This window comes from Anopheles merus, chromosome 2L (genome assembly GCF_017562075.2).
Source record: "Anopheles merus strain MAF chromosome 2L, AmerM5.1, whole genome shotgun sequence".
Taxonomy (NCBI): domain Eukaryota; kingdom Metazoa; phylum Arthropoda; class Insecta; order Diptera; family Culicidae; genus Anopheles; species Anopheles merus.
The window spans coordinates 45,129,517-45,183,316 of record NC_054083.1 but is presented as its reverse complement, the minus strand read 5'-3'; the positions used below and the strand labels follow the sequence as shown (position 1 = coordinate 45,183,316).

Sequence of the window (53,800 nt, the reverse complement as noted above, 5' to 3'; positions counted from 1 at the left end):
GGTCGCCGCTTTGCAGTATTTTCATAAATCATACTCACAATTGCGCTCCGGCTGTCTTGCGCGCTTCCGCGTGGGAATGGCTTTCGATTCGGCTTTCGAGTCGCCGACGCCACCGACCACCGATCGCCGGGAGGATTTTAACTTTTATATTGCCTGGAGTCTGTCTGGAGGATTTTCCTTTATCAGCAGCTCGGTATCGTGAAACCGGCACAATTTGCTGGGCTTAACTTTTATCGGCATATCGTAAAGTGCGTGATTTCTGGCACGATACAGCACGGTACAGCCCCGGTTTGCATAAGCTTTCCCGGGTGTAATTTTGTGGGTGGGAAAAATCTTGCTACGTTCGTTTCGCTCCCAGCCGGTGGGAGTATTCATTTAGCAGCTTAAAGCTATCGCAGCATCTTTAAAACAAACGATCCGTAATTTGGCCAACGGCAATCACTAGACAAGTTAGTGGACTAACTTTTCGCTTTGCAAATGCTGGACAGGCCTGTGCAAAGCTCGTGAAGTGTTTACCTATGCAAACACCTTCACCGTCCGCTGGGTCGGAAAAGCTACCGTAAATAAATATTGACCAAGGATAAATAAACATTCAACAGTGTCTGTGTGTGTGTGTGTGTGTGTGTGTGTGTGTGTGTGTGTGTGTGTGTGTGTGTGTGTGTGTGTGTGTGTGTGTGTGTGTGTGTGTGTGTGTGTTTGCGGGAGGACCATATCGGCCACCTCAATTTTATTGCCAAACGGGAGTGTGAGTGTGTGCCATATCGATGAATCAATCATAAATACAGTTAGCTCAGCGTTGAACACTCAGACCAAATAACACACAACCTCCCACCCGTTCCACCCGGTGACCCTTTTTTTTCGTGTTGGTTTGTGATGTGCCTGCGATCAACTTTCTGACCGGCGGTGATATCGATTACCACTTTTAACTTTTTTATCCCAGCACCAATGTGATGTATAAACATTCCCGTCCTTTCCTGGTTTTACGCTCCCGTTCGGTCAAGCGAACAAGATCGATTGCACCTTGTTCCTTGCACCTTGGTTACAGGGTGTGGTGTACCAAAGAATGAGAGAGAGAGAGAGAGAGAGAGAGAGAGAGAGAGGGAGAGAGAAAACAACTAACCTATTCCCGGAACGAAGGGTGTAAGAATGACTGTCGGTTTGGCCGATTTACGGTTGGAAAAGTTTCCGGACTTTACTATCCACCAGCACACAGTGGGCAGCATTTTCTGTTTCCATGCCATTTCTTGCCGTTGCCTTTTGTGCGGTAAAATAGTTTGCCGGATTGGGAAGTAGTTCTTCTCACTACTTTCGAACAAGTTGGTAGGGAATAAAAGTTTGAATTTCAATTTAGTTAGTTATAATCTGGGATAAATAATTTCTGCTTCTTCGCGTTCAGCCATAGTTCAGGGTAGGAAGTGAATAGGAAAGATTGAATCAGTGAAATTAAAAGTCACTTAAATGCATTTGAAGAAAGCTTTAGAAGAATATCCAATTATAGTTTTTTTTTCCATTTTATGATGTTTTTATTCACAAGTTAATTTACTAAATATTGTACATAAAAGCATCCCGAGAAATTCTAACTGTTTTTCTTCTGTTACTGGGGCCCTTTTCCCGTTTTAAGTGCGTAGGCTGAAATTTCAGCCTGTCAGCTGTTTGCATTGTTTAGCAGTTTTCGAGCAGCTATCTAAGTGGGTATAATATACAGGTGGGCTTGTCCCAAAGTGTATGCATTTAGAAGGCTAATTATTATCGCTTCTGTTTCTGAATGAAGATTTTATAAGTGTTTTGTGTATTCGTTAAGCCTCTAGAAAGCTTGTTTGAACAAAAGTTTTCACCCATCCTGTCAAAAAGTAATGTTCAACTTTGGTTATAAAAAACATGCTATGATACCACCTAGATTACATACACTTTGAATTTGGTTTCCATCACCAGTCCTCTTTAATGCACCTTGGGATAAATGTAAACACCACCATGTTTTGCCATTTTTCTCGAGCAGGTACTCGAATCTAATTTTTGCTTTGAGGCTAGAAAAATCTAGCGTGAAAATTGCAGGCTAGTTTTGTGTGTGATTTTGTATGGAGTGTTTACATGATTTTTGGGGCGGTCCCGTGGTACAGTGGTCAACTCGTACGGCTCATTAACATGCCCCCGTCATGGGTTCAAGCCTAGAATGGACCGTCCCCCCGTAGCAAGGATTGACTATCCGGCTGCGTGATAATGAATTAAGTCTCGAAAGCCTGTATAGGCCGGCATATCCGCGTAGGACGTTACGCCAAATAGAAGAAGTTTACATGATTTCAGCTTCCAACTGTCAAACTCCGTACAAAAAACTGACTAGAATCGTGAAGTGCCCCACTATTCCCTTATGATACGCTTTGCAATACCCGGTTGTTAGTATAACCATAACAATCAAGTTGCACTTTTGTTTTCAAATCATTAAATTTCACAAAAGCTACACTTTTTGTTCCACTACCGAGTTTTACCGATAAAAACAAATAGCGGCATGAATGCCCCGCTCTTATTAGAACAATGTCCACTACACACTCACGCGTAGCAAGTGTTTTGGGATGCGCAATTGTTATTGTTATATTTTTTATCTCTCACTCTCAAACAATTTTGCCAATGACCCGATAACTACCGTTAAGTGAATAGGACGTTTTGTGCTTGGTAACATTTGTGTATTTCGCGCACCGTATGCAGCAAATGTGCGGAGAAGGGGAAATAAAAAGAAAGATAAAATGAAATTAAATAAATTTCTGACAGCACAAATTGGCCCTAGCCGCCACGGTCGCTACGCCTGCCAGCTGCCAATGAAAGCTGCTGTCTTTCCGCTCTAAAACCAGGCTCTGAAAAAGCCACCGCGGGCGAGGGAAGGGGGGGTACCTAGTGTCGCTGTTTCGCTCTACTGCTGCAATCGGTACCAACCAGTTGGGAGTTTGGGAAAGCGGCGGGGTGCGTAAGTATATAGCAAACGCGAACAAGCACAACATAAACACCTAGTGCAGCACCGGCTACTGGGCGAAAGGGAACTGTGCTGCCATCGGAGGTGACAGTGCTTTTTGTTTTAATTTCAGTTTTATATTAATTAACGTTTATCGGGGCTATCCTGTGCCATGATTTTTTGTGTTTGTTTGCCGCTCGCAAAAGGGGAAAGTTGTTGAAGCTGTTATGAAATTTAAATCGAGAGAGGATGCTGCTAGCTGACATTGGGGTGATAGTTGATTTATGTTATGTGTTGTAGATGGTGCTTGGTTATTTCTGTTTGCAAATGAGAATAAATGCTTGAAATTTCGTTTCAATATAAAAAAAACAATCAACACAACATGAAAGTATTCAGCCAACCACATCGTTGAACGTTTTCAACCAAATGCATCATCCGTCAACTTCCATTCATTGCGATACGCATTACCTTCGCGGTGTTGACTGCAGTGCAATTTCAACAATTCTCAACAATCCTTCAAACAAAACAAAGCAAAAAAAAAACCCCACGACTGCATAAATTGCTTCCCCAAAGTTGCTTGCGAACAACTTTTAACCGACTTTCAACGTTGTGTGAAACCCGAAATCAAAATCCATAACCGAGCGCAAGCCGGAGCTGCGTTGGGGACGGGGAATAAGAAAATGCACGCAGCATTATTGTGGGTGGCTTAAGCACAACTTTTTCTACTCTTTGTGCAAAGCAAAAAGAAATGGCGAAGGAGTAAGTGGATCTAGATTTTTTTCTTCTCCCTTTCGGTATGTTAAAATGTTTGCAGCGATGGAATTTGAGCTGTGGAAAAACTTCCTGCCAAGGGAGCATGTAGCGGGATTTAATGATGCTGTATGCGTCACAACCACATGATATGCATGACTTGGTTAAGGTTGTGACATAGTTTGCTGCAGTTTATTAAACTGGAAGAGAAGTAGAAACCGTGCATTGTTTTCTAGTTATTGTTGTGTGGAGTCCTTCTTTGTACTAAAGTTGTACTAAAAGCTGCGCGCACAATTAATAATAATATGTGTGCTATATTAATGTAAAACTAATTACAGTAATCACCATTTCTCATCATTATTAATTAGTTTCACAAGAGCGCACTGCATAAAACATACAAAATACATAACAACATGTGCACAAAGGGCCGCTAAAACTGCAATCCCCGTTCTCACTCAACTGCGCAAAGGACGTTGTTAAACGTTGTAAAATTCAACAGCATCCGTTCGCGTACTGGCACAGTAACTACATCTTGCCATCATTGGCTTTGCTTCTGTTGGTGATGTGCTTTTTTTTTCTTCTTTCTTGCCCGTTTTGTGGTTCCACCTCGCAAACGATAACACCATTAACCTTTCTTGCCATTTCCCGTGTGGTTTTCCCATCTATTTATATTCCCATGCCCTGGTAGAATAACGCTTAAAAGGGAAGGATAGGAAAATAAAACTTAACGACGAGACACGTGTATCTTGCAAACAGACGACGGGCAAACAGTGCAAAAGAAAAAGAAAAATGTCGAGCACCATGTAACCAAACACTTTTCATTCCTTGCTACTAGAGAGTCAGCGCGACCGGTGTTGCTGTATCGTAATCTTAAACCTTTTGCTTTGCTGGTTGTTTTAAAAGTCATTTTAGTCATTTGTACAAGTGGGATGGAATGAGAAAAAATAGAAAGCAATAGACATAAAGGTGGGAAACAAACAAAAAATCCACAACCGGATAGATATCGCTTCGAAAAAAATGGTTTCAAACGCCACCAACCGGGCAGAGCAGGAGGAAAAATTGGCCCCACGTTCGTGCCGGCAGCACAATTTAGCTGCTGTGGTAATATTCGCTTCATCAAGTACGAATTGGAAAGGGAAGGGAAAGCTCCAAGGAGGACAGTGCAGTGTGGTGCAAATTAATAACAAAAAGGTGGGGGAATGCAACAAAAAACAGCTCGTCCTGCTGCACACCTTTTCGATTTGGGGGCCCGTTGTGGGAGGAAGGTGAGTGCCACCGTGCATTTAATTTCGTTATCACATCTTCCATGGGTGTCCTTTCAACTTGTGCACCGCCCGGGCGCGCCCCGATGGTGCACGCGCGCCGGTGGTGGTGTTGTCCTGGCTTGAGATAATAATACTCCATCAACCTGTGGGGAAATTAATTGCCAGTTCGCGCGTAACCGGTAGGTAGGTGGCACAAATGGTAGGCAAAGAAAGCGAGTAACAAAAAAAACTTTTCGCTCCATTGCTGCCAGTGTCTCCGTGCTGAGTTGTGCTACTATTAAATAATGGATCGTAAAGATTGTAGCACAAGTGTTATGTGTTTTTTTGTTGTTGTTGCTGAAGCTATATGACCAATTTTCCCCATATCAGTGTGGAGGTAGCATGAGGCATTTTTTCTGCTGAAAAGAGTTTTAATTATATTTCCAGACACTTTTTTTATACTTATTTTTCAATAGGATCAACTTTTGGAACAGCTTTTTGGAACAACTCTTATAAAAGTTCTAGGATGGAAGAGGTTTTGTATATGTAAAATGTGAATGTAGAGGTTTTATTTTTAATTATATAAATCTTTCGATCGATTTATGGAAAATTTATTTCAATTTTGTAATATCTTTCTCTGTGGGATATGAACACTGTTTTCCGTTTTTTCCGCATCTCACTTAACAAAATAACCCACAACTGCTCCACATCAAAGCAATTCCCTCGTTCAAGCACACTCCTTACGCGACAACAAATCTGACCCCACGGACCCCACGTTTGCACGATCGCGCTACCATTACACACACCGCACTACAAAAGCAGATAAAGCAAATGGTGACGGGAAGGAATGGCGGGGAGCCAGGCCAGCAGGAGGGCAACTAGAACATTTTACGCTCTATTATTCTTGCCTTTGTCGGTCGCCATTTGTTACGTGACGTTTCACCGGCACAGCAAGTGACTTCACATCATTACACCGACAAGACAACGCGGGCTCGGCATTGCGCATCGCCCCCCCACACACACACACACACACACACACACACACACACACACACACGCACACAGCATACATGGAATTTTTCATATTAGGAAGTAGTGCAGACAAAATGAAGAGCAGCAGCAGCAGTAGCAGCAACAAAAAATGTAAAGCGGGAAGCACAACAAACAAAGTAAACGAGCCTCTACTCTCAGCTTTGTTGCTAGGGTAACTACTAAGGTTTGCATTGCCACAATAGAGATCCATCCGCACAGCATGGCCCAACCCACGTTTCACGTTTCAAAGGGATTATGCTTTCGGATTTTGTGCTTCTTTTCTTTCTCCTTCTTTTTTTTTGTTCTGTTTTGTTGTTATTTGATTCAAATGCGACCTCGTTCGTGATGAAGTATTTTACCACACCGCACCGGATGATTGAAGTGAAACCGCAAAATCAAAAAGTGGAACAGGAAGCTGAGAGAGCGAGCAAGCAGAGCCATATGCACCAACTTCACCATCATGGTAGGTGACTTTGTTATGCGAATCACTCATCCCCTTATTTCGTGGAACTGTACATGGGTGTGTGTGATGGGTGATGGGGGAAAAAATGGCGGCCCACTTCTGACCAACGCTTTGTCGAGCGAAGCTATATCCCTCTGTGGGCAGCTTCGTATGAGTGTGGGACCGGGTTGAAGTATGGAAATAATGTTTTATACGGTTTATTTTTGGATTTTCTCCTACACGGGAATGAATATTTGGTTGGAGAGTTGTTTTTTTTTTAATCTCTCTCTTGCATGCAAACCACATACCGCATGAGGGATTGATGGCGGGAAAGCGGACCATAATTACAATGCTCCATACGGTGAGTGAGGTAATCAATACGGTAGCGATCTAGTTATTTTGCTGGGTAAAAACTATCATCAACCATCCAGCAATAAACGTGACTGAAGTGGTGGCTGTTTGTATCTTTTTTCCCCTGTTCTGCAACATGTTGACAGTTCATTGTCCTAAGATTTTAATCCCATATTGCTAAAATTCAGGCACCGACTTTGCATGGCCGGTCCGAGATCCCCCGGGAGGCTTGAAACGGATAAGCAAGGTATTAATCTTCATTTCCATCATGCTGGTACCATCGCCCTCAGCAGCGGTGTCATTTGCAGTGGGGCCTTGCGTTAAACTTTTCTACTCGCAGAAAGTGCAGCACAACTGCCCTGATGTGTCGCTCGCTGAAAACTGTCGCCACTTGCTAATGGTACTGCTTTTGCCGCCCATGCATGCAAAGTTTTGGAATGGAGAAGAGTGGAAGAAAATTAATTAAAAACTTTTGACTTATTCAATTACCGTGCTCTTTTGCTACAACACGAGAGTGTCTTTTTTAGACAGGCGGTGGGTTTTTTTTTCAAGAACTTGAACATGACTTCTATTTGTTATTATTTTCTCATGCTCAAAATATTGTTTTGGTCAGTATTGGAGATGTTCAGAGCGTACTGAAGAGTTTATTTTTTTCCTCCATAGCATAGCGATTTAGAGATAATAATTTTAAGCTGATACATATGAAGCGATATCAATCGTGGAGCCTTAGGCTGCGAAAGCCGCTTCAACCGTAAATCGCGTTGCTAATGCCTGGAAGGAATGCCACTTTTGATAATCTCTAGTTTTGTTTCATGGAAGCATTTAAAATAAAACGGCAAATAAACAAACACGTTGCATACTTTAGAACAAAACAAAACCATTCCTACATGTATATTACACACTTCCTCAACATTATCACTCTTCACTACAAACAGGCAACAGTGTCCTCTTGGGGTCAAAGTAGTAGCAGCCAACACAGATTCATTCTCCGCACTATCGCTTTATGGGTCGTATCATCATCTTTGTTGATTTGAGTGAATATTTGTCCCCCCGGAAATCCATCCACATCAAACCCTGGGAGTCCTGGGCATCGGTCAACTTTCCCTTCAGATACTCTCCGTTCAGATTGCTGAAAGTATACAAAATTCACTGTACCCTCTATACCAGGTGAATTGCAACACTTCCCACACTTCTCACATACCATCGATGGCAGCGATAGAACCACCAGCCGCCCTTAAACACCGCAGCACAGTTAAACGCCGCCTTGCTTCGATCGCGATCGTACGTCGAGAAGCTTTCGTTCAGATGGATCCGCATCGCATCCCCCGCACCGCAAGGATTACAGCTGCCCAGCTCCATCACACCGTAGTTTAACGTTTCCGCTCCGATGCGGAACTTTTGATATCGTGCCGCCACGCTCACTCCATCAAAATCCTCCATCACCACAGCCAGCTCGTGCGGGGCCACATTCGTGAGCCGGTAGATCTGCTCCAATCCTAGCCAAAACTCGCCGTGCAGTGTGCCGAACCCACGCTTGTAGTCCTGCCAGTCGCGGAAGAAGTTTACCGACCCATCGAACCGTCGCTGAATGACGGTCCAACCGCCACCTTCGTACTGCTGATCGCACAGCACCGTCATCGGCTCGTTGAACGGATGGTCGGGATCGATACGATAGATGCCGGACACGCGGGAGGGAACATCACGGCAGGACGCTCCCACGGGCACTGGCAAGCCCGGTACTGCTGCTGGATTGCCCGACCCGTTCAGCTGCATTCGCGTGAGCAGCTGTACCATCTTGGACAGCTGCTGTACCGTGTCGTTGGTGTAGGTGAGCAGATCCGACTCCAGACCCTGCAGCGAGTCGAGTCGGGCCGTGATCATCTCGTATCCATAGCCGGAACCTTGTGATTCAGTCTCGAAACAGATGATAAACAGTATTAACAAGCTGCCAAGAATGGAACGCATCTCCGGGCGTGTTTTGCGCACTAAACTAACATCAACTGCACGATTCGGATTGTATACCAACACTGATTTGTAGGAGGAATTCGATTTGATTGGAGGAATCTTCTCGACCGTAATCACACTATCGCCGACGCATGGATGTGGGACTGGGAACCCCAGGGAATCACAGAGCTGGCCATAATTGAGCTGACCCCTCCTATCGGTTGCCCATTTCTGTACTGTTTGAAGGCGTACACACACATACATTCTTATACTACGATGAGATGCAAAATAAGTGGCAGTGATAAGACGCTATGCGGTGGTCTACCACCGATCGACCGGTGTTATGAATTGTTATGATTTGACTGACTGATTGCTATTTAATTTAGAGCAATGCAGCAGAAGTAGAATGTGTAAGAGGAGCGTTGTTAGTTTTTAATTAACGAAATTAATACACGAATAAGGGACATACAATACAAGGTTTTCCAAGTCAGTTTCGAATGTAAACATTGTTATTCGTCGCGCTCAAAATGTTATTCCACATCGATTTGATTTGAAAAACCCTGTAGGGCAAGGTCAATTCAATTAAATAATATGTCCTAAGCTTCTCTGAGGGGCTGTTTTGAATGCTGTGTTTCGTAATCTAGGAATGTTTACAAATATATTTTTTGAGGTATTCTTGACTTGACTTTCAGTAACTTATTGTATGGGGATACGGTCCATTTGAGGCTTAAACCCGTGACGGGCATGTTGTTAAGTCGTACAAGTTGACGAGTGTACCACGAGACCGGTCCACTCTACCTTGAGCAAAACTGAAATGCTTTTGCTGTACACTCTTCTGAACTCTGAAGTATCTCATAATCGTCGATGCAATTGAAAGCAAAATCAATATTGATATACTTGCACTAACCGGCACCAGCTAACTCCGCAAAAGAATGCTCCCACAATTCATACAATCAACCGCAAAACCTTCCAAACCTTGTATGGCCACTGCTGTAAACTTACGCTTACAAACCAACCCCGATACGGTGTTGCTGCTGTCCCCTTTGTCGAGCGCTCATCATTGTCCCGAGTTTCTCTTTCGTACGTGCAAACCCCAGTGTAAGCACCCCGAAAACCTCAACCCCAACGCCCAGCAATGGCCATTCGATAATTCGAGTTTAATGAGAAAACTTTCACGAAAAACTAACTTATCTACCCGTCCCACCCGCTGGGCAAGGGGTCCCACTTCCGGGTTCCTTTGATGGTGCCAGTGTAGTGGAACAGCACTTAAGAAAGAATCACACAAGCGTCGACGATGCTGGGGATAGAGCAAAAATGGTGCCCGAGGGTAGGGAAAGAAAAATGGAAATAAGATGATCCCCAAAAACCAAACAGTACGAAACTGACTTTTACTGCATAAATTTTTATCAATTTTCTCAACTTTAATTAAAACCCAAACCTCCTTCCACCCCGCACACCTTCCCATGCCGCAAAGTAAATGTGAAACCGCAACAGGGGGCTCTTGAGTGTGTGTGAGTGTGTGTGTGTGTTGGTGAAACTTGATCAAACAAAGCCCAAATTTGAATCCCCGCGGTGTGTTGGGTCGGATGGGTTCCCTGGAAAAAACTCCCCCGAACATGCAAATAACGATGGTGGGCGGTGATGCAAACACATTAAAGTAATTACACGAGGAGCTTGAACTATTCATGCCTTATTCATCACCCGATTACCATGCTTAATGCAAATGAAATATTTATCACCGTGAGAATGGCAGTGGAATGCTGGAGTGTTAGTGGAATGTGCACAGAGATTATGCACTATTATCCGGCTGACTGGCGATTGGGGTATTATGCAGAAGAGGCACACGGAGGAGATGGTGCTCTCCGGGCAATCCTTTGACCACGATTTCATCAAGCCGAGCTGCACATGCAAATTGTTATCAAGCCTTTTTGTCCTCCCCCCGATTTCTGCACTATCCTCCACCGCAAGCACACCAAACACGTGCGTGCACTAATTGAAAGCTGATTGAATGTTGCCAGTCCCCGCAAACTAATTTGCAATGTTCTTTGCAACCCGCCCGGGCGCATTCATTTTCCCGCGATTGCGATTGCCCCCGCGCGCTTGCGTTATTTATTTGTCAGCGAATGCGCTTATGCTGCCGCTGCTGCTGCTGCTGCTAATAAATGTCACGTCGCTGCACAAGTGGGACCTCCAAAGCTGAGTTTTAACTTTATTCGATTCATTGGAATGAAATGTTGCATTATTGTGTGCGGGGAGGGTTAGTCACAATTGGATTTGCTCTAATTTCCGTGTCTAAATTGGATATTTAACCGGCATGGTAGGATTGCTTACAAATGCCGACAAACAATAAGCCGGCACCGGCCGGGAGGGTAGGTGTGTGTTTGATAATAACGTCGCATAATAATGGATGATACGATGCGATTAAAAGCATTAGACCGACACGGATATTGTGTGTTTGTTTTGAATAAAAAAAAAACGTTCTAAACCGTTATTACACTGAACCCAACAATTATCATTTATCATCACAATATTTCTACTATGTTAATGAACGATGTTCAAAACCCAATCAATGCACTAACATGAGTTCACAATAGCATGAATAAATGCTTTGAAAAGATAACTCAAAAAATAAAATCAATATAAACATAAATTAATACGAAAAATAAAAAAAAAATCTGGGAAACAATCAATTAATTGTGGAAGCAAACCAAAAAGTTATGGAAAGCATCCACAAATATTCGCGAAACAATCATACCCTGTAAACCCTGTAAAAGATAATGAGAGTATTTAAAGAAAGATGATTGGGAACAGAGAAGCACGAATTGCACCACAACAAAACAAATCAATCAAACATACCAACGAAGTAACGCTAAAAGAGTTTTAGTAGCACATTTAAAAGTAACGTCAGTTATTCTAATGATCGAGATGAAATCTTTTGAATTGTTTAAAATTTGTCCTCTTTGGTACAAACCACTCATTAGCGTACGATATTTCCTCTCACCAAAATATCTACTGCTTCCTCCGAGAAACGGTTCATAATTTCAATGAAAACGCTTCATAGAAACACCATCATCAATACGATGAAATCTCCACCACGACCGGATGCCATCATTCATTCACATTGCCAAAACCACCACGTGGTATAATTTTCGTTTCGAACGCTACCGACTTGAAACCCGGAACCCCGCAGCACCAAACCACCGCGTCCACGTCCCATCGGTGAGGCTGTGCTGATGTTTTGATGAATTTCTAAAACGGACGAAAACTATCTACTTGAGTGCTTTGCCATTGAGGAATGGCCCTGCCCTGCGCCGTTCGTATGTTCGCCTTCTCAATGCCATTGCTTTATCGTAGCTTTGTATCGTACCCTTTCGACCTTCGGCTGTGGGTGGGTCTTCTCGCTCGCTGGCGATGCAAGCGATCGCTTTGATGTTACATCGACTGGAAGAGACATAGCGTCGAAATCGTTATCATTCCGAAAAATGATTCATAATGCATCCGGGCGAACCGGGCCGCAGCCGTGGCAACTGTAACTCGGTGGCAATATGGTACGGTGCACCTTTTTGGTACGGTTTGCGTCAGTATTGCGTTCCATTTTGCGCAAGGAATAATAATTTCACTAATGTTATTCTAGTTCTTTAGAATCGGTTGTCGAGCTGACGCGACCAGCAACATCAAACGGAGGCAATGTACACTGATGTTGCTGTCCCGAGTGACGCTTTCATAATTACACGATGGACGCTCAAAGCATACCCATTCTACTGAGCTTTCGTTAGCTGTCAAGCAGTGCTTAGTTCACGCATTAGTCATTTTTAAAACGCGTGCTAGTTCTGCTGACAAAAACCAATGTTTGAAGACGGTATTAATTAATTTCATTTCTCGCTTCAGTCACGATACGAATAGCATAAAATGTCTCATCATTATAATTTATCTGTTTAAAAAAAGCGAACGGCTCGCTATCGCGTTTGTCATTTTTTTGCTGCTCCATTTCACAATTTCAAGAGACAAGGGAATTCAAAGAAAGAAAAAAAAACGCAATGTCATTATTAATGTTCTAAATTCATCTTCACGTCAGACGAAAAAGAAAGGTGCTACATTGTCTGGATGAAACTTTTCTCGCTGTCTCGCCATCGTCGTCGTTGCTCGTCGTATCGTTTAGTTGCACCGACTCCTTTTTCGTTTTTACACCCCTCACGCCAGCATTGTGTTACTTCATGTCTACATTCTATCGCCTTGGTTACCCTGGTTGGTCCCGCTTGCAATGTCCCCCATCCCTTCGAATTGGGCTTTTGCACTCTCAATTAAGGTAAAGTTTCAGCCCGTGCATTAATTATGACTTGTTTCTCACTCAATAAATTACCTGTGTCGTGGAAGAGGGAGCAGTGTGTCGTTCAAAAGGGAGAAAGTTTTTTTGTTGTTGTTGGTTGCTTTAACTAATACCGCTTCCGAGAGAAGTAAAAGTATGCAGTAAATGGAAGATGGTGGCTAGAGTAGGATAGTGATGATAAATATTAAAGCTAGGTAAAGCTTGATTTATGAATGACCGTCAACGGGACGGTCGATTGAGTTCATAGTTTCTTTCTAAGCCACCATAAGCAACTGATAGGACATACAAAATACAAATAAATAGTATGAAACGTCATCGTTTTTCTTTAAATTTCATACTTACTCAAAAAAGTTACTCATAGTGTAACCCATTAAACGACGAAAAAGCTCCAACACCCGACCAACCCAAAATAGAGCATACCATCACCGAACGGCTATTTTCGATTGCCGATAACCTCCAAAACCCAACACCAGAACTGATAGCTCTCTTGCTTTCGCCCGACCAACGGCCTCCCCTCCCCTCCGTGGTACTACAGCAGCAACTGCACACTTTAAACTTTAAATTGCCAATCAACGGTGGATTATTTGCAAACCTGTCCCAAACCGCAGCGGCTTATCTAACCGATACGATTCGATCAATTGAAAATACACGCTTCTGTTCTGCTGTTCCCCTGTTCCCATGCAAAAGCAGAACACAATGCTATACGGTGGCGTACGTACATTCCCCCACGTACACCTATACGCTCTCTGAAGCGTTTGAGCCATTCTTCACATCAATTTCACTTGAGCGATGATGAAAGTGTTCGTCAAATGGCGATACTTATCAGGCTAACCCGTACCAATCTGGTAGCAGAATCGGTAGGAAAAGTTGTTTCACAACCGCAAAATCGATCTAAACCCGACAAGAGTCAATCCGGAAAATGATTCTATGGCACGGTTCATACTGATGGTGGATTTCAAATCTTCATCAAAAATGAAGGACAAATTTTAGCGGAGTTAAGGAAAATTAACAAATGTTGTTTCGTGCAATTCTGGACTGCACTTTTCATCAGAATTTCATTCAATCAACATAGAGTATTCAGTTTCAATTTTTCTTTGTATTTGAGTAATGAAACTGTGAGCTAAGTTCGCTCCCTCTCTCTCTCTCTCTCTCTCTCTCTGTAAACTGCTGAAAGGACATTCTAAGTTTTGAGCAAACTGTTTCGCACGAAAAATGTTACTTTCTTGTTTGAAGCATAGTTTTTAACGAACTACAAACAGTTGCTTCGAGAACAGAGTTTGTCGTGGTCGTTAAAATCTCGGAACATTATATTTCACTTTTCACCCTAACTACACCAACTGCTCTGGCCGGTTCCATGTATTGCCCATCCATTCACAGTGCAATAAATTTTTGTACAAAACACAGCACAAAAAAAGAACATCACACCACCAGCCGTGGCTCAGCATGTGGCAAAGATCACGTTCTGACAATATGTAACCATCCTCTCTCCATGTACGGGGAGGGGGGAATGGTGCACACACACAAAAACGACGTGCACATTAGAGCATTTTTACAAGAATCAATCTTTCATCCATTTCGCCCTCTTTCGCTCGTCCTGTGGCGTGAGTAATATGGCACCTGCTGTGTGACGTGAGTGTACGGAATCTACGTTCCACGTTTTTTTTCCCCTGTAATTGTGGCAGCGAAATTCCACGTCTTCCAGCGGATGTTTAGCGCGAACAAGCTTCCTTCCCTTTCCTTGTCAAGCGTACAGTTAATTATTGCACGTGAGCTTGGTACAAATAAGCAGCGGGATTAATGAGCCGTTTCCGATCACAACCTAGATTTCCTAATCACACCGGATCGGTGTGGATGTGCGTCTGTTCGCCTTACAAAACAGCGCACCGTAGTAGGCATTGCTTTCAATTGGCGCAAGGGAAACAGGGAGAAGAAAGTCTAACACAACATACCGCTCGAACTGTAGCTTATTAGCTTACGCTCCTAATAAATAGCGAGTCATGGTTGGGGCTAGCAAAAGGCCACAGAACTTTCCGATGGAATGGACTGTCAACAGGAAAAATTCTGCTCTCAGGGGGAGTTACCCAGAAAACCAAGCCCTCCAATATTCGATTCATTCACTCGCTTCCCGGGGAGCTTTTGGCTACGGTGGGCTGGCTAGTTGGAGCTGGTCAAGAATACGAAATTGCTTGCGATTTTGAATATTCATGGCATTCGCAGGTCCAAATCGATTGCATAATCTATGACCTGGGTGGACGGATTGGTAGGTTTAGAATTAAGTTAGGGGTTTTTGATGAAGTTTTGCAATAACATCAACTAAGCCGACGCTAAAGGTCAAAGGTCGTGGTAGACAACTTTATTCGTGTGATTCCAGCTGCCCTGTAGTTCTGAGACGGTGAGCGAGCAGATAAATCATCAGTAGAATTCATTTGTTTGGAGATGAACCTTTACTGATTTATAGCCTGGTGGTATGATTTATGCTCAGCTTTACTTTCGTTAATTGTTTTGAGTTGTTTCGTGAATGTTGATGCAATATTATTAGATGTCGTATTTCAGGAGGTTACAAGATTATTCAACTATAGAATTGAAATATTGTTTGCTCTTTATCGACATCACAGCGACATATTTATTGTTTTACAAAGAGATACTATAATATTGCTCCCAAGGTATCCTTTTTCGCTTGGATGATGAGGAAAACAAACAAAAACTCTTTTTTGAGTTGAACGAAATAGCGTGATTTAAACCAAACTTTAAAACACATAACCACATAAAAATATAAAGCTCGTCTTATACACTCACTTACCATGAGCGGCATCAACACTTTGTGCCATGTAGAGTAAATTAAACAACTTTGTTTTTCCGCCTTTTCCGGCACACAATCAATCCGTACACGACCAACCTCCAAACCTTCACAAGTGTACACAATTTGAGCTGCAGAACAGTAGTGTGAGACGTTTCGTTTCCCACCATCACCACAAAATGGTTTATTATCTTGGCTCATCGCATCACCCGAACCCATCGTCTTTGCCTTCACCTTACCACACCCAGAGCCCATGCACCATTTTAGTTTCTGTTCATCTTTTATAAGACAAAGAGCAGCAAGATTTAGCCTCTTACAGAACAACACATGTTCCCCGGGCAATACCATTTGAAGCCACACACACACACACTTATAGTTCTTCTTGCCAAGTCGTTCTATTTGTTCATTTGGCAACAAAAAAAACGAGAAAAAAGGTATAACATATGAACCAGCAAAGCGAACCGGATCTGTTTCCGGCAAATGGCAATGAAAAATAACCAAACTCTGACCTGGGTGTAACATCCCCTTTCCCTCAGCGAGCCGCTCGAACACAATTATGTTAGCGAAATAGGAAAGAATAAACACAATGATGTACACAGACACACACACACACACACACACACTCTCCGAGAGGCGCTCGTTTTCGTTTTCGAGACCTTTATCCATTCTCCGGCGATTGTTGCTTCTTGCTGGCGTCTGCTAAACTCTCACCCGGGAAGATGATGAGAATGATGATGATCATCATCAGTGATTGTAAGTAATGCTGTTGTAGTACAAGGGCCGCACCACACAAAGCGATGAAATGTACTAGAAACGAATGACTTTTTCCCCAAGCACAATCGTAGAAGTTACTCCAGTTGCGGATGGTTAGAAAAAGAAGTACTCGTTAAGAGCAGCTTAGCCGGAGAGTAGGGGGTGGGATCACACTTTAAAAGGCTCGATTTATCATGCCGTGCACTATCTTGCGTGCTGTAAACAACTTGGACCGGCGAAAATTTGTTCTTTGCTTGATAGTTTTTTTTTGCTGTCCCCGTGGTTTTCTTTGCTTTAGTTGCTTGTTGGGGTTCACTTCAAACTTACTGCCACAGCAAACCGGGTCGTCATCGTCACATGTCACATCGCACACGCTGTGCCGCCGAACCAGTGTCGGTAGCAATAAAAATGGCATCCATTACTGTCAACGCTTGAAGTGAGACGGATTGCAGTTGCTGTTCAACGCGAAAGCAGCAGAGCAGCATGATAACAAAAAATGAAACAATATGATGATAAATTGTAAAGCATCTTGAATAGTTTTGCCGCGCAACATCTGCAGCCTGTTCGATAATGGTTTGCTGAAGCTTTGCCGTGAAGCGCTTCTTACCTTCAACTTGCTCTTGGCGAGCACTCTCGCAATAGCACTCAACCCAAGGGAGAGATAGAGTGACCGGAGGGCAAATATTTAACTCTTAAAGTCGCCACTTCCCCCCTTTCCCTAGCGCCTCTTGCCCACCTCTCCACCCGACCCAACAAGAATCCAATCGTGTCCCGTGGCACAGGGTCATTTATCAATCTGTCAATAAGGGCTCTTCGAAGACTCGTGCCAAAAATGGTTCCCAGTAAGCGAGCGCGAGCGGGCCGTTACTGTGCGCTTGAAACAAGCGACTGTGAGGATGGTGCTACTCATCCCATCACCGCACCAAAGGCATCAAGTATCAAGCCCATCAATTAATCTTTCCCCTCGGCTGCGCGGTGATGAGAGCGCTGAAGGTTAAAGCTTAGCAGCCGGAACAGATTGCCGAAATCCGAAGGCGTTAAGTCAATAATAGCATATTCGCCCGCATTGGCTCTTGGCGCTCAGTAACGGCAAAGTGTTAAAGCCAACAACAACAACAAAAACAATTGTTCCCTCCAACAGGCCCGATGAACCTTAAGTCAACTGAAAGTGAATCAATGCCCTGCCGGAATCTCTTCACCGAATCTCGGCCCCAACGATGATAATGATTTGGGGGAGAGAGAATGATTTAAAAACTCATTATGGTTTCCCAGCGACCATGGCCACGCCACGGGGCTGGTGGACGCCTGTACAATTGACGAGGAAGTTAAATTGATTGGTTTGTGAAATTAATTACAAACATAATTGATTGCAGCGCAACGCACTCGGGCAGGTTCAGCGGTTCCAAGTGAGCGTTTGCAAAGCTAGTAGTGTTCCTTTCCTTAAAAATGATTGGACATTTGGTTGCTATCGAGATCACAAGTGAAAGCTCTACGCGGAAAAGCTTTTTAATCAAAGTCGGCTATGCTGTGCGGTAATGTTCCTTAGCGAGTCCATCAATTTACGCAGGGTTTAGAGAAGCACTATGACTAATGTTTCGGATATAAAAAGAGCAAACCCAATAAGCGTAAAAATAGACAAAAATAGACACAGTATACAATGCAAAAATCGATAAATCCTCTTAATAACATCTCGCAGGAAACATTTCTCTACCCAACCACACGCTGACTGTGTGGGATTAGTGTTATCGTTGTGCTTTTAATTACATTTTCAGCTCCCAATCTTTCCGCACACATGTACCTACACGCTTCACGAAACTGTCCACAGCGTCCGGACGACCAAACCACTAAACTCACGCACACACATACACACGCCGGATGCGAGTTATTGATGATGGAGGTTTTGCGGCTATCGTCATGACAGCAAAGCGCTGAAATGCAAAGGGGGAGTACATGCAAACCACACCATATCATCATACGAAACCCGAACGCTGGTAAAAGCCCAAAACCCGAACGAAAAACCCACAGACACGGCGAGAGATGAAGCCGGTGTTACGAACGGATACCATCAAACACATACACACAAAAAAAGGAGGATTAGCAAGCTGTTGCTTCTCAGCATTCCGGTAGCTATTTGTTTGTTTTAATTAACCCGTTTCTTTCCCGACATTTGAACGATTATTTTACCCGCAGGGCTCAGCGAATCATCTGTTACATCTGTTTTCTTCTGAATTTAGACTTTTATTTATTTTACACCTGTTGTTGCTTCCTCCTTCCTTTGCTTTACAATACCTAGCGTTTGTTTGTTTTGTTTTTTGCTTTGTTTTTGTTGTAAGAAAACTTCAAGTCCTAATTCTCTTTTTCACTTTTCCATTGGAGTGATTATCTGTTCTTTTTTGGTTGTCTCTTTTTTTTGTTGTTGATTTTACTTGATACCTTCTTTCTCTCCCTTCATCTGTATATATGTGTATGTGCTTTGTATACCAACATTTCAAAATATGTTCACGTCAATTTCTACCATTTTCCTTTTCACCTAGTCGTTCCCTTGTTTTTCTATTCTTCTTTCGTTTCCTCTCCGCCCGCTCTTGTAAACATGGTGAGCGAGGGGGATCGAATAAATTCTATCTGTCGTCGCACCACCCATATCCGGACATTTCACCATCATATAAATGTGTCCTCCAGTCGAAGGGGGAGGCAAAGAAAAAGTTTGTCAAACTACGATGCCGGACTGTACTAGGCAAAAGATTTGCATTTTACCCAACGATGCGAAGAAAAAGAGGGAAAAACCTTGTGTTTCTAAACAAAATCAAAAACCCACCACATAAAAAAAAACACCACAACTGTACAAAAAGGGAATGGAACCGCAGCCTAAGCGAAAGTGAAGCGACCTGTCATGTGTCATGTGTCCTTTTCTCCCTTCTCCCGTTCCCCAGGCGACAGTGGCCGCATTAGCGTACATCCTCCGTTTCGGCGTCGTGATCGTTGTAAATGTCGTATCCGGTCTGCATCTGCGGGTTCAAGCCGTCGTCCGCCTTCTCGGTGGCGGTCGTATTGTAGCCTATCTCGTGGTACCGTATCGGGTAGGTCAACTGATTGCCCCGGTCCCATGTGTACAGTTCCTGTTGGAGGATTGCAGGAAACAAGAAGAAGAAGAAGAAGAACAGCAAAAAAAAAAACATGGATGAGACGAGGAACAAGTTTAGTAAAGAATTCTGCAGAGGAAAGGACAAAATTGAGGGTCGGAAAACGTACGATAAGCAGGATACAGTATCACAAGAAGTCACTTGTTAGCGATAAAAACCTTCCTGCCCTTTGATGCTCGCTGTTTACTTCCCTTTTGAATATGTGTGTGCGTGTGTATGTGTGTTTGTGTACGAATGTGGGAGGAATATTTATTTCTTTTTCGCCAACCCAGGCAAAGTTCGACCGTGTTCAAAGTTCAATATTTGATTAGGCTACTTTCGTTTGCGTGAAGTGAGCGAAACACCCTCTCGACGGAAGAGCAGAGAAAAAAAAAAACGGCTAGAAGCTTGCCACACCGAGTGGCCGAACAGGGCCAGGTTCGGGACGAACCAATTTAATTTGATTTCCCATAGATGCAAAGAAAAGTTGTTGATCTAAGGAAATTAATTTCCTCCCGGGAGAAATCGTACCGGGGGTAGCCACTCGGAATACCCAACAGTTGGAATAGAATGGTGCTTGCCCTAGAGCTTTTTCGTACATTTCTGTCTGCCAAACACACGAAAGAACACGAGGGAAAGCGAGGAGAAGCTTAAATTATCAAACGAAATTCCCACCCGGTTTGCACTGGTACAATGGATCAAACAGCGATGCTAGATTTCTAGAGAGCCCTAAAAACCTCACCACAATTGGGTATGCAAATAAGTAATGCAATATATCAAAACCATTTTAACTGGCTGTGCGTCTCTCAGCTGCGCCAGAGCCGCAAGGAAGTCCTTTCTTCCCCGAGGGTGGGCAAAGCAAAGCACAGCAAATGCGACGATTTACAATTTACTAAATCAAAGTCGAGCAACTCATTGCTATGGTGTGTGTGTGTGTGGGTGTGTCATCGCATCGCCCTCAGCCCCAGTAGGGGACAATCATTTCCTCCCAACAAACATAGTAGAAGTTGAAGGGAAATGGAACCAACGGCGCGGCCGTAGGTACGCCCCGAGGGCAGCTGCAAGATATAGTGCATCAAATTTGAGATCATTTGTTCTCTTTTAACTAAATGGTATCGTCATTACTTGTAGTTACACAGGGAACGGCAGAGTTTTTTGCTCCCTACCCTTCCTGCAGCTGCTCACTGTCATGCTGGTTCTTGCCTGCATCGTTTCTGCTTTTGGATGGTGTCCAATTTCCAGCCAGTAATTCCACAACATCAAACAAAGGGCAACAAACTAGTGCTTTGCGCTATGGGAAGTAGAATCATCCCTGATTGGGATGGAACAGAGGAAGCACAACAACAACAAAAAACCAACAAAAGCTCGCATTCCGTTTTTCTCTCACACACACACACACAGACACTCCCTCCAGAACTTGTGTAACTGATTGTCTCATTAATTATAGATACTTGTCGTAGCAGGAAGAAGGTGCAGCTCCTGCCCGACGGCACAACTACCGGCAGGACAGGATCCGTTGGCAGTAGTAAAGTTTTTTTCTGCTTTGGTGTTCTCTTCTTCATGCTCCAATTCCCCGTTTGCCTGTCTAATCGGTCGCTTCCGCAATTGGAAAGAAATTCCCAAAACACCACTATCTCTCCACACGGCCCCCACCCTCAAACTTACCTTGTTTTTGAAATTGTACCCCACGGTGGTCGTCTTGCGGAATGGGTTCGTAAAGGCAAGGCTCACGTCCAGCAGCTTGCTGTGGTAGAGGTCGAGCGCCAGCCGGATCTTGGTGTTCCGCTCCGTGACGGAATCGATCGCGTACAGGACACCGCACACGATGAACATTTCGCCCACCTTGTGATGATTTACGCTAATGTTCCACCCGTACTGTACGGTGAGATTGTTTTCGTTGAGCTGGAGGGAGCGAGAGAGCCAGAGAAAACGAGGGAAGCACAGAATAGGAATTAAGACACACAGTACACGTTCCGTTACACAACTGTCCCCCCCCTGGGGGATTCGGTCGAGAGCGTTAGCACTCTATTCCGACTCCAAACTCGAAACTGTCAACCCCCAGGAGCCCCTAACGGTAGTAGTGGAGTGCACAGCATCCAAGGGAAAGAAATGTTTCCCGCCGAGGAAACTGGGAAAACAAATGATTAATCTCGCTCGTACCTTGACAACCATTGTGTTGTTCGAATCGGGCGTCCCGTAAATTACCCACAGTCCATTGTCGTCCACGTTGAAGTCCATGTAATTAATTTCGGTAGTGTACAGATAATTGGAACCGTTCGTGGTGACACCCTCCAGCTCGTTCATTGCTGTCGAAATAAGAGAGAGAGAGAGAGAGTGAGAGAGAGAGAGAGAGAGAGAGAGAGAGAGAGAGAGACAGAAATTGGAACCACATAGGAAGTCCATATTAGAAGAGGGTTGCATTTACTTTACCCACATAAAACTTAGTTTTGATGGTATTTTCCCGAAAATGTATTAAAATATTGTTCCCACATGAGGAGGATGGTAAAACAAAAGCATTATCAGGAGAAATGGGAAACAACAGGATTACTACAATACAAAGAATTCTTACGAGCTGAATATAACCCCACACTAAGGCCCTAATGGACATGGGATGTTGTGTACTCTATGAAATGGTTCTGGGAACCTGACCAAATGTTAGCAACCTAAACTGGTTACAAAACAACTAAGGTAAGCTTGAAAGCTTTACTTAGAATATTTAGCACGGGTGAGCATTTTATACTGGTTACAAGTAATGTGCTTTGGACCAATATTTTTTTGACGTCAATTGTGGTAGTTAAGGCTTATCCGGAAGACATAAACTATAGAGTAAATTACTAAGAATGCCATTACCATAATTATTTCACTCTTTTCAACACTACTTATTTATGTAGATCTTTCTACGAAATCCAAATCCAAAATAAACCCCTTTTAAAGGCCTCTTTGACCATTTTCTAACTATTGTCAGACTAAAATGAAACATTGAAAGCATGCAACTTGCGATTGATACCACCCGGTACTTACCGGTCTGTCGTTCCACGTTCAGATCGTACTTGATGATGCGGGGCGAGTTACGCTCGTTATAGTAGAAAGACCCATTGTAAACCACGTGCGCGTTTCCCTATAAAAACGGATATACATTGAATGAGAAAAGGATAAGCGTTGCGCTAGACGGTTGGGCAATCTCACGTAAAAACAGGTGGAATTCAAGCATCGCTTGCCAACGCGAACATGGCCACTAATCTAGTTGCCATGTTTTTGACGTTTCATAACTGTCAAACTGTTGTCGAGATCGGTACGGTTTCTACGGAAACCGGTCCCGTGAGCAAGTGATCCAATTACAGCAGTGGCGCGGTTTGATACTTCTTCCCCAATAATTGGTTCCCGGTAACAAGGACGACGTCGTGCGTCGATTTTCTACCGACCGTTCCCGATTACTACTACCACACTTACCCGGAAGGGACGCTCCAACCGGTACGTCTTGGTGGCCACGTTGTTCCGGTACGTGGTTTTGTTGGCGAACTCGAACAGCCGATGGGTGTCGTTTTCCCTGGTGGCCCACACCTTCTTCTCCATCGCATCGTTCCGTGCGGCCGGATCCTTCAGCCAGGCACCGTACAGCTGCTCGGTGTACTTGTGGTAGACCGGCTTACCGACCGCGTACAGGACACAGTCTGTCGGAACGTGTAAACCATTCCCGCGAAACGGAAATGTACGGTGTTAGCGAACCTGCTGCTAATTTGCTGCTAATTAGCTCTCCAACGGTGCGATTTGTAATTGGTGATTCGGTTGTACTGTAATGTAATGTCAAACTGTGTGTGTATGTGCCGATAGTTCTTTTACTTTCTTTGAGGAATTAATATAAAGAACCTTCAGGTAGCCAAAGCCTTCATTTGTGGCCCATTCTCACAGAAGAAAGTTCCTCGAGGAAATGCCAGATTCACACACCACGTCAAACACATTACACACCTCAACCCATCACAAAACGCATCGGGGAAGAAAAATAATTGCCCAACCCCCAATCACACTCACCGGTTGTCCGGTTCGGCAGCCCGGTGAAGCTCACATTCCCGATGGGTTTGATTTCCAGATTGCCCACCAGGTCGTACAGCGAAACGATCGTGTCCTTGCATTTGAAGTCCCTAGAGTCCCGCCCCGGGGCGGATAGATGACCGCACAAATTAGAGTGTGTGACTACTGGTTGCCGGAAATGATTTTGCATTTGGTGCACAGTCGCACAGTCACAATTACCTCGGATCCGGACACTCCGGGCAGGTGGTCGGCGGGCCGCAGATGTCCTCGTACGACTCCTTTTCCGGCGGCTTCGTACCGTACACGTTGATGTCGGTCGAGCCGGGCGGCCGGATGATGAACGGCGAGTGCTCCATCAGATGAAACTCGGCCTCCGTCATGCCGAGCTCGTTCTTCGCGACACAATGATACTCGCCGAAATCGGACGGCCGGATGTTGGTGATGTTCAACCGCATGACTGATTTGTACCTGCGTGAAAGGTGTTTTTTTGTTGCTGTTTTAGTACAGTGATGTGTAGTAGTCTAGCTTGTTGGGCACTTCGTGTACACGGGTCGGACAGGAAATGACATCTGCACTTCCGGATCCCGCCCGCTGGGGCTTTCTTTGCTTAGGAAATCCAATTACTAATTTCAGGATTCGTTTAACACGTTCTGCCCTGGGAGGGGGAGGAGTTGCCCATTTTGACACGACATTGGAGAGGTTGTCATATTCAATGCTCGATAGAATGGGGGTATGGGTTGGGCAAATGGAAAAGCTATCATCGAAACAGCATTTGACTAGCAAAATTCAAGCAAATTCGAGAACCTTGGAGCAAACAAGACTACGAATTCAAACTAAAGAAAATGATTTTTTGAGGTATTCAACAAATCTTCTCTTTTGAACAAATTGCTTTTAGTGAATTACAATGTCAGCGTCTACGTTCTACGTTCTACGTCTACGTCTAGCGAGTTGCATGAAAAGATGAAGATGCATCTCTTTACGATCACATGGATCGTAGCTTTACCGTGAAGTTGTATGATTTGGTGGAGTCTTATCCAATCCTTAGCTGATAAAGCTTTAATGACGAAACTAGATACAGCAGATACTAGATACTGTGCATTCTCTTTCTAAATCGAAGATATCTTGGTCTGCAGGTCCAAGTCTTGTTATTCAAAAAAGTTTAACTCTCGTCGTAACAGGTAATGCTTGAAACCAGTAGTCAACTAGAGGCCAGTTACAAGAAAAAGAAAGTGTTTAATTTCTATTTTCATCCTAATTCCATGAATCAACTGAGTAAAGCTGCCACTCAGATTGATATCTCCTTTCTGCCAATGCCCTATGCCGACCACTCCACGACCATGTTCCAAGGAAGTAATGGCAAGAGTTGCCAGCGTCGGACTAATTAATCTGCTAACGCAAACAAAAACCAACCATGCTCTAGGCAGTGCTAGAAAAAGTTTATTTGATAGCATTTTTCCTTCTCACTATTTGCTCGGCACTCTTTCCTAGCTTTCTTTTTTTGAAAAAGTATATGCCACGATTGGAATGCACATTATTCTGCTCTATAAAAAAAGCTGTGCTCTCTTCTTCCATCCGCCAAAGGTAGTGGCTAAACAATTACCTTTCACCCCATCCCCCCTCATTTGTAGTGGTGCAAACAGGAAAAAAGGGAGTCCGATTCCAACTTCAACTTTCAGTCCTGGCCTGACCTGGTAGAAAGAAGTCTGATCTTGGTGGCAGTAAAACTGGCTTCAATGTCACTGGCTCTGACTGACTGTGGGACGAAATGCACAAGGAATTTTCATCGTTTTGTAAGTCTCTCTTTCAACCCGATTGCTCCGTTCCGTTAAAGAGATCGCCAAACATTCGGTGGAAGGTTAACGTTTGTTAACGGTTTGCATCCGACAACCGATACAGTGCCAGTAGTGGAATGTAAAATAATGGAAAAAAATGCACCATTTTAAATTCCTACCATCCCAGAATGGGTGAGAGGAAAAAACTGCAAACTTCCGTTTTAAGCTTCAACATTCCTCCATGCTCCGGCTGCCTGCTGGATGTCAAGTATTGTTTCTTTTTGTTTTCTATCTCTCCCTTTACGAGCCATGAAGTTGTTAAATGAAACCTCGGTGACAGTGCTCTGGTGGTGTGGGGGAGCGGAAGTGCAGTGCATACATGTATATATTTTCATGTTGCTTCTCCAACCTGTAGTGTCTGTGTGTGTGTGTGTTTGTATGTATTCTACAGTGACATCGCTCATATCGATCGGATATAACGTCGGAAATCCGCTCCCATATGAGCTTGCGTACATACTCACACAAACACACACACACATATCTCCCTTCCCCCGTCCTATCACTGCTTTTCCCTCTCCCACCTCTTCATACTTACCCATCGTAATGGGTTTCCATCTGGAATTTATCACCGGGCTCGAGCAGTCGTCCACCAGGGAACCGTTCCCAGTACTTCAGTGCCTCGGGGAACGCCTCGATCTGTAATTACAAGTGCACGATAACGACGGTTGGAATGTTAATGGTATGTCTGTCTGTGCGGGTGGATGGACATATCCCCGGCCATGATTGCTGTACACCCACGAACCGTGAGAGAAACAGAGAAAGCAAAAGAGAGACACACATACATGCAGCACCGGCCGGAGACAATATAACGAACTGATAATGGTGTAAATGAATAATAATAACATGTTGGCAGGTGAAATACTGCAAATCGATATTATATTAGTGCAGCGCGTATGCTCGGATCGATGCTTTGGGATTATCGAATTGAAATGGAAATTGTTTTGAATTGATGTCGCGATTTTCTTTGAAGCAGTGGTACTTTATGATAACCAATGATCCCAATGGTGACAGCGCAAACTTATTTTCGTTCCCGTATCTGCCCTTCCAAGAACTCACTCATTGATCATTGAACCAAAAACACAAACCCCTAACCTACACTAACAAAATTGGCATGGTAAAAGCTATCTTAGGAAAATTCGGACCAAATCTGCTATATTTACTTCCTATTTTTTCACCACGACAGTACCCGAAAGAAAACATGCCTTAAAGTTATGTCTTTAAGGCGACTTTCACTGCGCCCACGTACAACAGTCTTTCAACTTTTGCTCATAATTTTGCTTCTAAATATCCCGGCAACGACATTCTAGCGCATGTACACTTCCATCCTTATCCTCATATGGTGTGGGCGAGGGTTCAACACTGTCCAGCCAAGAAAAGTAAGATAAAACGAAAAAAAACCCTCTGCGTGAACTTGGAGGCTCGTGAACCACCTGCTGCTTCACGTTTTTGCTCCTTCTCCTTCCTGTCCTTCCTTGTGAGGAGTGAGCTCAAGATTCAATTTAGATTTATGAGTTCATTGCACGTTCTATTTCGCTCCTCGTAAGCCTCGCCAGCAATGATGATGTGAAGGGGATGTGTTCAGTTAGATTCAGCCCGATTTGAGATCAGGCCAAAAGCGGAGGAAGGAGAAGACGCACGCAAACACACACACACACACACACACACACACACACACACACACACACACACACACACACACACACACACACACACACACACACACACACACACACACACACACGGCGAAACTGCACGAATGACAATCAAGAAAAACTGAGTACGTGCCATTTTATAACGCAGAACCCGTCCCTCACCGGGGACGGGGGTGAGATGCTTTAATAAGATTTATGATGGTAAATCAATTTGCCGTATGCCTCAAACCTGGGCGGCGGCCTGCTGGAAAATCCGCAATAACCCCACCAAACGAACGCACCCGATCGATACCATTTACTAGCAGCGGTTCCAGCAGGACGCATAACCGTTTAATCATTCCAGCTGATGTGGGGAACAAAAACTACCCACCTCGCCGCTTTCGAGTAAGATAAAGAGTGGCAACGAAAATTTATGTTTCGTAATTTTTGCTGCTCACCGTCTAACTCCGACTACCCTAATACAAAATGGCCTAAAGCTTTTGGCGAAAGAAACACAAAAAAACACATACACACCCAGTCTCGGAATGAAAGCACGTTTGTCTAGCGGGTGATTGATTTTATTTCATTCCGCATGTTTTGCCAAAATGCTATCAGGGAGGGGGGCTTTTTTTGTTATCATTTGAAACATTTCCCACCAGAGCCTTGCGGTGGGCCCGACATTCACATGCCTGAAATCAATCAAACGAATAAAACGCTCCCACTCTTATCCCGCTGTAAATGTGGACCATTAAATCTGAAAAGCCCCTTCCCCCATACTCTTCGGGTGGTTCAAGAAAAATGAGGCAAAAACCATAAGCGATCAACTTAACTGCACACTACTGGCAGCTACTTACCTCGCAGACAAATGTTACCGTCGAGCCGTTCACGGCGTACGCCATTTGATTTCTCACCCGTATTAGTGGTGGGACTGTATGAGAGGGGGAAAAAAAGTAAAACAGGCAGATGGTGAGAAAAGGATAAGCATTGAAATGTTTGTGATTTATACAGCTCAATTGACGATTGTCAAAAACAAAGACAAAGTATCAAAAGTATCAATAACATTAAGCGAGTTTCTTGTTTCATCTTAAACAAATGGCCATTTCAAGACTAAACTACAACAACATGCTTACTTGGAGAATGTTTGCTTTTGGTCTTACATAGAAGGAGAAGTACTTTTACGAACGTTACTTACATTACTAAGCTATAATAATTTTAAATTAAACGTTAGATCTTGAGCAGGAATTGAATATTGAAATCCGGTTGAATCCAAACAAAAACACATCAAATTGCTTTACTAATATATTGTCTTGCAACCGTTGAGAAACTTCACAATTTACTCATTTTTACCTATAAATTCATAAAATTTAAGAGCTGCATTAAAAAAACACTTTTCTCCCTGTCTCTTAGTGAACTCGCCAATGAAAACTTCAAAATCTTTAGTTTGATGAATGAATGAGATAGAAATTGAGTTTATGGCATGCGAAGTAACACGCTGAGCTTTTAACAAAGCTGTACCTATTTATTCTACATTTCTAACCTCCCGAAAGATCAATAAAGATCTTCTGTAATGCCACGAACTTCGCAACATATTGCACCATGAACCTTCTATTCCTTATCTTGGTTATGTTTTGCCCTATAGGTAATATTAGCTCATAAAACGATCAATAAAATAGTTAAACTAAACTTCAAGCCGATTGTGGTTTCAGTGGTGCCCGTTCAAGCGGATAAATCCACTACGACCACACCACCATAAGCTGCCAACCCATTTACTCGTGAAAGGGCATGGAAAAAACCCACCAAACGCCATTTCTTCCTTAGCCGTCGTTTGCAACAACTTCAGCAAAGGGCACTTTGGTTTCGAAGCTAAGCTACCTAATCTTAACAATAACCAGATTACAGCACCACTATTGTTTTATCGATAGCAATCGGCAGCAGTACCAGCAGCAGCACACGTGTTTACCAAGTGATGCTCACCGCCCTCGCCCAACACCCAGCGACATGATCCGTCGGTTGAACCACTCCCCAAAAAGCGGACTCTCAGGTCTTTGGAAACTTCGAAACCCGGTACTTCCGATCTGTTGCCAGGGCAAACAATTTCACCTTGCGCTTCCATTGGCAATCAGTTGCCGCGAACGACCCTGCCCTCGGACCCCACGCTGAGCGAAGCTTCCCGGAGGGCAGAAAAGTGATTTTCTTCCAGCTCGCTGCACGACAATTTGAGAAAACTGTAGTGAACCACAAAAGCGAGAAGAGAGCCTGCTGGGAGGAGAGCGGTTGGGTAATGACGGGAGGGACGGTTGGTTGGGAAACTTACAATGCACCTCGATGTTGAACGTCTGGTTCGCCGGCGGTGAGATGCCATTGTCCGCCAGGCAGTGGTACGCGCCCATGTGCACGCGATTGATTTTGGTTATGTTGAGCGTGTGCCCGGCCATCGATGTGGCTGTGGAATAGAGGAAACGAAAAAGACACACACACACACACACATGATCAGTAAAGTGACTTTTCGAACGATGGTCATGGTAAGCGCGTTCATTCTGGCGGGCGCTTGTGTCGGGACGGGATAATCTCGCAGGGCGCTCGCACGAACCCGGGAACGTGGACTTTTCAATGAAGTTCGTTGAAATTTTCCCATTCACTGGTGCATTGACCGTTCACCTCGTACGACAGGGAAGAGCGCATCGTACGACCGGGGACGCGTTGCAGCACGTCCGTCCACTCCAGACGAAGTCGAAGCGGCTCCATTATTGGCATGGCTAAATGCTATTAAGTCTCGCTATTGTCTGCTGCTGCCAGCCAGCCAGCCAGAAGGTACGCTCGGTGACTTCACCCACAACGGTGGCCCGCATCTTCAGTTCTAACGCGCGCGCTTGTACCGGTCAAGTGCAGCCATTTCCGTGAAGTATAATTTCGACAGCAGAGGATACAAACTTCCGACGCGAGCTAAAGGAGCTGGGAGCAAGAACCCGGGAGAATAAAAACACACGCTCAACATACCTTCCCATGCACCGTTGGAGATGGTTTTGCCATCGGCGCGACGCCATTCGACGTGCGGTCTGGGTGTCCCGGTGGCGGCACACCGTAGCCGCAGGTGCGTTCCCTCGTGGACGATGATGGGCCGGAGTGCTTCCACCGTGCCGGCGCCGGCAATCGACGGCGGTACGAGCAGCTCGTTCGAGAACGTATCGTTCACCTTCACCTTCCACGCGTTGATGCCCGGCGTGCCGGGCGTACCGTTCGTGCCCGGTCGGCCCTGTTTGCCCTTCGGTCCGTGGATGCCTGGAATTGGGATGGGAGAATAGAGTTGAGCAACAAACACAAAAAAAAGACACAGAACGAAACATTACAACGCAAGGATTCGTGCAGCACACGATCGTGTTTGCGCAAGATTGATTTCTGTCGAGCGAGGGCAGCACATGAAAGCACCGCGTGTAATGATGTTTACTTGCCGATGCTCCAAGTTCTCCAAGGAGAAGCACACTACGTGGGACGGTTTTGGCCAATTCAATTCTACGCCTGGCTCGTACCGTTACCCACTACACCGATGGATGTAATCTACGCGATTTACAAAGGTATTATACCAACATTGTTCACGATTGGTTCTCGCGCGGATGCGAACAGGACGCGTGTGCGTTGAAGGTATGGCCCGTTGTCTAGCGAGAAAATAACAATTTTCTTGAAATAGTCAACAAGCACACATACACACACACATACTAACGGAAAGCTTCTTACAAACTGTTGGAAGTCATAAAACAAAGCGCACACTGAGCACTGACATGGTTGTAACTATTGCTTACTGCGCAGCGGAAACTTTTCGATCGAAACGCTATTACGATGCTTTATTGGCATCGTTAGCAATCTTCCCCTTTCATTTAACAACCGACCCGTGCCAATATCAATCAATCTGCATTTCCAGACGATAAATCGAATGTCCCTAAGCACCCGGGAGAAGCCAGAAGACCCCCATTTTACAACCTTTCCCAACGATCCCACACCACACCCTTCGGAAGGCATCATCGATTCATCTTCTCAGCATTTCCACGCGCTCACCTTGGGAAAAGGGAAGGGATTGGGTCTTGTGAAAACATAATCATCGCTGAGAAATGACACCCCGTTTGGGGGGGCAACTGGCTCCCTGGCAGTTAGCGGGAGGAGCTTTCGCTCGGGAAGTCAATTTCGCGTTTGCTGACGCGCCTTCCGTCAGCATTGGAGGAAACTTAACGATCTTTCCGAGCAACTATTACTTCCCGCTCTCATTCTCTCGGTTGGACCGGAACATTGAATGGTGCAGTGAGCGTGAAAGTACACATCAACAAACTACCAACCAGCGTTCAACCGTGTGCCTGGATGCGTGCCGTACGGTACCGAAAGATGCATAGCAAACATTTCATCAATTTCAAAACACAACGTTCCATACATTCGCGGAACCCGAACGAGGAGGGTAAAGATCAATTGCAGGTTGGGGAAAAGTTTTGGTTCGCTAAAGGAAATATTGGTTTGGTTTTCAACGGTACCCACGTTGATAGGATAGAAAAGTGGGGGTAAAGCTTGTGCGAAAAGTTGCGAGCGATTAGTTTTCATCTTATTAAGGTACCTTTCCTGAAACAGTTTCCGTGTGCATTAAGTTATTGTTTGTTTGTCACTGCAGAGCTCTGTAGGGGCTATCAGACTGATGATGTCTTGTTCCGTTTATCGACATTGGGATCTTCAAGATTTTGTTGACTCAATTGAATTATATGCAGTTTGGTATTTGCTCTTGGGAAATAGGCATTAATGCAAGTCGGCGGGGTTGTTTACTTATGATCATAGTCTTCGTTTCGATACTACAGTACATCATTCTAATATCCAAATAGCCTCAGTAGATGTTCCAGCCTTTGCTCTAGGTCATATAAAATAACCATATCTGTTTCTTGGATTCCTTCAAATGATCTGATCCATCTTATCATTTTCTAGTCATTTGCTATAATCGTCTATGTTGTCCCAGTTGAAGACGGCATAACACATTTGATCAATGCCTAGGTCTGTATTCTTAACCATTGTATAATACTACATCAATGTTAGTATAGTAAGAAAAATCCATACCTCTCAAATAATAGCTATATTGATAATTTTAATAATGCTAGAACATCCGTCCACTTTACTTACGCTACCAGCCCATCACTATCAGTACACATCAAGATAGCGTTTGATCCCCCTCCTTGTGTGGGTTTTGCCTAAAATCAAGAAGTTCTTCCCCATATCTCCACCAAGCCATCGTAAAGCTCGTGGCAGCGTGGCTTGTTTACATCTTCACTTGAGAGAGATGTTTGATAAACAGCTGCATTAATTAATTTTACAGTGCCGGAACCGTGGCGAAAACTCCTCTTCCAAAGTCTTTGTGGCCTTTGTTACCCATGGGGTGTCTTACCGACAAGCTTATTGAACCCTTTGACTTTGCTTCGGAAAGGGCCCCAGTTTCGCACAGGCAAGAACCCGGCGTTGCACAGGTCCTCGATAAGGTCGGTACATAACGTACGATGGTAATTATAAGCTCGTAACACCATACCCTCATGTACGCGCGGTTGTTTGCGTGTGCGTGGCACTTCACTCTACTTACCTCTCGGTCCAGGCAGTCCGGGCGGTCCCGCCGGTCCGATCGGGCCTGCTAATCCTACAAATGAGCATGTAATAGTCTACGATAAGTTATACGCTCGACCAGCAAGATGCATCCGTTCTTGTTCCGGCACTTACCATCCTTGCCGTCGATACCGTTGCGCCCATCGATACCGGGAATTCCATCCTTGCCATCTTTGCCCGGGATGCCATCCGCGCCGGCCCGTCCCGGCACACCGTCCAGCCCCGGCTCACCCGGTACACCGTCCCGTCCATCCAGCCCCGGATTGCCCGGATAGCCAATCTCACCCTTTGGACCGCGCGGGCCCGGTTTACCTTCGCGCCCGTCGACGCCGGGCGGGCCGGGCAGGCCTGGGTCGCCCCGATTTCCTTTCGGGCCCGGTATGCCGGGCAGTCCCGGTGGTCCGGGTGGGCAGTATTCCTTCGTCGCTCGGCAAAAGCCGGTGATGGCATCGAACTGTGAAGTACGTGTGACAGAAGAGTTTGATTCTGATTGATAGTAAACTGGGTGTTTTAATGTTTTTCTATTGATATAATCAGTATTTTAACATTTCACAGCTGTACTGTAACAGAGCTTTTTAGCAATATTCGGGAACAAATGTAAGTTTAATCTTTAACAAGTTTTAACACGCTTCAATACCACGAATTAATATGCACATCAACGCTTACGGACGGACCCATCGTGTCAGCGTTTTATGAATAAAACATAATTGCATCAAACTGGATTTCCTTCTCCTTCCCCGACATCCTTATTACTCCACGGTCACGTCCATCCAACATGCACCGAATCGGAGGGACAATTCGATCATATAACAATTTTACGGCTGCGGACATAAAAATTGGATTCCCTCGCGGCCAACGCGATTGAGAATTGCATATTTGACGTGGGTTGTTTTTTTTTCACGGGTCCTTTTAACTTCCTCCGTACAAACCATACCATCAACGCCATTGCTGGCTAGCGTGGCAACTCACACACATCACTCAACATCCCATCCCATCCCAATCCCGCTGCCCGGAAGCCGGAAGCAGTAAAATGCAATAATGTGTCGTCGTATCGTTTTCGCATCGCAATATCGCCTCACAATCCGGAAACGGGGAACCAACGACTGGGCCCGATTGCCCGAAAGATGAGGTTGTGTATTGCATGCGATAAAATCACCACTTCCCTCCCCCAGCAGCGTAAAGGATGGGAAGGGGAGCTGTGCCGCTCTTTACACCGAACGCGCTGGACACGATCGATCGATCGATTCGGATGTGTGGTGCTGTGATGGGAAATGATGATGGTGAAGGATCGAATAAAAGCGAAACATATTGCCACATCGCTCGCCGCAAGCTTCCGTTCCGTTCCGCTTGCCACAGCGCCGGCTGTATGATAAACATCTTCGAGAAGGCATCTCTCGTTCTCCCCTTGCCGGCCCAACGATGCAACGATTTGCACCGATTCGGGTCGGTGGTTTTGATTCGATTTCGGCATCGGTTCTCCTATTTGCCTTCTCCTCTCCCACCGCCGATTAGTGAGGTGGCGGTTAGCTATGCACGAACGAACGATCTGGAGTATATGACTTACCGGAATGCGAGAATAGCTCGTCAGCCAAACCCAACTATCGCCACCGGGGGCTGCACCCTTCAGGCCGGTCTTCTTCATAATATCTGCATCCTTTTTCTCCAGCTCGGATCGCAGCTTCGGATTGAAGAACTCCACATTTGGACCTGGTGGGATGGGGAGTGCAAAAACGCAATTAGTTTTTCTTTCTGCTTCCATTCCGTTGCCGTGCACAGAGTGCCGGTAGGGAACGTAATTTGACGTATGTTGCTGTTGTTTTTTTTTTCTCTCTCTCTCTCTACACTTGCCTTCCTGATCCGGGACCAGATTATCATCGAACAGGCTCAGATCACGCTTCGGGCGGCCGGACGGTTCCCGGAACGGTGGTAGCTTCCGCTCGTTTTGTACTCTCTGATTCGCTACTAAGTAAGGCAAAGAAGTGCTGCTGGAGAGATGCGGTGTGGAAGAAAACACATGCTTTAATTGGTGGCTGTTTGAGTGGGGCTTTGGGATGGTGGTTTATCAGGATGGGCTATGGTATGAGGGTGTTTAAGAATATCAGGAAGCTTATCGACACAATTGAGTTTGTTTTATATGCTTGAACAATATATTTAATATGGTTAAGGACAGAATTAGACATGACTTAAAGTTAAATAAGCAAATAAATCATTTTAATACAGGCTCATCTTTAATGTGAAATAAAATTGATATCAATATGGTTGTTACATCCATTAAAGACATCAACATCGTACAATATTAAGCACAATTTCAATCATGCAGCCTTTAATTATACCTTTAAAATTGTACGACATCACAATAATACCGAAAGCTTAAGGATAATGTTAACCTCCAATAACCTCAACCCGTCTTTGCTTGGTATTCACAGTATCACTTTTAATAATTCGATGCTAGACACAGCGAAGACACTAAAGGAGGTAAAATGGAGGAAAAATAAGCCGTAAATCATCGGTTCGGTATCAACCCCACCAGCAACCCGAACAATTCCATCCAGCCAGGTGAATCTAGCACGCCTTATGTCAAGATGCGGCAAAGTATTCCCCCTCCATCCTTTACTTACGTCTTTATCCTCTCCGTGCCCGGACTGGCACGATACTTCATTGCCAAAGTGCCAAGAATCATAATTTATACATCCGTCCGTAACGAGTTTCCTTTCCCTGTTCCTTGTATCTCATTCCGCCACCATGCGGTCGCGGCGGGCGTACTGCAGCTATCAAATTTTTAATCACCACCTACGTCACCACCTCTCAAACACCTTGCCACTGCGATGCGATAAAATATATTGTTCTGCATCAAATGAGTATTTTGATGGGTGAGCGGCTCCTTCCCTCCCTTTTTGCCGCATTGTTTTCCGTACTGCATCCTTTATCGTTTTCTTTTTTGATCGCGCACATTCCCAAAAACTTGATCGTTAAAGAATCTTTGCAGTCCAGGGAAAAATCCTTTTACGGTTGAAACAAAAAGAAAAGCATCAAGCTCCTCCTCTTCAACCAAGCTCAGAAAAATGAGAACCCCAAAAAGAAGGCAATTTTGGTCGAAAGAAAGCGAAAAAAAAACAACTATACAGCTGCAAAGGAACTGGCCTTGGCGCCTCGGCTTAATCTTTTCCCATCAACGAAAGCAGCTAAGCCAGAAAACCCGGCTCAAAAGAAAATTGGAGACCATTTCAGGAATGTCGTAAATTTTGCTCCCCTTTTATTGACTCCAGATTCAAAGGGGTTAGTGCCGGTGCCAAAACAAAAAAAATCAGTTCATTTTAAAAACAACAGCTAAAAGTATAACTTACGCTATTTTGGCATCCGTCCAATGGTGCCTTTAAGATTTGCTAATAAATAATTCTACATTCGAATGCGAAATGATTTCGTCGTGAAGTGTGGTTCATTAGGGGAATGTTTCGTCACTGTTTTGCACCATCGCAAGTCATGCTTTGCAGTAATTCATGGCACATTGCTTTAAGAAAACACTTCTCCGTAATGGAATGTAAACTTTCATCAAGTAACGAAGATAAAAAAAACCAACCACGAATATAAATATTATAGCATGCATATGCTCAACTGGCAGCACTGGCGGAACACTTTTTAACAGCACCGGCGTGTGCTTGCCTCCTGCAGCCGATCATTATGCAAACACGAAAAGTTGCACATCTTTCCTGCGTGATGTGCAAGCATCCTTCACTTCAATTAAGCACACTCACCACCCCGCAACCACCACACTACCTCGCCTGCGCTGCATGGCTGTAACAATATTTGAAGTGATAAATTAAAATGGCTTCCTGATGTTGGTTTCATAAACGAAGCGTGACTGGTAGCTGGTAGCTCGTGCCGTTACGGCTGCGGTATGCCACACTGCATTACACTACAACTTATTACCTCTTGCGTGCGCTCACGCGTGGTGCCCCCGCGTAGGCAACGGTCGGAATGGTTGGAAACTGTGTGTGCATGTACGGGTCTCGTACGGAAGGCTTCCCAGCCCGTACAGTCCCGGGTTGCGTACCGTACATGTACACGATGGATTTAGCTTTTGCTTCTCCCTGTATCGTGCACATGTTCGGTGCAACCCGTGGCAAGCTGTTCCATCCTCACCGGAAGGCTAATCATCAGCATCATCGTCGTCGTCATCATCGGTGGATATTAAACAAAGCTAACCGGTACCGGATGAGCTTGGGTATTGCGCATGGGAATTGAGTCGGGAGTTAAGTGGAAGTAAAAAGGGCAAATGTTGGTTGTGTTCAAGAAAGCAGCATTTCATTTAAAATGTACTGCATTTATAAAAAGTACGCGACAATTGATATTTGCGAATTTTTCAAAAGGAACCATTTTTGCATGTTTTTGGTAGATTAAACACATACAAATAAGAATTCACCAAAAACCCGATTTTTTTCCCCACTCACTCTAAATATCTTCTACCTCAGTGTTGCTCTGTACTTTGGGAATTTCGTTCTTTGCCAAAGCTCACCCACAAGACTACACCCGTGCTACATGTCTTGCCTGAGTTTGATTTAAAGAAAATTGCAACCAAAACATTACGAATGATGTAACCAACGTTCGGATAGAGATTCCGCTTCCGGAGCTGCCCGTGGCTTACCCCCATACCGAACCACCAACCAAAAGTACCCGGGTAAGAAATGATGGATAAAGTTTTACGGTTCATACGTATTATTTACCCACTGCCTCATACACTTGTTCATGGATTCTGGCGACTAGCGCGTGCACCAGATGGTATCCCCTGTTCTACTTCCAACCGGCGAGCGCACAATCGAGCGCATGCTAACCAAAGACGCACGTAACTTACCAAAGTTTCGGCACAAGGGACGGCGCAGCACAAAAAGGACACACGGGCCAAATAAGTTACCGCACCCGGGCGGGCAGGCGCAGGTGTACCGTAGCTGGCGTAAAGTCTAGACATTTATCAAACCAAAGCATACACGTGCAGCATTAACCGCATGCCAACAAGCGTATGTAAGCCGACCGCATACATTGCACCAAGGGGAGGGGAACAATCCAGATGTAAATCCACCCGTGCCAGAAGCCGTTTGCTATGGCAATAAGAGAGAGATTATCCGGTAAGAGGGACCTGTTTGGCATGGTACAAAATAAGGTCCAAAAACCGCTACATATATCTTTCTCTTGCCTCCTCTCTCACGTGATGGGTTAAATCTCTGCCCGACCTTTTCCAGATTGGTGCACTTTTATGCCGGCAGACAGAGTAAAGCCTGCCGACCCGAGACCGCTCATCATCACCAGGTCCAGAGGTCCAGAGCTTCCAGGCCCTGAAACAATCGAACCTGCCACATAAAGCATAATTCCACTAATCTCTCCTGTTCTGTTCGTAAGTGTGCTACTTTCCTTGTTTGCCGTGCCACCACGGTGCAGCAAAGCTTCCTTGGCCCCTTTTTTGCCCGGTCTGACCTCACTTCCAGTAAATCAGTAGCCTGGTACATTGCGCCCCTCTTCACTTTCATACCCAGCACCGGATCAAACTGCAATTCGCATTTGCTTGAGCAATAAAATTATGCCCGAGTGATTATTGATTATTTTTTCGCAGTGGCTTCCGTTCTATCGTTCCCATCCCTTGCGCAAATGCTTACAAGGCAGGGCAGGAAGGAATTTAAAGCGATCCCAATACCCAGCACTGGGTCGTTAGTCTTTACCGTCGGATGCAGTGTGTTGGGTGGGGGTTTCGCATTTCTGCTTCATTCGCGGCTCATCGGTAGTTGGCTCCGTAGTTGGATGCGCTGCTGTGATTGTGTGCAAGCAAGTGCACCGCAGCTGCAGATGCAGCCTGGCGGTGCTGAAGATACAGCCGATCGCGTTTCACTTACCGATAATTGGAACCGTCGGTTCGAACGGCGGGGGTGGTATTGATTTTCGTATTATGATTCCATTGTCGAGGTGAAATTCACTTTTCGCTAGCTTGACTTTGCAATGGTACAAAGTGCAAGCTGATATTATACTCGTTTCGAGACTAAAAACATAAGAGGCAGCTATATCAATTTTGCATCGATTCAAAATGTGCTCATGTGAATCTATTGCCTACATTTAGGCGCCGCGCCAATACCTTACTGCAATGTAGAAATTATTTATGAAAAGTATTCCCCCAAGCGCGATTAGTTACAGCTTTTCGAATCCATTTCATACCTTTTAAACTGAAAGCTTTAAGACCGCTCATTTACATACCACCATTTGGCAACTAAACGCAATGTTATGGTGGGGCCGTTTAGACCAAAATCACCATGAACCCATTAAGATCGTTTCACAACCATTAAATAATATGCTTTGTTTCGGAAGCTCAGCACAATTTGCCTAGCGTGTACTCGTTATTTTCTCTCTCTCTCTCTCTCTCTCTCTCTCTCTCTCTCTGCCTCTCTCTCTCTCTCTCTCTTCCCATGTAGTGCGAGTAATGGTTTTCAATAAAATGCCTTACTTTATAGTCGCTATAACGGACGGTCGGTGCTTCGCTCTTACAACCATCTAGCCAACCGTTGCCAACGTTACTGGCAAAAGTTCGTTGAATCATTTTTTGTAGTCTTTTGTAAAAAAACACACACACATTCCAGTGGCTAAACCAAAACTTCCCGATTCAAATCGAACCGAATTTTCACTGGCACGCGATTACATTTTCGCATTGAACCCCCCCTCTATTGCACTCACCTAACCCCATTAACCCGTCCGTGTAAATTCATTCCTCTTTTTTCATTCGCACAAACTGTAAGCCTGCTTTTTATTAGCCCGAGGCAGTTGGGTACATGATGGTTGTGGAGCTATTTTTTGTGACGATAAATAGAGTATTGGAATAGTCAAAGCGAATGGGAAAAGGGGCAACAAATGGGAGTGGTAAAATATCCTATGAATAATCGCAACGTCCGTGAGGTAAACAGCGTGACTGCTTTAAGCTCTGCCCAGCAGGACTCTACCACGATGCTGGAGCTGAAATCAGAACGGAATCAATGTTCCGATGGGAAGGGTGAACAAGAGCATCCAATTTCAATAGAGCTACCACCGAGAAGAAAGGTTTATTTTGCCAAAAACTGAACCCCTGTGGCTTCTGGGTTCACGCTCGCCAAACGCTTTCCCAGCCACTAAACGGGCCATTTAATCGGCTTTGCTCGTATCCCGCGTGGAGGGCGATAAAACGTTCCGATTCGATTTTCATCCCAAAAGCGATGCGCATACAAAAACCCACTGAGCTTTCGGTTTCTTTTTTCTTTCTCTTCTTGCTCCTTTAGCAAACACTGAATATTCTCGTGCACATTCGCAAAACACAATAATGATAAAAAAGCAATGAATCTCACCTAAGTTCTGGCGCGGCTCGTCTCGCATGCGCCAGCAGATCCGCACTCAATTTATCGATGTTACTCTTCCAGTAGTCGCTCAGGATCGTTTCGACCTGGCGGCGCACGTCCTCCTCGAGCGACGCGGTCGTCCGGCGGTGCAGCTCGGCCGGTGGTAGCCGCCGGTCGACGTAGGCGAGCAGGGCCGCCGACAGCACGAACATACCGACCAGCAGTACCGCCAGCAGGACGTACACCTGGCCGAGGCTGAGCGTGGTCGGGGTGTGCTGTTTCGCCGGTGCATACTGTTCGGCGGTGGGGCTTCCCCTTTTGGCAGGTTTCCGGTTCGAGCGGCGCGATGGTGCGGCGGCTGCTGCCGCCACGGACGGTGTCGATGACAGGTCAGCAGTTTTCGGTGCCACCGCTTCCCCGGCGGATGGAGATGACTTGCGGGTGCTCATTTTCCCTGCCCGCGTCTCGGCACGTTCCATCCCACGATTGGAGGGCGTGCGGTGGGCAAGGGGAAGGGAAGAGTTGGCGATGGTGTTGATATGTTTAAAAAAACAGCACCGCTAGCTAAAGGCTTCACGTCGAACGGTTGCAAATGATGGTTGCGGGTGCGCTCGGGGCTATCACGATTGACATTTCAATTTCCTGCAAAGGACGGAATAGAAAACACCATGATGAGCGTTAACATTTGGTAGACTGTTTGTCTGTTGGTAGTTACATATTATTCGACAGATTTCAACAGCAATCGGTGGAGAAAAATCTGTTTGATGCCTAGTGCAAAATAAGACTTTGATACACTTTATGTTGTGATGCACATTGCATAGCTTTAGGCGTTATCGTACCGTTCAAAGAGTTTGTTTGCAGCGTTGTGTTACATTATGTTTCATTGGTTCTAAACTTCCAATTGATATGACGATATGACTGAACACAATGCACACTGTAGAGCACCATACCAATGTTTCTATGCCATCAATTGTTTGAGAAAACGATAAACCAACCTACAATATCCAACAACCATAAAAATTTATTTCATTTTAAATCCTTTCAGCAACAATAGTTTTATGGTATGTGATGACTTTTGTTAGTAGAGCTCTAATTCTATTATTAGCCGCTCACCATCAAACGAAATCCCATGCATTCATTGCTCTAGCTGATTAAAATGATATTCAATCAAAGCAAATTCCTTTCAAACTATTCAACAATACCGTTGAACCGCATAACGAATTCCAGTGTCAAAATATCTCCATTAAATGTACAAAGGAATTCTATGGATCTGTTTGCTTATAATCACACGCATTTTGCAAAGCACTCTATAATAAACAATGATCAATTGGGTTTGAAACAATGTAAAAACTCATTTGTATAAATACCAATCACGTCGACAACATGGAAGTATTCTAGCATCTTCCTCTTCAATCCAATTGACGAGTGCAAACAGTTCCCACTATGTAAATGCACTTGCTGAACATATTCCACTAATGATCTTAAGCTACTAATAATCTCACCCAACTGAAAGAAGACGACCCCAAAGTGCCCGACCATCTCCGCTGTTTGCAACGGCAAGTACATCAAATAGTTACACGAGCACCACTTTGTGCAAAAGAGCACTCCTCCCACGGAGCGGTACGAAATAAACCGACATTAAAGACGTCTAATTGCCCACTCACTGGTTGCTTGCAAAATGCTTCCCGGGCTAGCTAATCATAAGCCTCGTCGTACCTGACATCAAAGCAAAACTGTGCCCATCCCATAGCGGTGATTTAAGCTGCCACGGTCAGAACCCTACCAAGTGTGTGTGTGTGTGTCTATTTGTGTGTGTTCGTGTTTGTTCCGCTGAAAAGGTCTTCAAGATGACATGGCAAGCAAGCAAGAAGCGGCTCTTCTCGATAAAACCTTCAGAGAAATTATATTCCCCTAGCGCTCATCATATCGTCCGCTTTCTTACACCAAAGCTTGAGGAGGGATGGTTTTTTTACTTGCTACTATTCCGTAACTTCGTTGCGTTTTCTGGGAATTTCCTTCCCACTAGAATAATTCGTGACTTCATAATTTTGGGCCTTCAAACGTATGTTTTGCACGGGGGGGGGGGGGGGAAGCGCTCAGAAGTGATCACGATCTGATCCGCAATTCGTCAGAAAAAAAGAGAACGAAACGCAATAGGGGGAATGACGCGAAAAAACTCCATGAAATACCGCATCTAACATTATGTTACGCTTTCTTTTCCTTTCGATTGATGGAACCCGATATTGCGCTGGCGGCTGATCATTACAAGCTAATTTTTATCAAGCAAAGTATCTACGTATTCGCAACACGAACAATCAGTTTCCGGAGTGTATGTTCTCCATCATCCAAAAGGGTAGAAATGATTAATGAACGCACTGGTTTGGGGCTTAACCCATCGCTTATCCGCTTCGCGTCATGCTGACGATGTGGGATTGATGATTTTATTTGCCTAATTCCACGGAATACCCCACATACACGTACATAGAGCGTATTACCAGGGGCCAAGATCTACCTAACAGCGGTTGGTGAGCTGTTGCACGGTGAGCACGTTATCCAATCCATTTTGTAGGGGAAAAGGAAAATCCAAATCCCTTTGGTACAGCTTTTTTCGATACACCAAAATATTACATTTTAGTACAAAAAAAAGAGAAATGACCTAATTGATGTTTTGCTTTCCCATTTTTCTTCATGGTAATTCTTTTTTGCTTGCCAGTTCACTAGAAATCATTCCATTAAAGCCACCCTTACCCCATCATTTAGGGTGTAAATCCTCAAAAAATTACGCCGACCAAGCTCGTCCCTACCAGCAAACCCTTTGTACGCCCGCGGAGGATTTACTCGTACCCATTTATTAGGCCAATTGGAATTAATTGGCCCACAAATTACGCTAATCAGACCAATTTCCGCTGCTGCAGCAACAAGAACAACCATACACACCGGTAATTGGATACCCGAGCGGTACTTTTATTCGCTCCGTGCTGAAACGTTTACCTGAGGCGCGTCGAACGGCCACATGAAATGGATATACATTTTGCGTTTTTTTAATAAACGAAAGAAAGTTGTGATTGCGTTCATTGAATGAAGCATTCCTTGCCCACCATGATCCCCCGGGGAAATGTGGCACGTCAATCCAATTTTCCGTTTATCGCACCGGCATTTATCACACGGAGAGAAATATTCACTGCAAATGCACACATACACACACACACACACACACATACACACCAAGCTCATGTTCTGGTACAATACTTAGCCAGGCTATTTTTTCCGAGCAACCTTCAAAAGAATGTTAAACTACTTTTCCCGTATGCAACACATGTGCATCTACATGCAGGATCTCTTCACCCCTCAACGAGAACTGCTTAGAATGGGGATAAAGCATTGAGACCGGATGGTAAGAATTTCCCTTTACAAGAAGGTCGATGAGTAGCGTTTGACTTCCGTCAGGAGCGTGGTGCGGTCAGAAAACGTTGACGTAAGCGTGTGTTCGCTTTCCTTTTCACGTACTACCTTTTTTACCATCTGCCGGAGTGAGAGAGCGTGTATGCAAATCTCGTCCCACTCTATTTCGGCTTCAATTTTACGTTTTGACGAGCATCAATGTGTGTGTACGTGTGTCTGCAAAAGATTGTGGTTGCAAGTTATGAAAGTTAAGCTTGAGTGCAAAGTGAAGTTCTGTCCGACCCCGGGAAAGGATCTGTCCCGGGCGCACAACATGCATACACCGAAATCGTAAACATGCCTTTTTTATTATATTTCATCTACAACCACTTCTCGTCCCTAGCGTCCCCGGGCAATGCAACCCGTGCCTTCCCGAAACCTTCTCCTGAGGACCGTGCACCATGTCCTGGAGCTTTCCCGAGTGCGAAACGACCACGTGCACTCGAAGGTACTGGTGAGGATAAAATGTTGAAGCGATCTGCCGTGACAAGATTACCCTCTCTTTGCTCAATTTTTACGATGGCTGGGTTGAAAGCCAGGGAAAAACCAGGGAGAGCGAAAAAACGGGCTTGTGCAAGATATTTAACATTCGTCCTACAACTTAGATCATATATGCATTGCGAAACATTGTTACTTGCCGGCAGAGCACAGGACGGGGTTTGCCACTCGAACCCAAACCCCGAACCATAAATCCCCCAACCCGAAAGCCCGAAAGGGAATAGAATGGGGAAATCTTGCAATATAGTGCCAGCCGGGCATCTGCCACAACCCCGGGCGTCGCTTACAACACCAACAACATACGAGTATGATACTGGTGCCCCGCGCTCTGCATTTGCCTTTCAAATACGTATTGGGAGGGGCAAATGTTTCCTGCATCTTTTACCGCAGCATCAATGCATCAAACCACTGGCAGGCGGATGGGTGGGTTGCAAAAAAAAGAACGAACATTTTCCTACACCGTGTATGGGAAATTGAAATTCAAACGGAAGTCGAAATGTTGTGCTTGAATAATGTAGCACGAAATATCGTTCAGTCGGCAACAATACATCATGAACAAATTGAAACACGGCCACGCGGATAAGCGTAACGTACACATGCATTGGGCAAGGTGTACGAAGCAAGACGAATCACCGCTTATCATCGGATGAAATCACAAAAATGTGTACGTGAATGTAACATTAAGGGGAATATTGGGGCCCATGTGGGATGGAAAGCATTTCGCAAAGCGGTGAAACACCATGCGTCTCCATGAGGATGGAAGCCACGTCGTTACAGTTGCTGTAGCGCTCACTGACGCGCTCTCTGTCGAGTGCTCACTGTCGAGTGCTGTTGGGTAAGATATAGAGGGTAATTTTATGTCCTAGAATAGTTAAAATATTACCAATAGAGAGAAAAATATTATTTATCCTAAAAACATATTTGGTGCCGTGACTAGGATCCTTTATTTCTTAATTTTGCTTTTGAAATCGATAAAACCTCAATCAACGTTTAAGCTATTTGTAATAAGTAGTGGAGTATAAAATCTAGAGAAAGTTGTTTTTATTCGTAGCTTATGTCAAATGCATTACCAGTTGTTTCACAATCAATCAAAAGTATTATTCGATCTTGTTGAATGAATCCCATTTTCAGCATGATTTCCAAAAGATTCTGTCGGCTAGTGGAGCGGCGTGAACCACACACACACACTCATTGAAATTCGCTTACCGTACATCGAAAATTTGAAAGGTGACCGAAACAGAAGCATCAAGATTATGCGTCCCTTTTGCATGAATACAAAAAAGGGGTCGTTACCGAAGTGCTGAAACAAGTTTGTTCGGAACAAAACATTTGCTCGATGTTTCGTTTTATTGATCGTACACCTTTTGCCGCGTTTGTTCTACCTTATCTCACACTTATGCCCATTTCATTACCCAAATTCTCGCCCAATAATGATCAAACGATAACCGGCCGTGTCGTACCTTTTGATGCTTTTGTTTGCCTTTTCTTACATACTCCTGTAGTTGCCAACTACTAACAACAACAAAAAACACCTGACCAGGTTTGTGCCGAACAATGAACGAATGAATTTCATATTCCAGCTGCGTTTCGTAAGAAAGGCATGCTGGTAGGTTTTAATCATGCTGCCTTGCTGTCGAACCATTGCAACACGGACAAACAGAGGAACGCACAAAACGAAACGTGCAAAAAAAAAACATCAAAAATGTTCCTCGTTCCTAGGAAGTGGAAAGGAATGGTTGCTTGGCCAGGCTGCTAGGTATGTCTGCATTTTTTAACCAAAACCATCCCGGCCAGCACGTGGAGAATTCATTCACGTGTACACAAATTGGAAAAGCGATGGGGTTCCAGAGCAAAAGCGGGCACGGCACTCTGCTGTCTCGCAGATCGAACGCTGTCGATCGAATCTCTGGTTGCGATTTTTTGTTTTCGTCCTTCTCGCGCCACATTTACTCGGCGAAGGCATCGTGCAATGCATTTCGCATCAACTCTCTCACTGCATGGGGAATGGATGATTAGTGAACCGCTTCTGACACTTCAATCAAATTCAAGTCACACACACAGACGCACCGATGGCAAGCGTAGTTTGAACACGCAACCCAGCTGCTACTCACGCACGGAAAATGTATGCGTATGAGGCTGGTGCAACAAATGGTGTAGGAACGCAAAAAAAAAAACAAAACAGCAAACTTTTCCATCGAACATGAAGTCCGAATTGGAAACGTTCACATGTTGCGTGTGTTAGCATGCGGGGTCTGTTGTATTTTTTTTCTTCCTGCGCTATTTTTCATCTATCTTTGCTGGCACACAGTGACAGCACCTCTAACCGGGGCCACACATGCTAGCGTGACGATTGATTGACAGTCGCGAAGTGATGGCAAAACCCCGTCAATGAAATTCAACGGACCAGTGAACTGCATAAAACGAACGCCAAATGCATTTATGCATGAACTGGATCTGTCGATGTGTTTGTTTGAATCGACGGACAGGCGGGACCGATCTAACGAAACAGGAGTGAATGTTGAGATAAAACTCCGATGGGTTTCTTCACGCAAAACACGGTGATGGCATCAATTGTTTTTGTTAGTATTGTGCCACATTGTTTAGTGTATGCTCTCTGTTTTGCATTTCATTCTTATCAACAATCTGTGGCATGATTTGCAATTAAAAAGCGGGGAAATGTCTAAACCTGACAAGGGCTAAAGAGAATGATAATCAGTTAAGTTTCGGTCCTTTTCGAAAATAACTTTGGCTTTGTGTAGTCGGTTGCTTCATGGGACTGGGTGACTGGCCCTGCGCCCACGTGAAGTTTGGGTCCTACTAATATGTAAACAATGTGTACACCACATATGGCGATTTTTGTATAGATGTGTTACTTTTCTTACTACATACTATAACAAGGTTTTACACGATTTATTGGGCGGTTCTCATAATTGCCAGAATTTTTTGGTTCAATTGTATTGATATCTAATCGGACGATACCAAAAAATTATAGGAACGAACCAAAAATCTATGGGATACGGTGAATAAATCGTGAGACGAGTTATTATGAGATACTATCGCAAAAAATATGGAAACCGACCAATACGTCGTGGGAAACCCTGTAAAAACAATCATTGGGGGCCTTCACGATTCTAGTTAGTTTTTTGTATGGAGTTTGACAGTTGGAGGCTGAAATCATGTAAACAAGCCATACAAAACCACACAAAAAAACTAGCCTGCAATTTTCAGTCTAGATTATTCTAGCCCCAAAGCTATAATTAGATTCGAGTACCTGCTCGAAAACACGGTGTTGTTTACATTTATCCCAAGGTGCATTAAAGAGATCACGTGGTGGAATCTAGAATCAAAGTGTATGTAGTGCAGGTAGTCTCATAGCATTTTTTATAATAAATTTTGAACATCACTTTTTGACAGAACAAGTGAAAACTTTTGCTCCAATGAGCTTTCTTGAGGCTTGACGAATGCTCAAAACACTCTTAAAATCTTCATTCAGAAGCAGAAGCGAAAAAAGATCAGCCTTCTGAATACATACACCTTGGGATAAGCCTACCTGGATATTATACTCACTTAGATAGCTACTCGACAGCGGTTGTTGTGCCAAAGAAGAAGAAGAAGATAGCTGCTCGAAAACTGCTATACAATGCAAACAGCTGACAGGCTGAAATTTCAGCCTACGAACTTCAAACGGAAAGGGTCCCATTATCTACAATGCGATTATTCCAATTCGTTCGCAGAAACAGCTGTCAATAGTAATAGCATCAACCTATTAATTTGTACAATTTCTTAGTGAGAAAGCCATCCTGCTATCGTTTCCCAGGGCGAAAGGCTCCCTTTTTCTCGCGAATCAATTCCGAATGGCCTCCCATTCTAGGTAAGCACTTTAGCTCAATGGCAAATGAAGCCTCCGTTTGCTATATTACTAGCCCACACGGCTACTCTTCTGAGGATCGTTAAAAAAAAGAGGCAAACTTATCACTCCCAACCCCCCCCCCCACTCTTCTCCCCCAACCCGCTGCACAAAACGAAACAAAACATCAGGAACAAATTGAGTCATCGGTTTTGTAGACTATTTAATGGACCATTACTAAGAACCATTTGTTTGCTTTCGTCGAGTGTCTCGATCTGTTTCGGCGCGGATCTTCCCCCAATTTCCTCCTGCAAAACAACCAAAAAACACTGACGGAAAACGAAAAGGTGATTTGGCACTGCAACCAAAACCAACACAAGAACAAGACACCGCTCTAGCGTAACTTATTTACTCTCTAATCCACTTTTGCGCGGTCCACGCGTTTTCTCGTTTGCCCTAACCCCCCCCCCCCCCTCCCAAACCAAGGAGTGGGTAAAACTGTAAGCCGGTAAAGAATTACCACCGCTGCGAATGGAATCGAAATCGGCGCTGGAAAGTTAGTTGTTCAGGCATCAAAATGGCCCCACCACGATGGAGCGAACGACGGAAAGACGGAGGGGTCTGCTGCTCGGTGGCCGGTCGAGCGCGCGATTACGCCTAACGAAGCTAATTTAGTTCAACAAGATTATAACGCTAGATAAAGTGCCATTTTGCAGCGCCTTCTTTCCTGTTTCCGTGCCAGTGCCGGGATAGGCTGGACCTGTCGAAAACAACAAAAAAAAGCAAACGTAAAACACACACTGACACCAACGGCATCACCGAGAGGGGGGGGGGGGGGAGCGAAAACGAATCTCCGGTTCTCGGCGACAGTTACCCCGTATTCGGAACACTTCTTATCTTGGGCACGGTTTGGGCAGCAGCTCACCATCCCAAACACAAAAAAAAGAAAGCCAAGAAAGAAAGGGAACGCGTGTTTTTTGTTGTTTTCGTGAAGCGCCTCTTAAGGTCCTTTCTTTTTGTTCGCTTCTTCTCCCTGGCCCAATCCAAATCCATTTGCGCGATGGGGTGCGAGCGATAAGAACAAAAGCATCGTCTCTTTTCTTTCGCCGGCTTTTTATTCGCACCAAGTCGCGGCACTAATATCGGAGCCATTTTGATTCCATCATTGACAGTCGGAGACACACGCCGACACGCTTCTGCCCTTGATTGCCATTGCTAGATTTGGGCAATGTTTCCCCCCCACCCCTCACCCCACCCCACTCCACCCAGCCGCATACAAATCGGCGCGACCAGTCCAACCATTTTGTTTCTCCTGCTTTACCACCTCGGCCGATGGTAGTAGCGGCTCAAGAGGGAAAAGGCTTTCGATCCCTTTTTTTCAACGCCCTCGCAGCGTTAGCAGCCCAACATCCCCCAACAAGGGAAATCTGGCAGGGGCGGGGGCAGTGTACGTTGATCCGGGATAGCCCTAATCCCGTGCCGAGATTCTCCAGACCACCTTTACAGCATCCGCAGCCGCGGATCCTTGCCCGCGTCCCGCTTCGATTAATGCCGCAGTGCGGGTGCACGGATCGATTGACACAGATTCGGGCGGAAAAAGTGCCATAAATTTCTATTCCACCCGACAGGCGTACGGGTTCCGGGAAGCATTTGACGGGGTTAGGGCGCTTTTTTTTTGCCCTTTTTTTTTTGGGCGGACATCTTCAACGCCAAAGTCAGCATTTGTTATGAGATCGACTCTCTTTTTTTGTTGTTGGTACTGTCGTCCCCCGCACTTCCAATGATCGGGGGAAGCAGCATAACGAATGCCCTTTGCGCTTACCGCGCGCGTGAAGTGTGTGGCTGTTCCTCTTATCGTAAGAGAGCCACTCACCGGGATCGGTACCGGGCTCACGTGGTTCACAGTACGCACTCCCTTTTCGTTACGATTCTTAACCATGATTAATCGCAGAAGCTGGCGGGGAGAAAGCAGCCACCACGTCTGAAGAGGACATAGAGGTTGGAAGAAAGGCAGCACACGAAATCGAGCAATGGTGTGTAAGGAAACGGGAATGTAAGGAAACGGTGCAAACACACCGAAACCAAACGGACGATAATCGAAGTGTAAGCATTAATGGAAAGCTGCTGTGTAAGCAAAGTGAAAATAAACATTGTATACAGAGGGCTCTCTTCGAGGTAGGTTTCGATTCCTTTTCCGCCCCATTCTTTTTGCCGATAGACGTGAAGCGGCTTTTTTCTGTTGCTTTGAAGGAAAGCAATACAAACACATTGAACGTACCCATCCTATCGGATGTATAATAAGCCGAGCGGGCTAATGCTTTGATTTGTGGTGGTATTTTCATGACGCTTATGCTGCACAACCTGTTACGGCACCAAAGCTCATATTTACATTACATTGCATTAGAGCGATTGAGAAGATTAATGGTTCCTTCAAAACAAACAAGACGATGCAATGCCTCTAAATGATCGGTCAATAAACTACTACGCTTCGACGCGCTCAAAATCGCGCTCGTAATCCTTTTCAGCCAAACCTCCGCAGTGGAAACAGTGTCCCCGCTCGATGGAACAGTTGGCTGTCAGTTTAATTAGATTCGTAATCTTTCAAATGACAGTGAAGCTGAACCCCACCAGCTTTCATGCTAAAGATGCCCATTGTTGACCAGAAACAGCGACTTAGAGAGGCCGTGCTTCAGCATCATTAATTAGATTACGTCCCTAAGGAGGGACAACCCACGACCCTCAACCACTCACTACGTCTCAACCACCTTTTAAAGCCCGCGCTAAACGATTGTCTGGTGTCTGGCGGGCGTTTGGAATATTAAAGCTTCTCAAAAAAAAGCTCTCTCTCTTACTTACATGGATTCTATCGGTCTTTGGAGCTTACCATTTATTTCCTGCTCCGTTCTTTTGGGGGTAATGAAATTTTCATTTCCTTAAGTTCGAGTGGAGCTTCACAGCCACAGGCACATACACGGCTTCAGTCGGAATGAATGAACGAATCGTGTTTGGTACGTGCCGGGCACTACAGTGCTTTTAGCAAAATCCCTTGAGACCAGCAGGAAGTGAGAGGGAAAAAGGAAGGAAATGGAAGTGAAAGAGTAGAACTTTCTTTCCCAAAACGAATAGAGAATGGAGGGTTGTTAGATATATACACTACAGAAAAAAGAGGCTGAGAACACACCCAATAATAAAATGGCATCATAAACTGGTGAAACTTACACACACTCACACGCTCGTCTAGTTCGCTCGTGTTGGTTGTGTTGGGCGGGACGTACTACTGCACTAAAGATGGCGATTTTACACAGCCAACTTGTGTGCCGACCTCTGGTACTGTGGCTTTTGATTACGTGGCAGCAGCGCCAGCTCCACCGAACGAACTCAGGGGAAAGAGGTCGGTTTCTCTATCACGTGCACACACACACACGCAAGGGTTGGCGGAAATCACACCGCACAACAACGGACGCGCGGAACGTTTGCCAAACTGACACTGCCACTTGAACTAAAGCGCTCCGTCCCAGACAGCGCGGGCACTCGGATTCGACCTTCGAAACCACGGCACTGTGCACTTAATCATACGTTCGCGAAACACACACACACACACACACACACACACAAAGGACACACTCAGGCACGGCTCATTTGTGCACCCACGTACTAAGCACACTCGCGCACACAATAGCGCCCGGAATGAATAATACCGGACGTTCAGATTCTTCTCACTTCTTGCTGTGCCCACGCGCTGCTTCCGGAGCGAAGTAAACTCCCAACCGCACTGATGGTAAAGGATTACTCTAGCCACGCGCCCTTTCACTCCGCTACTACTGAACACTACTGCCTCAATTTCACCGCCACTCCTTCGGATAGGCTTTAAAGACTCTCCAGCGGAGAGTAAAGCCACCACTGAACCACTGAAGAAGCTGCGAGGCGCTAAGAGGTCGACAACGCACCTCGACGACGAACCAACGACTACTGAGATCCGTGCGTAGCGATGTCAAACGCAGCCGACTTCCGCAATCGAGCGCTACAAGATGCGCGCTACCCGCGCTACAACCTTACACTTTCACCCCTATCCACTGGCCGTTGGCGCCGCCGCTGCGATACTTCCGGAGGCAGGCGGCGACCAGTTGCGATAAAATGTGACACACTTTTTTGCACCCATCGGATGCGAAGAACAGAAAGAAGAACATGCTGCCTGCCCCCGCGATGGACGGAGGCGATGGGTGTGCAAAGTTCTCACGCACCACTCCCACTGGCCCGCCAGCTGGTGCGGTGGGGTATCGTTCACCACCGCTCCGATTGCCGGCTTGCTGTTGGAGGCTTTGCCGAGCGAACCTGTTATCAACAGTGCTGCACTGGCCGAAACTGTGGTAGCTCGTTCGGACGACTGCTTCTGCTGCTGCTGCCGCCTGAATGTAGCTCGTCCGACTGTGTGCCGGTTACGAAATTTGCGGTTAAAATTTTACGATGTGATTAGATGAGTAGTGCAAAGGACGCGCGAACCTTTCTGCTACAGCCGCAAACAACCGAACACGATGTGCACGTTAATCATCACAGTAACATGGGACGCACAACATGACAGCTGCTCTCTATTGGATGGCGTTTTTGGTTAACGTTTTCTTTACGAGTTAAAACAACCCAGCAGGCGTTGATGCTGTTTTTTTGGTTGCTTTTGAAACGACCGTTGCTGATATCCCGCTAACGACGTGAAATTATTTTAAACAAAACTCCTCCGCTTGCAGGTAAATTACCTTTCACTTACTAAACTTTGCCAAAAAAAAGTAGCTACAAAACTTAGCTACTTATAAAGCACCAAAAGAGAGCAATGTTTACCTCGGTCCGTATGTTTATAAATAAACAGTCGCGAGTTTTTCCCTCCTCTTCAAACTCAAACCGTTCCTTTCTGTCCCACTTAATGTGCCACTTTGCTTGTTCCACTTGTCACACTGCTTGCCGGCAATCAAACACACTCACTCCGCTCGCTCACTTCCACCGATCCCTCCACTTCCGGTAAATCCTTCCGGTGGTGCGTGTCTTTTACTTCCCCACTTACTTTACCTTGCTTCAATCTTTGACAGGTTGGAGGGAGACACATCGGGGGCAGAGCAGATTTAAACTTTTGCGCTTGCCTTTGCTGCCGCTAGCTTATCTGCCCGGTTCACCTGTTTTGGGCAGCCTTCCTTCCCAGCATGTGACACATTCCGCACGGTGAACCTTTTCGTTCTTTAATTTAGTTTTTTTTTTCGCCCCTGTTTTGTTTTCAATTTACCACCACTCGAACTGTAAGCACCAACTGGGCCAACTGGGTAACTCGATCAGAAAAGTTTCACCTTATGAGGAAGGTGGTTCCTTCCTCACTTCTACTTTCAACGTACCCCTGCCTTCTCGGCCTGCCCGCTGGACGAACGTGTCGCGGAACTGGCAGCAAAACAGTACGTCTACTACGATCCGATGGGATGAATAAAGCACTCGCGGAAAAATCCACTCCACTTTGCCCACAAGCTGCCACTGCGAACGCTAGCAACGCAACGACTCAACTGATAGCGGGCGCGTGCGAGTTGCAGCGTTTTTGTTGCGCTTTGGTACGCAGAGCAGCCGTGAAAGGCGTTCATGCGTGTTCCGACTCGAAGGACCAAGCTCAGATGAACCGTCGGATGAACACCAACAAACGGAGTCGAAGCCGAACGGGAAGTGCTTCATTTTTTCTCCTCCGTTTCCCACTGTGAGTCGATTTTGTCACGTCGCAGGATAAATTCACTCCTGCTCTCTCTCGCTCTCTCGGGTTTTGTTCGGCTTTTCGGTAGCGGTACTGTTGCACGACACTTTAATATCGCACTGCTGGGAACGTTCATTCATGAACTTTGGGCCC

General features: G+C 45.1%; 2 protein-coding genes across 6 annotated transcripts; both read right to left on the bottom strand.

Moving 5' to 3' along the window:
* Positions 1 to 7,617: 7,617 nt before the first annotated feature.
* Positions 7,618 to 8,948, bottom strand: LOC121592553 (angiopoietin-related protein 1-like). The gene is made up of 2 exons (XM_041914127.1): positions 7,962 to 8,948; positions 7,618 to 7,889 (listed from the first exon to the last, which is right to left on the bottom strand). The coding sequence occupies exons 1-2, from the start codon at positions 8,723 to 8,725 to the stop codon at positions 7,754 to 7,756; spliced, it is 900 nt and encodes a 299-aa protein (XP_041770061.1). The 5' UTR covers positions 8,726 to 8,948; the 3' UTR covers positions 7,618 to 7,753.
* Positions 8,949 to 18,803: 9,855 nt separating this feature from the next.
* Positions 18,804 to 53,492, bottom strand: LOC121592552. Of its 5 annotated transcripts, none has more exons than XM_041914124.1 (18): positions 51,154 to 53,492; positions 50,819 to 51,038; positions 40,158 to 40,790; positions 34,657 to 34,793; positions 34,373 to 34,515; positions 32,923 to 33,262; positions 32,789 to 32,842; positions 30,190 to 30,471; positions 29,507 to 29,635; positions 28,047 to 28,120; positions 26,097 to 26,197; positions 23,949 to 24,197; positions 23,730 to 23,839; positions 23,151 to 23,371; positions 22,722 to 22,818; positions 21,861 to 22,006; positions 21,366 to 21,602; positions 18,804 to 19,697 (listed from the first exon to the last, which is right to left on the bottom strand). In XM_041914124.1, the coding sequence occupies exons 3-18, from the start codon at positions 40,625 to 40,627 to the stop codon at positions 19,527 to 19,529; spliced, it is 2,961 nt and encodes a 986-aa protein (XP_041770058.1). In that variant the 5' UTR covers positions 40,628 to 40,790; positions 50,819 to 51,038; positions 51,154 to 53,492; the 3' UTR covers positions 18,804 to 19,526. The 5 variants fall into 5 exon arrangements, with proteins under 5 accessions (XP_041770058.1, XP_041770057.1, XP_041770056.1 ...); XM_041914123.1 differs by having other exon boundaries at positions 50,819 to 50,979; XM_041914122.1 differs by lacking the exon at positions 50,819 to 51,038.
* Between the last annotated feature and the right edge of the window lie 308 nt (positions 53,493 to 53,800).

Excerpts from the sequence above, each read along its gene's own strand:
- LOC121592553 (XM_041914127.1), bottom strand. The coding sequence starts at position 8,725 with ATGCGTTCCATTCTTGGCAGCTTGTTAATACTGTTTATCATCTGTTTC. Across the intron at positions 7,890-7,961 it reads TTCTATCGCTGCCATCGATG|CAATCTGAACGGAGAGTATC; the intron begins GTATGTGAGAAG and ends GTATACTTTCAG.
- LOC121592552 (XM_041914124.1), bottom strand. The coding sequence starts at position 40,627 with ATGGAACGTGCCGAGACGCGGGCAGGGAAAATGAGCACCCGCAAGTCA. Across the intron at positions 29,636-30,189 it reads CTCCAACGGTGCATGGGAAG|CCACATCGATGGCCGGGCAC; the intron begins GTATGTTGAGCG and ends TCTATTCCACAG. Across the intron at positions 22,007-22,721 it reads GAACGTGGAACGACAGACCG|CAATGAACGAGCTGGAGGGT; the intron begins GTAAGTACCGGG and ends TTATTTCGACAG.